General features: G+C 49.6%; 2 long non-coding RNA genes across 2 annotated transcripts in view; both read left to right on the forward strand.

The window, feature by feature from the left end:
- Positions 1 to 2,616, forward strand: part of LOC125337075 — an 8,910-nt gene extending 6,294 nt beyond the window's left edge. Inside the window, exons 1-2 of the long non-coding RNA XR_007207933.1 lie at positions 1 to 1,632; positions 2,164 to 2,616. The exon at positions 1 to 1,632 is cut by the window's left edge and continues 6,294 nt beyond it. This is a non-coding gene — a long non-coding RNA (uncharacterized LOC125337075). The remainder of the gene's footprint in view (positions 1,633 to 2,163) is intronic.
- A 3,069-nt stretch (positions 2,617 to 5,685) lies between these two features.
- Positions 5,686 to 45,578, forward strand: LOC125337235. The gene is made up of 5 exons (XR_007207998.1): positions 5,686 to 6,479; positions 7,964 to 8,565; positions 31,061 to 32,753; positions 34,427 to 34,527; positions 44,986 to 45,578. It is a non-coding gene; the product is annotated as an uncharacterized LOC125337235 (long non-coding RNA).
- The last annotated feature ends 25,398 nt before the right edge of the window (positions 45,579 to 70,976 follow it).

The raw sequence follows: 70,976 nt of genomic DNA on the forward strand, positions 1-70,976 counted from the left end.
TCTTCCCAAGGTGAGGGCAGGTGATAAACATCTGATGTGCCCAATGTGAGCTTAAGCAGAAGTGCCTTGGGCCAGCAAGTAGCTGCTGGAATTCGAGAGCCTCCCATGCCACTCTGGGGACAGGGCACTGTCTCAGGGACACTGTGACCTATCATAGTAGGACTTTCCTGGCCCAAGTGGGGACTGCAGCTGTGTGGGATGGGTGGCAAAGCTACTGAGGCCTTACTGGAATGGGAGTGTGGAGGCACCTGCTTGGGCTGAAGCTAAACACAAGTGATGTAAGGCCATGTGTTAATGCCTGGGCTGTCAAACAGCTTCAGGTGGGCCTTTGCCTTATTGAACCCATTTCTCTGGGCAGAGAGGGCTGGAAGTGATGTGGGTAAAGCCATCTCCTGGTCACATTTAATTAGGTTTCTGTGTTGGTTGGCACTCTGCTTCTGAGGCGATGCTGCTCCATCAGTCTCCATCACCATATGCATGGTATGCTCAGCAGACAGGGACTGCTCTCCTGTTTCATCACAATCAAATTCTGGAGCAACCAGATATCCATATCTTGGATATGGAAGGTGGTGAGCAAGTCTCTCACTAAATTAGTTTTAGCAAGAGGGAGATCAGTTGCTTCCAAGAAGATTGATATCTGCTAAAAGCTGAAGTGCTATTAACTGTTGATGAGGCTTCAGGAGCTTCAAACTGTCCGAGCATACATTTGGGTTCTGCATTGGAATAACTCTCATATGGTTCCTGGTAAGCCCTCAGACACCTGGGCAGATAAGCATGTGCACAGGTGACAATGATGCATGATCTACAGATGCCCAAATCAGAGGATCCTTGATGGACTCCGCAAATTATTTTGAGACATGATGTCCTGTTGTCTCTTGAGAACCTTGCAGGTATGCTGACAACGTCATACATCTGCCGTGAGTTTAATTGTGCCAAGATTATTGAAAATACCCCAAGTCAATTGCACAGACTTGGGCAGACCTCACCTACAAGCTCATCCATTTAATCTTGAGTTTAGTTCTTTTACCCTTGAAAGAGACTGGTTGTGACAAAATCTGGCAGCAATCACTTTTTATTGCACAAATGTCTACCCATCTTGTACTGCAACTGCCCATGAAACATTTGAGGGGTGCACAGAGACACCTTTATGGGCGAGGCTTTCTGCTGGAAAAGATTGGGCTGCAGAAGAAGATGGCTCAGCTCCTGTTGCCACGTCTTGTATCATGGGGATGTATTCTTACCTGCAACCACGTTACTTTGGGCAGGTTTAAATCTTGTCTTTGCTTAATCCAATCACATCCAGCTTTGGATGAAAATTGTCCTGAGACACCAGGACTAACTAAGAAATATTTCTGATGGACAAGATTCTTTGAGTTCCTTTTGCAAGCTCAAGGGGCTTCCATTCCAACAAATATTAAGTCAGGCAAAAATGCCAAGAAGTCTGCACGGATGAATAAAGAGATCCTAGCAAAACTAAAACAAGAGAAAGAAGCATACAGGGTAGAAGTAAGGTTGGATAACTGGAACAAATACAGAAGCATTGTCAAAGCACACAGGATTGAAGTTAGAAAAGCCAAAGCCCAAGTGAAATTGAATCTGGCTGGGAATTCAAAAACAACAGGATGGACTTTTGTAAGTATGTAGGCAACAGAAGGAAGAGCATATAATGTGGTCGACATTGTTCAACATTGGGGAACCTATTTGCAAAGGACATATGTCTTGGGGATGTTTTTTTATCCCATACTCTTTTTTTTTTTTTTTTTTGTGAGTCCAGGGTAGTCACTGCTCTGCACCCCTCCACCCCCCCCATCCCTGCCAAGCCCAGCTCTGGAAGTATTGTGATGGGTGAGAGCCAGCCCGAGATCTTCTGTGAGAGGTGGGGGGGGCGAGGGGCAGTTGCTTCCTTCTGCTGAGGCAAGTCAACTCCACGCGGCGTGATCTCTCTGAGGAGAGAGACTTGTTGCCGTGTGGGTTTTGCCTGTTTTTTTGTTGAGCACCCGGTTCACTGCCGGGGACCGCTCCCACTGCGCAGCCCAACCCCAGTATCAGCCATCCCCGGTGAGCTACCCAGGGGAGCGATTCCCTGCCCAGCCCCGCTGTTCTCTGCCTCTGTGTTTCAGGGCTTCTTGCTACATTTTAACCCAACATCCTGCCACCCCACAGCCTCTGGCACGCCCGGAGTTTTCTGCTACACTGTGTTTGTCATCCCGGCTGTGCCCGCCTCTGCTGTTCCAGCCTGCTGCCTCCGAGGTTTCCTGCTGCAATCCATTCAGTGTCCCGAGGGGCACTGAGACCAGCTACTTCCCGCAAGTTTGCAAAGGAAAGGCCCTTTTCTCTTTCTCTCGCTGGCTGAGCCGCCATTGCCACGTGGAGACAGAGACAGCCAATCTCGCGCCACAGCGCCCCCTGCAGGCGCGGGGAATCACCGCACCTGCCCTGCCCGGCCGGGAGCCAGCAGCGCCCCTGCCGGCCGTGAGTGGAACTGCACCGAGGGGAAAGCGCCTGCGGCCGGTAGAGGCCGGCACTGGGTCTCTGGTTCTGTTTGTTGCTGCTTTTGCTGTTGCTTCCTTGCCTTGTTATACATGCTAGTAAAGAACTGTTATTCCTTTTCCCATATCTTTGCCTGAAAGCTCCTTAATTTCAAAGTTACAATGATTCAGAGGGAAGGGGGTAATATTTTCCATTCCAAGGGAGGCTCCCACCTTCCTTGGCAGACACCTGTCTTTCAAAAGTTGAAATCTTATTGGGAGGGACTTGAGGAAAAGCTCCATCATGCAAAGAGTGCTTCCTTTCCATGAGACAATTTGGTGACAGTTCGGGCGTTCACCACAGACTTCTGTAAGTCAGCAGTGAGGAATATAGCCCTCCACAGGATGATACAGCTCATCCCAAGCCAGATACTGAAAAGAGGTCACCACTGTCTATAAACGGAGCTGAGGGATGTACTTAGATATGGACTTTTAACTTTTGGGTATATGTAGCTGAGTGAAATGGAAATGGTGCATTTATGGGCAAATACTCATAATTTCCAAGCCTGTGATAAATCCAGTTAATGCATGGTTACAAGTAGCTGATGGTTGCCAGCTGCTTCTCTCCAGCTAATTGCTGTCAGACTATTGGTGTGAGTCCAAATGGTCAGTGGCTTAGGGTGGACGGTGGGTGCGTAGAGTGGAGCAGACCCTCTAGAGTGAAGGGAAGAGTTAATTTTAGCTCCTTTGCATAACATATCCCTCACTAATTTTCAGCTGCCTGCTAAGACTTGATTTTAAACTGCTTTTCCAGAGTGGGTATAATTTTCTGACAAGCTGTGAAGAAGCAGACAAGTGTGAGCAAGAGGAAGTGAGAAGGGGAGAATTGCCAAATATTGTCTTCAAACACAGCACAGAGAACTTGAGAACACCCCTCACAAAAGCAGCCTGGAGTGGGTTCGGGTAGGGAGCGTCTGCCCTGATTGACCTACCCAACCTGTTAAAAGATCCAGTCCTAACTGTGTCCAGGACTGGGCTCTTAGAGTAGGCTCAGCTGAGCTAGTGACCTTGCTTGATGCTGTCCTGTGTGTTATCCAGCCTCTTGTAAGGGTCATCACCTTCCCTGTCCCACCTGTGGGATGCTTTCATCCAGTTTGTAATAAGCACTGATCTGGCTCTTCCCAGAGGAGTTTCTGGAAAGCTAGGGCTTGTGAAAACTGCTGCTGGTGTGTCCCCATTAGTGTCTGTTTTTCTATCTCACCAGGGCACATGGTGGAGCAAGGAGGAAAGAGCTAACAGAAGTGTGGGATAAGGCCAGGCAGCCTGAGTCATCCATGTAGGGTCCAGCAGGGACTGCTGAGCACCTGCTGTCTCCTGGCCTTTCAGCATGTGCTGGGCAAAGCCCATTTCCTCAAGCTGATCCCTTGGATCCTCCCCTTACAGGCTCTGCTTTCAAGTTAGCCCTACTGTGACCTGAGATCCAAGTGGATTTTTCCCTTCATTGGGGTCCAAATCAGAGCCACACCAGGGCTGCTTAACATGGTGTCTCCTTAAGTGGGATGTTGAAGATATCCATATCCAGAACATGGTACTGTGTCTTCTGTCCAGGTGAGCCACTTGCATCAGGGCTGAGAGCAGAACCTGGAGAAGACACATGGGTCTCATGGGGATGGAAAAACATCCTCAGAGTCCTGTGCTGTGGCATCAGAAGGGCTGCTCGATGGCATGAGCCTGTGGGTGGCAGGGCGGCTCCTCCCCCCCGACCGCGGACCTCCTATCCCAGAGACAGGAATGAGAGCCGGCGGCAAGGGAGGAAGTGGGAAGGGAGAGGACAGGAGCTCTGAAAGGGAGCGGGAAGGGAGGGGGCAGGAACCTTGCGAGGGAGATTCGGCAGGTTTTGGAAAGCACTGCGTTTGCACAATTCAAGTGGCCTGAAAGGAGCAGTAAAAGAAGGGGGCAGGGCTGGGCAGCAGCTGCCGGGCAGTGAATGTCCCCAGCTCCTTTTCCCTTAGTCTGCTCTGTCACCTGCCCACAATTAGCCACGATTTATCACCCCAGAAGTCTGCAATAAGTCAATCTGCCTGAGATTGTCTAGCCCTTCTGTTTCCAGAGAGCAAGTCTCCTCTTTCCCATGGATAGGTGATTAGGAGGCCATCTACCCTTTTGTGTGGGATGAGGGTGGAGGAGGCTGCTACTTCCCTGCCATCCTGGGCTCTCAGGCTAGGCGAGACCAGCTGTCCTCACTGCCCTGATTGTCCTGCTGGGCAGTTGCACTGCTTGTCACTGCCCTGCTGGGCACCAAACCCTGGTTGGCAGTGAGGCCTTTGTAATCCTTGGGGTAGAAGCAGACAATTTGGGGATGTATGGTTCATTGTACCTTGCAGGAGAAGGTCCAGTCAGGCTCCATGTCAGGCAGGGTGCAAAGCTCCCTCTGCTCCTCTCTCCACCCTTTTACCCAACTTGTTTCATGCTTCTGTACTCAAGACAAGGGTCTTGGACAAATATCTGTCTTCCCCTTGTACAGAGAGAGATCATCTGGCTGAGCCTCATAATGAAGCCATGACTCATGTGAGGACAGCTAGGCTCAATGAGGATGCTGGTGCAAAATGAGGCTGTGATGAGATGCCCTCTAAGTCCAGCCTTGTGTGTCACTGAGACTCAGTTTCCACATTTTGTTGATGTTCCCTGCTATAGAAAAGCTGAGCATAAAGACTGATGAAACAGGTCCTGACAGGACCAGTTTAGGGTAACTGCACTGGCAAAGGCTGCCCTGTCCATTCAGCAGGGCTCCAGGAGCCAGGCTTTTTGCATACCTCTGTTTGTGCATCTCTGTTGCAGGCCTTGTCCTGTACTGTGTATGCCCTTTCAACAGCTTGTCCAAGGTATGTATGATGAAGGTAGGATGGTTTGCTCAGGTAGTAGAGAGCATGGGGAGGGAGGCTTAGACTTGCTGTTCTGCTCTCCACCCCTCCCCATCCCCCTGCCCAGACTTTTACATAATGCTGCTTAGAACAGCAGAACTTTACACCTTGCGCAGCTGCAGACTCCTGCCTGTTGCAGCTTGGATGAGAGGGTAAATGTTGCCCAGGCTGCTACAGACCCTCCAGCCCTTGTAATATGCTCTTCCTGCCTCTGAGGGGGACCAGGCTGGGGGAAAGCCCTGCCTGTCTGTATCTCCCCTCTCCACACAGAAACCCTGTCCATGGGGATGCTTCTTATGGGCCCTGAAGGGACTAGGCTGGGTTTTGGAGGGCTCTGCATACCACACGAGTCTTCCTGTTCAGGCTCCTGAGGCAGGAGCTGAGTCATCTCAGCAGGAATGGGATGAGCAGCAGATGTCTGTCTGTACTTCATGTCAGTCATCTGGCATGTGTCATCTGGCATGGCCCGTCTCTGTGCCTCACCCCTAAAGAGGTGATGGGCACATCCAAGGACACACAGGGTGTTGTCTGGTCCAACTCAGGGCATGGATAAGCAGCGCGCTCCAAAATTCCATGCTTTCTCTGCCATACCTCTAGCCCAACCCTCCTCCTCCCCAAAGCCTGCTCCTCTGCAGCTACTAAATTACCTCTTGCCTGCAGGAAGGAGAAGCCTTGAGCTGCCTCTGTTATCACCACAAACACCATGGCAGCAGGAGAGGATGGGTGGTAACCCTGACAATACCAGTAAGCAACTTGTGCTGTGCAATGTGACCAGCAGCCAACTCATCCCACCAGGTAGACCCTGGGGCAGTGACTCACAGGGCTGTCACAGCCAGCGTGGTCCAAACTGGTGTGTGGGAATTGCTCATGGTGCTTGGGGAAGCATTGCTGATTGATGGGATGAGTGCTCTTCTGCTGATTATATTTATGGCAGCCTCCAGGGAACATGTCCAAAGCTCTGGTTTTTCTGGCTTGTTGGTTCCCTGCCTCTTCCCTGCTGTCATATTGCAGACACAATCTGTGGTTAGTGTCCTGACCAAGAACTTGGAGCACCTCCTTCCTGCTTCTTCCTCCATGAACTGGTCATGAGGTGGGTGGCCTTCTGTTTTCATGAAGCTGTGTGTACCCTGACCTGTCCCGTCCCATCCCGTCCCGTCCCATCCATCTGCCCATAGCTGTGGTTGCTACTGGTGGCTATTAGCTGTGACAGTGACATTTAGTAAATCCTATAATGGGGAGGCCTGAATGGGAAGCAGAGAAGACCCTGAGGTACTCTCACTATTGCCTCTGAAAAGGCAAATTGCAATAGTGGTAGGAAAGGACACCTGGAAGAAGGTGCAAACACCAGCCTAGCATGACTGGTAGTGTCCTGTCTGCCAAGCTTTCCCTCCCCAGTGCAATCATGAGCTTCTGCCCTTGATTGGTGGCTCCTGGAGCACCCTGAGGGTGGGGGGCTGCCTTCCCACTGCGTGTCGTTCAGGTGGATGAGCTCCAAATCCTACCCCCCAGGCCCTGGGTTCCTGCACCAACACTTCTCCATTCCAGGGCTTCTCTCGTTCAAACGTTCAACTTGGTGCCTGAAGATGAGCACCTGATGGTTGGGGGGGTCCCAGCCTGGAGCTGGGCAAGATGCAGCAGAACAAGATGAATGTCTCACCCCTGAAAATTCCCAACCCATTTCCTGGCCATGTCCTAGTTCAGAGATCTCTTCCTGTGTCAGAGAGAGGTGGTTTCCTATGAATCCACAGAGAGCTGGGCTGTCCCTCCCAGGGTTCTGTGGCAGTAGTTGGAGGCCATCTTCCCTTGTCCCAAGGAGGGAGGTGGTTAGTGAAGCCTGTACTGGGAGGTCCTGGGTGGGTTTTCAGCATGTGCTTTTGACACAGGGCACAGAAGAGAGAAGTAGCCACATTGTTTCTAGTGCCATTTGATCCAAAGAGCCCAGGCAGGGACAAAGCCTGCCAGAGCTGCTACACAGCCGCACAGGGTCTCTGGTTACCAGCACTGCCTGCCTTGAAACAATCCCAGTGGGGTGAAATGCATTCACCAGGGTGTGAAACCAGGCAAGTGTGAGTGGTTCCTCTCTCTTCCCCAAAATAATGTCCCCAAAGGGGAAACAACATCAAGGTAAAGTAAATCACTCCATCCCAGCCTGCTGGCTGGATGCATATCCTTGCTGGTGCTTGGCCCTGGACAAGGCACCCAGGACCTGAATTCCCTGTTGGGCAGGCTGAGCCAGCGCATGCAGGCAGTCATCCTTCCCCATCACTGTGGACATTGGTATTTGATTTATTGCCTCTTCAGGAGGAACTCTTAGACTTCCCTTTGGAGCTGGAGGCAGATCTGAGCAGCTGTGTTTGGCATGGCAGGGTCTAGTGGTTAGAGCCAGAGACGAAACGGCAGGACTCCTGAGCTCATTACTGTAATGAAGCTCAGGGAATTGGTTGTTGCTTATGGAGCTTTCCATTTAAGGAGGCCAGACTAGATGATGGTCCCTTCTGGCCTTAAAACATATGAAGCTACAAATAACTCAGCCAATAATTAGAAATTTGAGTCTCATTCCTGTGAATATTACAGACTTGCTGGACTAGAAGCTACAAAGGCTGCACCGAGCTTTCCTTGTGTTTTAAGAGAAGTCATTTCCTGGTGGTGGTCCCCTGAGCAAATCCCAAGACTGATGTCATCCGCGTTGGTATGTAAGCACATGCAGGTAAACGACATCACTGTGAACTTGTGTCATGTCCAGCGTCATCTAGATGTGGCAAATAAGGATAATAAAGAGGGAAAAGTCAGATTTCTCATGATCATATCTCCTCTGGAGTGTGAACTGACTTTGACATCCCTATCCCATCCCGCAGAGCATGGGCAGAGCCTCCAAAAAGCAAAAGTGATGCTTGGTAAGAAAACTTGGAGGAGAAAATGCTATGTTGTCAAACATGCATCTTCACCTGCTGGTCAGGGCATATCTCTGGGGGTGTTTTATATCCCTAACATGTTCTACCATTGTTCTTGGCTCTGTTTCCCATCCTCTTCATTTTATTACTGCTTTTTACTTGGACAAGTTTTACTGATTTCAGGTCAAGTCTGTGTGCAGGGTAACCCTGATGTTGGGCATATTTGGCAGCATGGGTGAGGAAGTCAAGAGGAAGGTGGAGGACTCCTGTTTTTCTCAGCAACAGGTTTGTGGCCACCTGAGCCTAAATGGAACTGTGGGGAGAGGTTTCATGGCAAACTTTGGGAATTTATCACCAAATACGATTAGGAAGTGCTGTTATCCCAGTTTTTTTATACAGCCCCGCTCAGTGTTGCCTGTATCATCTCTCTTTTTCTCCTCACCTTTGCTGTATGTTGCTTGGTTTCACATAAGACATTTCAGACTTTCTTCTTTGTTTTTTTTTAACCCCTATCCTTGCACATATCAGTATTTCTTCTTTCCCTACCTGGCTGCAGCAACAGTTCCAGCGCTGCCAGGAGGACACTGCATCCCTAGCGCTAAATCCCAGACCTACCACTGCCTCCTCTGCCTTACAGACTGGGCTGAGCTGGTGGAGGCAAGCTCAGAGTCAGGATATAAATCTGTACTCAGCAGAGCTTGGCTGATCATAACCAATATCTTTGAAAAATATAGGGAAAGGCTGCAGTGAATCAGAAGACCGAGTTGCTCTCTTCTTCCACCAGCATGTACATATGCAGCCTCCAAATGGGAAACAGCCATGGAAAAGCATATCCCTTGGGACCAGGGTAACAAGTCCCAGGCAGAGAAAATGCACAAAGGGAGGAAAAGGGGGTGGCCATGTTACCAAGGGGGTTCACTCCACAACAAACAAAAAGGTGTGACGAAACGCTGGGTTGCACACATGTAAACAGCAACCAGGGGTATTTCCTTGAGCAGGACCTGAATGCTGGGGCTGAGAACTCAACAACTCAGCATTGCACAATGGATGGGTTGGAGTCTAGTCTGTTCTTGTTTTCTCAGTTAAATGCCATTTTTGAAATGTATTGTTTGTATTGTTTAATCTCTGCCATAAACTATGTGGGACACGTCATGAATTAGTGCTGCAGCAGACGCCTTGGCTTGGGAAATTTTCATTTCTTGAATAAAACTCCTTCCCCTTATAATTTTGTAGCTTTAGCACACACATCCCTCTCTTGGATCTAGATAGCAAGGGTAAAAACAGGGGTCACAACAACCACGGAGAATCTTTCATTCATATCTAAAAAGACCTGAAAAAGACCTTCCTATTCATGTCAAGAAGTCTTCCTCAGAAATCCTTTCTGCATTGTTTTTTGCTGACATCTGTACTGCCCCAGGTATGATTAATTCTCCTGCTCACAATAAAATGCTTCTCCTTTACCTCTGAAGCAGTCTGCCATTTCACAATTAGTTGGTAAAACACACCATGCATTCACCTTAAGCAGCAATGAGAACCTGGCCAGCTTTGCTCCTGACAGCACAAGGGAGATTTGCCCTCGAGGGAAAACAGCTTGGCACTTTTAGCTTTCTGATGAAGGATGTTCCTGACAGAGTTCAGAGGTGTTGGAGAAAGTGGTTTAGGTTTCTCAAAGGGCTGGTTGTTCTTGGGAGGCTCTTCCTAGGGTCTGTGAGGCTTGGGGTGGGCTTGGAAGGAGGGTGCTTTTCGGAAATCCCTGTGGGCCCTGGATCCGACTGATCCAAGTGCAGCCCCCGCCCATCACTGTTTCAGAACATATCTCTCATTCCTGCTGCCTCAATTACTGCAGCAGATCCCTTCCCTGCCAGAGCCCCAAGACACAAACTGACACCTGCTGATCAGGCTTGGGCTCCTCTGGATCCCTGGGGTGCTGTGGGAGCAAATGGACCTCTGCCAACATTTCCACCCACACTAAGGTCTGCCCCACAGTTCCCCCAGGGATGTGGGGATCCTTCCAAAATGAAAGCCAGGCATGGATACTTTTGTAAGAGGAGAGAAGGTGTTGGGTAGCTTGGGAATGCTGGGGTTCTACAGGGTGTTTGCTAGCATGTGCAGGATTAACTGATGATAGTGGAGAGCAATGCTGGTGCCAGGATTAGGACAGGGTGGGCTGAGACCAGGGTCCCTGGAAGCCTCGTAACTCCTTGTGTCCAGGACAGGTCTGTGGTTCTTGTGCTGGGGTCTTGAACTGGAAAGCCACCCTATAAATCCTGCTGCAGGGAGCTCTCAGTCCTCACACATGATGATAAAAGCTGCTTGTTTGGAGCAGGGCTGTATTCCCTCCACCAGCTCCTTGGGGTGATCAATGTGCGGGGGGAGTTAGGCAGGGTTAGTGCCTGGAGGCTGAAGCGTGGGGCTGGGCTGGGTGGGTGCAGCCTGGCTGGCAGTTTATGGCTTTTGTTAGTGGCAGAGAGCAGGACCTGATTATCCAGCATGTGTGCAGCCAGGGTAAACTATGAGCACTGGCTGACCAGCAGAGAGTGTAAAGCTCTCCTTATGGAGCCCGGCGCTCTTGTTAAACTTTAAGGCTCGACTTCTCATCAGCTGGTGCAGCTGAGTGTGCAGCCTGCTTGCAGGAGAGGCGCGGAGGGACAGAGCAGCAGCTATGTCCCACCACAGAGCCCCTGGGATGGTGCTAATCCTGGTGTCTGGGCCTCCCCTGGGAGAGATTGTCAGAGGGATACATAAATGAGTAGCCCCATCCCATGTGGTGACTGAACTGGGATCCCAAATCTACCTTTAGTCCAGAAGAATTTGGGAAACCACCAGTGAACAGAAAACCGAAGCTTTCTGAAGCCATGGAGGGCTTAGGCTCACTGATCCTTGTGGATCCCTTCCAACTCAGCTTATTCTGTGATTCTGTTTTTCCAGTGATATTGGGGGCTCTCTCTAAGGTGCATCTCTCTCTGTGCCATTGTAACCTGCCTTTATCACCAGTAAAGCCCAGAGTGGCTGCCTGCAAGGGTGCGTGTCTTGGCTGTGTATTTCCTGCCCAAGTTTGTCTGGTCAATTCCTAAACACCAGCTCTCCAAAGGAGTGATTTTGTTCTCTAGATAAGGCACGCAAGTTCCTATTTTAGAAGCACGGAGAAGCTCATACAGACTGACAATGCAACGGGGTTCGGGTAGGGTGGTATGGCACCACTGATGGGATGTGGAGAAAGAAACCTGGAAGCAGAAAGAGCTGGAACACAAAAAATTGAAGACAGAGAATAAACCTGCAATGTGGTCTGGCAACAGGATAGGAGACAATGGTATATGCATGGATGCAGATGGAAAACTCATGGCCCACTGTGCTGAAAAATCTCAGGAGGGACCAGTGTGTTGGCTTCTGGATACCTCATTGCCAGGGTGAGACTGGAAAAGAAGGACTGAGGAGGACCCAGCCTGGAGGGGTAGGTGAAGGGCCTTCTGGAGACAACCTGCAAAGGGAACAAAACAGCCTTGGCTTCCATCTCACCCTGGTCTATTATTGCAGGAGCAGTTGGTCTGAGAGCTGTTGCTCCACTCTGTTTTCTTGGGATGTTTTTCCCCAACAACTGGATGTTTGCATTCACATCTCAGTCCTTGTTTAGGCTGGGAGACTGGATGATGACAAGGGAAGTAAAACACTGACACTGCTGAGCAGAAGGGGATGAAATCTAAGGTAGTCATAAAGAACTGGACTCTTCCAGACTCCTTTATCTGAGGTTTCTGTGAACTGCAGTGACATAATTAATATTTTGACTAAAGGGAGCCTTGAAAGACAGATGCTCCCTCCTTGTCACAGAGCTGTGAAGACACAACATGCAGCATCCTCTTGTTCCTCTTTAAATCCCTGAGGGAGCTTGACTTATCCATGTGGCCCCATTTCTACTGTCCTTACATTTCTAGTGGGAAAATTGATCAAAATGCTTTCTTCATGAATTGCAAGTTCCTGCCACTCTTTTTCCAAGTATCAGAAAGGAGGGGGAAGCATAAGCATATGGCATAAATCCCTTGTGAGTCCCCACCTGTCCCACTTTTAATTAAATGTTGTTAAATTATCCTGTGCTTCAGCAACTTGGTGGCAGAAGCTGGTGTCTGGAACAGCAGAGAAGATCCTCAGGCAGGGTTCAAGGGGAACATGGGTTTTTTTTGTAGTGTAGACCTCAGTTTAATATCCTGAGTTTTCTGAGTTCTTGTTTTGTCAGGAAATATAAGCAAGAGGAAAAAATAAAGGTGAAAGGCCAGCTTTTCTGCATAGCTGGTATATAGTGAGCAGTCAGGAATGTCTCTCACTGTGCTTGTGGTCTCTGATGTGGAGCTCTGCAATGCTGCTTGCTCTGCTGTCCCACCCCAGGTTTGCAAACCCATTGGAAATGGCTGGAAAATGGGTTGCAGTAGCACCCCGAAGGCAGGAGTGGGTGGTTGGGGTCTCACTTCTTGTCTTCACCTTCCTGGAGAGCTCCAGCATGGCCACCATGGCCTGAAACACATGCTACCCTGGCCATCAGAACCCTGTATCAGTGTAAGTGGCCCCGTATCATAGCGTATTGAGCCCACCATCCAGCTGGCTCCTTGTCATCCCCGTGCCCATCCCTGCAGCCGCCCCAGGGCAGCTGCTTCCTCCCAGGACTATTTGGGGTGTTGCCGTGGGAGGCTTAGCAAATTCCCCGGGGCTGTGGCTCTCCAGGAAGCCAGATACCAAATCCTCTTCTCTTCCCAGACCCTCCCAGAGCCAGAGCCTTGCTTCAGCATCTGTTTATAACTCCTGAAGCTGGCCAGGCTGTTTGGTTTGGGATAAAGCACAGTCTCGCAGGACTCCTCCCTGCCACCACAGTGGCACACAGCCGCTTATCTTCCATGACAGAACCTTTCCAAGAGCCCTGGGAGCTGGGCTGCCCGCACTGGCCCCAGGAGGCGTGTGCCTGGGATGGGTGTGGGAGGAAGACAGCAACACCAGCTGGGTTTAATCATCCAGGATGTGCCGGGGAGCTGGGTGGGATGGCTGTGGTGGCAGGTGCTGGTGCTGGAAGCAGGGAGATAGCCCGGGAATGGATGTGATGTGGGAATGCATGTGGGGAGAGGTGTGGAGGAGAGCAGATTCTGGCCTTGCTGGGCATGGTGGCCACAGGAAAGTCTGGGTGTCAGATTCCAAGCAGAAGGAAATTCCTTTGGAACCAGCTGAGTTTGGGGAGGGGCACTAGGCCTGTACCCCAGCACTCCAAGATGGCCCAGGAGGGTCCCAAACATTTTGTGGGTGACTGGTCAAGCAAGGCACTGGCCTGGCTGCTCACCCACCAGCTTGAGGACCTTGTGCTGGGGTGCTGGGGCCATGAGGGGAGCATATGCACGTGGGGACATGGGCTGCTCTGCCCCTTCCCCTGTTCTGCCCCATGGAGAGCTCTTCCATGCGCGACAGCAGCACCACCAGGGGTGCTCCTCCAACAGGGAATGCTGATGTCCAGGGCACAGTGTCAGCAGGATGGACACAGGATTCCACCAGCACAGGGCTTGAGCTTCATGCCTGGCCTCTGTTCTGGCCAGCTGCCCTTTGAACCAGGCTGGGGCTGGTCTCCTCCCTGGGAAAGCATACGGTGCTTTCCATGTGGGGATGGACAAACCAGGACAAGCCGAAGGACACACCTCTGCTCATTGGTGTCACTGACACAAGTAGCCTCCTCTGCTCTCCAGATGTGGCTGTAGCAAGAGCATGGTGGCCCTACTGCCTGCACAGAGGATGCTGTCAAAGCCATGCAGCCCTGGGTAGCTCCAGCCTGTATCTGCCATGCTCTGTGCACTATCGCTGCACTCTCAGACCAGCAGCACAGGGCACAGCCTCCGAGTACAACGTCCCACAGGCAGCAGGCTATGAAATTCCCTCTTTTCCCAGGCTGGTAAAGGAACAGTGACTGCCTCCTATCACACATTATTAGCATGGTGTGATAAAGGCAGCTTCCTGACACTGGAGCACTTGCTTTCATCTCTCACATGAGTTTATAGACAATATTAGCATGAAATCTATTTTAACCCTAGACGTTCTGCTGTAAAGCTCCAGCCCTCATCCAGGCATGACACTGGGCCAGTACCTGCATGATGTAACGTGTTTATGGGGAAAGCAGAGCCCGAGGTCAGCTTGGACCTCCTGGAGGAGGGTGAGAATCAACAAGCATTCACTTGCAGGCAAGTCACAAAACCTGCCAACACCTTTGCTGACTCATCAAAATTGAAAAGTTTCTGAGGAGAGAGTTCAGTTTTCTGCATTTCTGATGGGAAGCAGCCAGAGGGCCAAAGGAGATGTGCCTGAACTCTTCCAGCCGCCCACCTTGCTGAAGGCTGCATGCCAGAGCCTGGCTCCGTCATGGGGAACTTGGAGATTTCTAGGTCTGGGTCCAAATCATGGTGAAACCAATACTGGCACATCCCAGTGCCCCAGGGAGGGGATCTGCTGCCTCTGCAGAGCTCTCCTCGCTCCCACACAGCTGTTAGTAGGCAGCTGAGATGGCTCCAAGAGGTCAGAAGGTGAAGTACCCGTTTCTCCTGAGCTGGACAATGTTCATGCAGTATCACTGGGGTGGGTTCAGCCCTGCTCCTGGCAATTCTCTTCTCTACCAGGCCTTGTAGCTTGTCTTGCTCTCCAAAGTCATTGCCTTACTTGATCCACGTGATTCTGTGCTTCCACAGAGCCTCCAGATTACACCCTGCTGGAGTCCACTTCACATTGGAAGCACTCTGGATAAGCTCCTCTCCTTGGATAATGTTTCTTTGCAAACCTGGGAGACTTCTTTCTGACAGAGCACGTCTGAAACCTCCAAAAACTCCTGGGCTTGTTTTGCAAACCTAAGATCTGAGTTTGCTAAGATATGCCAAGGCTGGGGGCTCTGCTTGTTGGACACTGAGGTTCCTGGAAGACTTGGCTGAAGACATACTTCTAGGACCAGATAGGAGATATTTGTCGTTCTAAATCTGCCACCATCTGCACTCACGCTGTTCCCACTGGCTGAGTCATTTATGTCTTATTTGTAATTATTTCACCATGTTTGCAGACTGGGGGCAAAACTGTTCTGTTCATGCCAAACACAGCATATAAGGGGCCAGTGACACGTCCCCTCTCACTGCACAGCTGCTCTCAGCTGGAGGGAACAGCTGGGCTGTAAACCCCAATGCAAACCAGGGCAAGGGATGCTTGGACAGCCAAGGCCTCGGGGGGAGAATGAGGTATGGAAGGTGAAGGGGAGGTTTGCTGGGACTGGTCTCTGTGGCCCTAAAAACCTTGAGCTGAAGATTATTGGTGCGAGACTGGGGCTTGTTATGGAACAGGTCATACAGACAAGGGACTGGAAAAAATGCGATGACTGGGAAACTGTGCAGGAGGGTGAGAGGGGAAAAAACCACAAAGAAAATCCCATTCTGGCAAAGTGGGCAGAGGGGAGACTGAGGTCTGCTGGTGACAGAGGCAAAGCCTTCCTACAAACACCATAAAGAAGAGATTTCATTGCAACCTGTACACGAAATCTCCTGGCAGGGCAAGCTGAGCCCTGCATTTGTCATTCCTTTAAAATTCTATTCTTTGTCCTTCTTTCCATGGTCTTCTTTTTCTTTCTCCAGCACTGAAACACGAAGACAGAAAGACATAGCTGAAATCTTGCTGCCTTGTAGGGGTTGGGGAGCAGGGTGTGAGAGGACAAGGATGGTGACCCTCTGGACTGTTTCTTCTCCAAAGTTTGGTAGCAAAAAAGGGGCAGAAAATGAAACAACCCCCAACATATGAGCCTCTTTTTGCCCCACAAAACAGTGCTTTAAAATCAGCCAGTCTGTGGAGGAAGTGTCCACAAGCTGCACCCCTTCTGTAGAGACCTCCAACTGTTTGGTAACCACAATCTATCGCCTCCACTGGTGACTCATCTGCACAAATGTCAGTCTCTCCCATGTTCATACAGTTCCTTGCATGACAAAGTGCTGGTCTGGATGGCCTCCAGATGCAGCCATCCATTACATGTCAAAAAATAATCCTGCTGCTGAATAACCTCCACCACAAACCCAGAGGAAGATTGATGCCTACTTGCAAATAAAGGCAGTGATAGCATAGCCCATGTTGAAGACCCAGCAAGAACAACCAGGTTGTGCCAGGGTTGCAGCAAGAAGGTCACAGCAGAAGGACCACAGCCAAAGAACACAGGGAGCTAACTGGTATGGGAACTGATATGATGCTGAGAGAGGTCTGAAAAGGGTCATAAGGTATTTCTGCAGGGTAAATCCTCCCTTCTTTTCCCTGACAGGCATTTCCCAAATCCAGCTCGATGAGAGGCTCAAAGTGGCAACAGCCCCAAATCTGACAGAGCCCAAGGAGTGTGTGGACAACACTCTTAGGCACAGGGTGGGATTGTTGGGGTGTCCTGTGCAGGGCCAGGAGCTGGACTCAATGAACCTTGTGGGTCCCTTCCAACTCAGCATATTTCATCATTCTGTGATCCTCCAAGCAGCTCAAGTGGTAGAAAAATGGATCAGAGCATCAGATATATGGGACATCTCCAGTTGTGTCAAGCAAGTCATGCCAAGCAGGCTGGGAGCAAGGTCCTGTGGGGTCAGTAAGCAGGAGCATCAGGTTTGAAGCAGGCAGAAGCGGCCAAATCCTCATGGGGAAGGGGGTCTGAGTTCATATGGGAGAACTGGGAAGATGAGACCACAACTGTAGAAAATTCAAGGAGCTCAGGGCGGCGTGTTTGTGGAGAGAAAAAAAGAAATTCCTGAACCATCAGGAGTAACTGAAGCCATGTCCTGAGCCACCTGCAGTTGGGCACTTGGAGATCAAAAAACAGCTGTGAAGTTCAGTGGCTTTGTCCCCAGACTCAGTTGACTGCAGGGACAGGATTCACTGAGCATGGGTGCTGGGACACTGCACTGTGACAATGCCAAGCAGCTATTGCACTGATTCTGAACACCAAATTGAGGTACTTTCTGCCTTGGGCCACAAGCTGCTGGGCTGGACTGTGCTGTGCATCAGTTCTGTTGGACCAGGAGGTGGAAAGCACCTTGGGAGCACAGTGAAAAGCTCATGGGGGTTTTTCACAGAGCTCACGTACCAAAGGTCAGTGCTCCATTTTGGGCCTTGACCAAAAGGTTCAGATGACACTCAGATGCTCTTTCTCCTACATCTTTGCTCAGACATGAATCAAGTATAAAACGTTGGAGAAATAAGCCTGATGGTGTTCCAGGGCTGTTATTTCAGTAGCTTCAGAAAGCACAAGGCCAGCAGTACTGTGCAAAGATGGGGCCATGTGCTAACCAGACCTCTCCTGTCAAGCCAGGCCTTCTCCAGGTTGAATCACAAGGTGTTTTTAGGACATAAATTGGAAGAGTTAGAGAAAGAAAATGCATAATATTAAGCTAAAGATGATAAAATCCAAAAAAATTAGGACTGTAGGCCTGTCTCTCCTCGCCCTCTCTGCTGTTCTTTTAGCACTCAGTCACCTTGTGATAATCCCTCTCTGTGCCCCTAAGAAATCTTGCTCTGCTGTCACCTCTGAGGCCAGGCCATCAGTCTATTCCCTGCTTCTCTCAGCATATTCACAGCCTTTCCTCAGCCATAGTCTCCTTTCCTGGAGATATTTTTGTCCCAATCATGTTTCTCTCCACCCTTCAACTCTGTCTTACTCTCTGTGCATCAGTGTCCTGTGTTCTCCCAGGGAAGGACAAATCTGCTCTTGTCTTTCCCTTTTTCAAGTGACATGAGGGCAAAGAAGCACAACAGATCCCCTCCATCACAGATGAGCACCTACAGGTTGGCACTCTGGAGATGATTAAAGCTGGGACAGGAGGAGGGAGCTTTCAAGACCTGCTGCCTTTGGTGTGGACACAGTGATCTAAAGAGATCTAAGTGCAGTGGGACATGCTGCCTGCACCAGCTGGAGTGGGTGCCAGAGCCTCCAGCAGGCTGGGGGGAGGTGGGGCTCTCTTGAGTATGGAAGGGCATCTCAGATACCTTAGAGCCGGTACAGGACCCTGCAAGGAGCAGGAAAGTGGCTCCAGCAGCCAACATCATCCCAATGTCTCTGTGAGCTTGTAGGGATGCTGAAGGGCAGTGGAGGGGAGCTCTTCCCATGAAACCTCTGAGCACTCCCAGCATGGAGGGCACAGTGCATATGTACACGGGGGCCGGCTAAAGAAGACAGCCATGGTCACCATGACTCTCTTTTTGTGGCTTCCTGCATCCCCGGCCTCCAGTATTTGTACATCAGGGCATTAATTCAAACCCAAACATTTCTGCCCTTCCCAGATTTCTGCAGCCCATTCAGCACCTTCCACCACTCCTGCACCACATGTGCGATCATCAGCTTTCACCTTATTACCCACCACCCAGCTGAAGGAGATCTGGACACCAAGCCCTTAGAACTTTATGCCTTTATGAACTTCCTACTTCATAAACCTCTCCGAGTCATTCTGTGCCTGCCCGACATGTCTAGAGTGTCACTTTATTTCAGAGCTGTGCTGGAAGCACCCATACCTGGGCAGGGGTCCTGCTCCTCACCAGCAGATGCAGACACTACTGCTCGTGGTTTTTTTAAGGAAGGGCTCTTTCTAATTTTCACTTTTTATTTTGAAACTGCTTACAGCTGTTCCCGTATTTTAAAACATTTATAGACCTATGCTTAAAATACTTGCAGGGACTCTCAGGAGCTGCCAGAGCAGCGCAGAAGAGGTTCAGGTTTGCAAGCCCTTAACTCACCATGAACAACGCTACTTGTTCTTTTAAGTTCGGTGCTGGAATGCTTCAAGGTGTTTAAGCAAGGCCAAGGCCAGGGCATGGGAATGCTGGTCTTTGCCAGGCTTTGCCTTTAATTGCCTCCATGCCTGCACTCCCCTGCCCCCGCAAAGCGGAGAGGTGGGAGCTGCGCAGATGGCCAAGGTGAAGGGGAGGAACTGAGCTCCAGCCCTGGGAAAAGCAAGACAAAGTGTAGGGGGCTTTGCAAACACTTGGCACATGATAAGATGTGGCACCGATGCACAGAAGCAGTCCCTGGTTATCCTCATAGGCAAACCCATCAGAGAAGAGCTGGAAGAGGGGTTTACAGAGCCTGAAGAGGACCAGGCATTGTTTGGCTGAGATGCTGAGCTCCTACCGGTAGCACTCTACTCTCAGAAGCTGCTGCCTCCCTGGGCTGAGGTCATTAAAGATGTCAAAGAGCTGTTTTTAACAGGAAGGGTTGTTCGGCTCGATGCCTGGCTCTGCTCCAAAGGGAATAAAATCACAAACTCCCTGTGTGCTCCACATGCAGCTGCAGTGTCCAGCACTGGGGGCTGGGGGTACGACAGTGCTGGCAGAGGTGTTTTGGGGGGACAGAACAGTCCCTGAACTTTTGCAGTCCCCCAGGGTCCCCATGGACCCAAGGTCATGCTGCAAGGTGGAAGGTGGCTGGAGCCAGGTTTGGAGCAGCTTTTGGCTGCAGCTCAGAGGGTATGGAACCTGGGGAGTGCTGGGTGGTGCTCAAATGCAGCAGAAGGGCCCTGGGGAGGCTGAGGGAGATGGGGCGTTACTGGGTGGCCTCTGGAGAAGGCTGGTCTGCAGACCCTGGGGAGATGGTGGAGAGCAGAGGGGAAGGCAGATGGGAGAGGACCACGGGAGGGGTAAGGGTAATTCCTCCTGCCCCGTGGATCCCAGTGGGAGGACATCAGGATGCTGGTGGTGATCCTTGGTGGCCAAAGCCACCCAAGCTTTTGACCATGGACTCTGTGGGGTGACCTGTCTGTGCTGGCAGTTTTGCAAGATGGACTTGGTGTGATGAACACAAATCCTGGATGAGGAGAGAGAAACCATCTGGGGAGGGAAGAAGGATGCAGGGGTAAAGAAGCAGGGGCCCTGGCAGGATGGGGCAGCCCTGGGACGCCCCAAACTGCTTCTTGCAGGGTGGCTGGTGTGTGAAGGGGAGAGGGTACAGTGGAGGGGACAGGGACAGGCCGGGGGGCAGGGGGGAATGCTGCCCTGCACCTGCAATAACAAGCTCTGGGCACAGGGCCTGACAGCAGGATGGAGGCTGAGCTGGAGTTACAGCCCCCATGGGAGCCCCTGGTGGCTTGGTGCCCAGGAAACACCTTGGAGTCAGCTCTCTCTCCCCCCCCAGGAGCACCAGGGCATGGAGGGGGGTCCACCAGCCCCACACCTGCCTGGCTGGGAGCTTGTGTCCCCTGCTTGGCTGCCCCTGTGCACCCACTCTTGCACAGCCCTCAGGATCCCCTCTCCCATGAGGAACACCTGCTTCTAAAATTCCTGTTTCCCCCTGTACTTCAGGGACTTTATGTGTGACTTTGACCCTGGACACCTTTATGCCCTATCTATTCCCCCCCCAAATCTCTCTGTTACATGTAATGAACTCTGTCCACAGCTTTTCCCTGCCTGCCCCAAACCTTTTTCTGCTAGCCACCCCCAGCATGAGTTTTGCCCCCCAGTCCAGCCTCCTTGCAGGGCTTAACCCCTCCTGCTGCCCTCCCTTGCCCCAAATCCTGACCCTGTTTGCTCCTGCTCTAGCTCAGCAGGCATTGCTCCCACCATGGCCATGTTGAAACCAACTCATTCCACACCTTTCTCCCAATGACTCCCTCTCTTCCGTCTCCCTCTGTGCTCCCTGGTTTATCCACCACCAAATGTGACCTTCTGAGAGCGTGGGGGTTCATGTTACTTCAGAAATTCCCCCATAAGTGTATGTTCCAGGCAAGTTCCAGGGACTGTTTGCACCAATTCCCTAAAAGCGTTTACATTCGCATACCCCAACAGTCTGGCTATTGCTTCTCCTGCAACTAACTGGTTAGATGCAGGTTAGGTGGAAAGAGCAGGAAGTTAATGGGATTTAGGAGTTAGATCTCACCAATGGGACTTGGGAGCCTAGTCCAGAATATTTACTTTAAGTAAGGATGGTCACAAAGTGCAGATTGTCCCAAGCAGCAGGGGCTCTCCAGGTCCTAAAACCAAGAAAGTCCAAGTCAGGAGCCACCTGTGCTGCCTAGAAGTGGGGAGATGGAGCTGGGCAAAGCTTTTGCTTTCCCCTAGATGAGGACAAGCAAGAGGAGCAGGGGAATGTGAGAACTGATTTGTGCAGCAAGTCCATGCCAAAAATGAGATGTGTCCCTTCTCTCCCTGTGGCAGCTTGTCTTTGCCATAGGAGATGCTGGAGATATGATGAAGCTGGGGAAGGTCAATCTGCTCAGGCCAGGGGTACCCCAGATGTGGAATTAATGGGGGATGCTACTCAGTGTCCCCCCAGCATCCCTTCTTTTCTTTTTTCTCTCTTTTCTTTTCTTTTCTTTTCTTTTCTTTTCTTTTCTTTTCTTTTCTTTTCTTTTCTTTTCTTTTCTTTTCTTTTCTTTTCTTTTCTTTTCTTTTCTTTTCTTTTCTTTTTTTCTTCCTCTCTTTGTCTTTGGGCTCCTGCTCTGTGGCTTGAGGCCACATCACAGCCCCTTGAATTGCTGACACACAGACTGGGCCTGCTGCCACTTCTGCTCCTGACCCAGCCTTGTGGGCAGGAGACCTCACTCAGAAAGGCTGAACATAGTTTGTCTGCCCAGTAACCTGGCAACTGCACTAATGCATGTGTGCACATAAAACATCCTCCTGAACCAGAGCCAGCACCCACCAAGGGCCATATCCCCTTACATCAGAGACATGCTACACTCTCTGCATTGCTGCTTCACCATGGGCCATGCTGAAGGGCAAAACCTGCCCTGTGTTTCTGTCTTCTTCCATACATGTCTTCTCCTCAGCCATCTGTATACTGCACCCCATATTGCAGTGGGATGCTCAGAGGTGAAGGAGGCTCTGAACTTAGAGGGGAAGGGGCTCAGCTTGGCCTTGTTACCTCCGAGAGGCACATTCACTATTGGGAATGCCCCAAATCAACCCACCTGAGAAATGCATCTCGGTGTTAAAACCCAGGGCTGGCTCACTGCCACCTGCCTGGCCATCAGGAGAAGAGGAGGCTGCCCCATGCCAGGGAGCAGCTCCTGAAGTGCTGTGGAGTACATGCATGTGGGGTAAGATGTGTTCCTAATGACCAGGTCTGTGTGCTCAGGGCTGAGCTCTGCTGGGCTCCAAGCCTCCTAACCTTGTGTTCAGCCTCTCAGATTTTTAGAAAAATGTTCCAGTGGTAGACAGTGAATCTGAATATTCTAAGGCTGATTTGACTTTTCTGGAAGGGTCTAAACCTGGCATGTCAGATAAAATCTGCAGTGCTGGAGAGAATGTTCATGCTTCCCACCCAGCACCTCTGTGAGCTGGGTGGCATTTCGAGGAAGGCTTGGGGGCTGCACTAGGGCAAGTCCCTTGAGGAGGAGACAGGAGGAGTCATCTTGCTGTTTGAATTTGTGTCTTGCTGCTCCAGAGGTTTCCTAAGGCTGGAGGGCACAGGGAGGGAGGTGAAAAGAGAGAGGTGGTTGATTTATAGCTTACCATCTTCTCTGATCTTGATCGCCCTTTTTCTTGGGAGTCTCTCTTATCCAGACATGGAGATGGGAGGAGGGGATCTGTTTCAGAGATTGCTGAACTCTGGGTGTTTGCCGTTTCCTGGAGATCTTTTGATGTTCCCTTTGCTTTAAAACATTTTCAGTGGTAAGTTTCTCAGCCTCCCGCTGCACCTCGACTCTCGACATTGGGACACGATCCATCACAACTTACCCAAACAATCTCCAGCAAGGCGAGACCTCCCCATCTCTGGGGCAGAGAGGCAATCTGTCCCTGCAGGACTCAGCCTGATTTCTGGGGCAACTCAGCCCAAGACCCTGGGCTGCCACAGGCTGTCCATTGCTTGTTCCCTTCCAGTGTGGAGAGGAATGGCAGGTGGCAGGGCAACGCTGAGGGAAGGCTGCACTGCAAGCAAAGAATGAGCCTGGCGTGAGCTTTGATTGAATGGAGCCCAGCACAATGGCATCAAACAGGATGAAAACCACCTCTCTGGGTAACAGGCTTGTACCATTAACTGAGTCCTATGACTAATGCTAAATGTTTGATTTAGGACTCGCTGGAGGAAGAAGCACAAAAAAACCCCTTTCTGGCCAGACTGTGAAAGGACTCCAGCTCAGATGATCTCTCTTGTCTAGCATGTGCACCTTGTCAGCCCTAGTAATGGGCATCAGGTCTGTTATTAAAAGCCCATCAAACAATCCTTTTCCATAAATCTTTTCATAGCACTGTCAGTTAATAAAATTGATTTTGTTTAACTGGTGCCATTTTCCAGAAGAGACAGGCCAAAGAACAACATTGCCTGTAAAACAATCTGTTTTGTTCTGTGAAAGTAATTAGTTTTTCTTGGACTTAATGTGCTTGGGGGTTAATTATCCCAAAACTGCTCATGAACTCTCATGATGTGGAGATATTTTTGTGGAGCTGCTGAAGGTGCCAGTTCTTGCAGCAAGGCTCTTTATGACTCTTGATAATGTTCATTATTTTCCTTAAATTATCAGCTTAGTGGCATTGTGTGCTTGCATGAAACTTTTCTTTCACAGCCTGCCCCCAAAAATTTCTCTCCTTTGTGGTTCAAACCTACAGCCTGAGAGCACCTGGGACCACAGGCAAATAAGATTTACTTGTCTATTACTGGTTTAATCATGATTTTCATGCCAAAGTCATAATTTTGCAGTGGGATGAGTTGTGACTTATCATGGCTCAGGCTGTCAGTGACAGCCTGTCCTTACAGCAGTCCCAGACAGCTTTTTTGCAGTGAAAGAGGCCACAGAGGGAGATGCTCCCAGGCTTTGTTAGTAGCAATATTCTTTTCAAGCAGATGGTCTGTAAAGGTGAGATCATGTTAAAGATGCTGGAGGTTGAGCTTCAGCTTAAGAGGAACTTTTGGGTAGAAAAAAGTGAAAACTCCTGAACTTTCACCACATGTTCGCGTAGGAAAAAAAACATTCAACCAAAATATCTCATAAACCGGTTTTCATGCTTTGTTTTTTTTAAAGAAATGGCTATCCATGGCCATTTTACTTGTAACCCAGCCAAGAATAATTTGCAACAGGAAAGTTTGAGCATTTGTAAAAATAAAATTAAAATTAAAAAAAAAAATTGAAAGCATGTTAGAGTGTTTTAGTGTGAACCCAAACAGAGAGGCGGGTGTTCAGAAGGCAAAATAGCCCTGATAGCACAACACGCTGCATTTCTGGCCATGTGTTGAAACTGAGATCTTTTTTCACATGTTTGTTTTATTAATCACACTACAGAACTCAGCGCAGCACTTGCTGATTTTTGACTTGTTAACATTTTTCTGTCCCATTGCCATTTGGTCTCCATTTGAGCTCTACACCTGCTTCCAACGTGAGAAATTGGAACCTCATGCAGAGTAGTAGCAGAAAACTGCCTCTTACCCTGTCCCAGCATATTTACTTGTTGCCTTCCTATTGGAGGGGGGCTTTTGACCCCAGGGCTGTGCTGACTGCAAGGGGCTTGGGCTGCAGTCCTGATTCACATGGGATGGGTTTTCTTCATGGAAGCGCTTTCCATGGACACCAGTGGATTCTGCCACAAGCAGATGCAAACAGTGGAGTGTCTCACCAGGGTGACTTGGGAAGGGAATCAACATCCTACTACACTTTTTCCAGCTCACTATAAAGATTTTTGCAATAAAGAGCCAGGCCAAAATTTCGTGGTGTCAAGTAGGGAACAGGGCAGAGGAGAGCTGCAGTGCCTGTGGGATAACCCAGGAACGTGGCGAGAAGAACAGGTGGTGGCCGGGGATGATAAACAGAAGTGTCTCTGCACAGAGCAATTTGCCACAGGATGTTGCTGAAGCCAAAGAGTGAAGCGAGATTCCAGCGTAGGGTTGGACATTTGCATGGCTAACAAGAATATCCAGAATTATAATAGTTAATACTGACACCCTGCTCGGAAGAGATATCAGATCTGCGGCCCCAGGGCAAACGCCGACTGTAACAGATTAAGGAGAGGCCTCCAGCAGGGGATGGATTTGGGGGGGATTGGATTAGCTGACACCTGCCTGCTGTGGGGACTTGCACCTTTCCTGAGTGCTGGACATTAACCCCTGCATTGGGCAACCCATCTCCCACCTAAGACTGCTGATTCATCAGGATGGAAATATTCCCCGGAGATCCGTCACTGCAGATGAAATCCTGATGGAAAGGTGCCCAGTTTCCTGCCAGCATACCCTTGGCAGCCTGCCTGACCAGCTGGTAGCAAGAGGAGAACATGGGAGTCCGGCTCCTGAGATGTTAAACTCTCCCAACTCCTGTGCAGACAGATGATTGAGGGATGGTGGGCTCCCAGCTGGGGGACCATGGTGTGGTGGTGTCTTCTAGCCTCCTGGCTTGAGTCCACCAGCTGGGGAAAAAGGGGAGAGAGGGCCAGACTGCTCTGCCTTTTGTAAAGACTGCTTTTGGGTTCTCATCTCAAACTGACCCACAAATAAATCTCAAGACAGTAAAAGGCAGTGGTAGGTTTCATGTTCCTCTTCTCTCCTGCCTGACCCTGCTCATCCACTCCTCCATTCATATCTAATGCCCTTCACCCCTCCCCCACCTTTTTCTGATCTTTGCCCATTGCCTGGGTAACCAAATGTCTTTCAGGGTTGCAGAAGATCCCAGAGGGTTCCTTGCTGAACCTCCACCAGGCAGAGATGCTGTGTGTCCAGATTTGCTCCTTGACAGAGGAAGCTGAGACTGGTCTCTCAGAATCTGGCAGGCCCAAATCCAGGTCCCTCTCTTCTGCACCAGCACTGGCATAACAGCATGGGGACACCCTGTCCCAGTGCTCCATTGTGTTGATCTTCCTCCTGGAGTGTGGATAAACAGGACATGAACATGAGGATCTCCGTAGGTGTGATGCTGTAAGTCCACTCTAGCTCTGACTCCTCAAGGTCTGTCTCTGCTGTTCACAGTTGTATGGAAATGGCATTTTTTTCCTTCTTCAAACACATACTTGCCTTTGTTAAAATAACCCGAAACAGAAAATTCTGCCAGTTTCCTCCCTGAGAAGTTTGCCTATGCTCTGGCCGTGACAAAACTCCCAACAGCCCACACCATCTCTCAGATAAGCCGTCTTTCAGAGGAGAGCTTCAACAGCAACTGAAAACACTGGGTTTATTAAATTCCTGGGCATGGGAGCTGTGGTGGGATGTGCCACTCCTGGAAGAGTACACAGTGCCATCTAGCCGTGCTGGTCCGAAGTACAGAGCTCATCGGGTAGCTTCCCGACCCCAAACCCCATCCCCAGAAGCCTAGTCACCCCTTTTCCATCACCTCCAGAGCACCTACTGGCTGACTAACATAGCCAGCATCAGGGGCAGGGGAGTGCTGATTTCAGACCTTTGCTTTTAGCTCATGGTGAGGCTTGTACCTGAGCAACCCAGCTTGGCTGAAACAGTGACATTTTGGAGAAAACTAGGGCTTGAACTAGTTGGTCCCATTTTTTCACTGTCTCCTCCAGGGTGGTGGCTTTGTCTCCTGGTGTCTCCCTTCCATTTGGTGCTGGTGTGCTGGGTTTCCAGTCCCCCTCTGCTACTGTTCCCTTTTCTGCACTTGATGGATGTGAGAAGCTTGTTGTAGTTTTAGCCATTTTCACAAGTAGTTTCTTCTGGTCCTGGCCATTATTTCCCTTCTCCACCTGGTAGATCTCTATGCCAGCCCTGACATCCAAATCTGGAGAAAGATCAGAAGCTGAAGAGCTTGGGGTGGCTTTAGACTCCATCCAGCAACATGCTGAGCTCCTTTATTCCAGCACAGACATGCTCATTAACATCTACATCAAGTGTCAGAGGCTGTGCCCTCCACCTGGCTTCAGTCAGGGCTCCCTTTCATGCTGTGGCATTTCACTTGTGAGGAAACTGTGTGTCTTGCTGGTGCTGAGTGTTGGTCCTTGGTGCTCATGAAGGGCAAGTCCTGTCTTTTGGAAATTTCACAGCTGGAGTTAACAAGGCTTAGACTGTGCTGTTCTCTATCCATTTCTCCTTTCTTCCCCTCTACCATTTTTCCTTCCCTCTCCAGAGGATGAGATGGAGAGAGAAATGTGCACTTACCCTCTCATCTGGCGTGGAGGGACATTTAAGACGTGATCTGGCTGGACTAGGATTTCACTAGGACTTCAGTCCTCTGTCAGGCCCTGGTACAGCTATAGATGCCTGACAGCCATGTTCAACTAAATCTTGATTCCAGCTGCCAGCAGGAACATCCACAGGACACCTTGCCTTTCTGAAGTCCCCTTTGCCTCCTGCCTTTTGCTACTTAACCTGCCATTGTGGCCCTTCCCAAATCCCAGTGCTGACAGCATGGCCCTGTATCACCATGTTGTGTCACCTACATTAATTTGACTCCCACCTCACATTGCTTTTTTTATCCTGGTCCATTTCTTTCAGCTTCTTTTCCTTCCTAGTGTTCCATTGCTGGACTATGTGGAGCAAATAGAGTGTTTGCATAAATCTGGGATGAGTTCTTCTAGAGTATTGTGTCTCTTACCCTTGGGGGCATACTGCCAGTGGTTGAAATGCTCTAAGATGCCCTTCACTAGCTAAAATCCCATCTCCATGAACTGTACAACAAGAATGGAGAGGAAAGATTCTTAGAAAGACTGGATCCTTGGGTGTCCTCTAGTTATGTGTGAACACGAGTTTTTATGATGCTCATAACTTGGCAGAAGTCATGGTAACCTTGAGATACAGGCACTCACATACACACAGACAAATTCTTTAAGCAAAGACCAAGTGCCGTTTCTCCTTGCGCCAACTCTTCTGACCTAGATTTCCCTTCTGACAATCCAGCCCAAACTGGGGGTGGGATGTATTGGATCATCAAAAGACACCAGGTGTCTATGGGAGAGACAATTGTGTAGACACCTTCTACAGTATCAGTTAATGCCAAGAAACTGTCCTACCTGAACTGCTTGCCTCAGGACGATGTGATTTTTTTCCCTAGAAACCCCCTTTTCCCTCTAGTGGCTATAAAGGCAGGCAGAGGCTGGCTGAGGTGGAAAATTGCCCAGTGGTTAAAGTCTGGTGAAATGTAAGTAACTGAAAACAGTGTTTTATAGGAGGAAACACTGCCTTAACACCAGCGCTTGCTGTGAGACCCACCTGTGGCAGTGCAGGAATGGGGGAGGCAGAGCCAGGTCTCAGTTACATCCTGACTCCAGGGCATTTCTGTGCCAGACTGGATGTTCAGCTGCAGTTTTACAGTCATCTCCCAAATGCGCTGGTAGTGACAATGTGATTTTGGAGAACGGAAAAGCAAGATGTGTCCTGGGCCACACTGAGATGTCCTTTGGGGACATCTGAGGGGTCCTATCCCCCAAGAGTGCCTGGGTGAGTGCAGAATTCTGTTGGACAACTGCATCCCATTGCGTAGTGTGGGAAAATGGGAAAAAATTACCAGAATGGGAGAAAATAGGAGAAATTGAGAAGAATGGGAGAAAATTATCTTTGTCCAGAGATATTTTGCATTAACATTAAGGACAAGCATCAACAACAGCAGATATGACAAAACTGGAAAATTTTCATCCAAAGATGAAATTTTCTGGAGGCTGTGAAAAGTGTTAAAACCCAAGAATGAAGCTGTGACTGCATTTCTGGCTCTATATGGTGTAACATTGCCAACCTGGGTGATAGTATTGCAAGTGTCTCTAAAATTAGTATTTTTCTTAAAGCTTTGTCTGCTGCAGCCAAATAAAAAGCATCTATTAAAGAATCATGATTATTAAGCCTGTCTCATGATTTCTGGAGCCTGATGTTTTAGATGGTTGAATTGTTTCCCCTCTTTGGCAATCCTGTAGGTGCCAGAATACAGCTGGGACCTCACACAAACCCCCAAGCATGAGCACATGTGAATGTTGGGTGTGCTGAGGTGCTGCCAATGGACATTATTGCAGCCAGGAGTTGTTTGCCCCATAACCTGAGATGCTGGAGTTTTGTGAATACCTACAACTCTGTGCTTTTGTTTCAAATAAAAATCCTTTTCTAATCCTCCCAGTTGCAGAGGAAAAGGGTTGACAGTCTGTTTTGAAAGCAATTTAAGCACCCCAAAAGCAGAAGGCCTATAAACCAGCTTAAGAAATGAAATATTTAAACAAGATTGCAAGTATTTTGAAGTCTAACCCTGCTCTGTGTCTAACTTGACTGTGGCTGGGGTGAAGGTAATGTGAGTGAAGGAAAATTTGCTCTGCGGCTTAACTCTGCTTCTGCATCGTGTTCATTAAAAAAAACACCTTTGGGGCACCTTTCTGAAGGGCTTTACAGGATTGAGGGCCAAGTGCGCTCTTGGAAAGGGCAGGGAAATTTTAGTTTGGGTACATAGTGAAATGCACAAGGTAAAAGGTGTGGATATAGAGGTTACCTGGTGTTAATGCAAACTCTAAAGGAACAAAAGTGACCAAGCATTTGCCAAGATCTGGGGAAAGCTCTGAAGCACAAGTCTGGTGAGGAGCAGCTAAGGGAGCTGAAGAAAAGGAGGCTCAGGGGGAACCTTCTCACTCTTCACAACTCCCTGACAGAAGAGTGCACCCAGGAGGTGGGGGTCAGGCTCTGCTCCCAGGGAACAAACAGGACAAGAGGAAATGGCTTTAAGTTGCACCAGGGGAAGTTTAGATCAGATATTAAAAAAAATAAATTCTTCACTGAAAGGTGGTCAGGCACCACCACAGGCAATGGCAGAGTCACCATCCCTGGAAGCATTCAAAAAATGGGTGGTTGTGATGCTTAGGGACATGGTTTAAAGGTGAACATGGTGATGGTTCTGGGTTAATGGTTGGACTCAATGATCTTTGAGAGCTTTTCTAGCCGTAAGGATTCGACGATACTAAGCAGGTCCTCTGGCTTCTCTGAGGTTCTGCATTCACATCCTGCCCCTCCTGCTCTGTGTCTTCTTGGCCTGACACCAGGGCAGGGATGTTCAGTGGCTCTGAAGGGCAGTGCAGGTTATAATAGGTGTATGGAAACACTTTGGAGTGCCTTACTGGAACCCCAATGCTGCTTTGGGGAGGCTTTTGGCTCTAAGGCTCCAGTTGGACTTGCAGACATTTGGGTCAAGAGGAAGTCAGGTTAAAAATACAGGATCCACACACACAGCCCACACAGGCTCCATCTGACACTCGGGAGGACTTGGCTGCACACAGACACTTGACCTTGCTCGGATACATGGTGGGTACACTTGCGGGCCACTGCTGCTGGTGGTGCCATGCTGTGAGTCTGACTGCTCAGTTTGGCCCCAAGGAGATCTCTTAACACTCCCAGACCAGGTATTTGCATCCGTTGCCCCACCAGTTCCCCCACAGACACTTTTACATGAAGCCCCAGTGGAAACTCAGTGAGGAAGAGAGGGAGGTGAAGGGCTCAGTGATGCCATGATGATTTTTTGCCTTTTCTTTTATACCCCTTTTATTTATCTTTTTAATAGCTTTTGTATTCTTAATGTTTTTTAGCCTACATTCTTAGACGTGTTTTGTCAAGCTGCGACTAAACATCTTAGAAGCCTCATAATTAAGGATCAAAAAGCCCCAGACACCAAGGTCCTCTCCAGAACAGATTTTATAAACTAAGATAGAACCATCCAAAGGGAAGGTTCCTCGGAGGAGGGGGCTCAGTCGAGCCTCTCACCGGGAAATCTTTGATAGATGTGCTAATTAGTAAGACCTATAATATTATACCCAATCTATCAGGTGTGTGCATTGCGGGGTGCATTTCAGTGCATTCCACCTGGACATGGTGCACCTAAAAATTCTTAAAATAAATACAGAGGTAAAATCCCTTTTCCCCTTCTAACTGTGTTTGATTCTCAATTTTAAGACCAAGAAAAGGCGTCATCAGCAGGAAGAACAGCCGTTCTGGGAGCTGCCGTGTGGACAGCACAGGAAGGTCTTTGATGCTGAGGTGATGAGGAGCTGAAGTAGGACATCTAGGACAGACAAACCCTGGGAAGAAGTTGGCATAGCACCCTGCTGGGTACTTTGGACTGGAGAGACTGAGTGAAGAGTGGATGAGGACTGAGTTCAATGTCCCCATCTTATACCTCTCTGCCCCTTTTTTAGGTGATCATCCTTGACATTTAGTATTTACTCAGAGCTCAGACTCTGAAGAAGGGCTTAAGCCAGTGGCAACTAATTCCAACAGAAGGTCAAGAGCTTGTAAAAATGCACATGACAAGAGGGACCCTTAGAGAAAGTGGGACTTCATGTGTGACTGCCTGCCTGCCCACATTCCAATTTGGAGAGGATTGGAGTAGGGAGCTATAAAAGCCATTTGAAAGTGCAAGTTCCAGATCCTTCAGGAGACAAATGCACATTTATTTAAGGGCTCAGACAAGGAAAGAGAAAAAAACCCCATGGAAGTCCATGCACATCTCCGTGGCATCTCTGACTCTTGCATCAATTGTAGAGCCCTCCAATGGTTTCCAAAGCCAAATTTTTGTTCCCTGACTGACAGCAGTGCTGGTTTAACTGAAAATGCTCTTCAGCTGCTCAGTGTATGCAGGCATCCAGCCTGGGAAAGTGCAGCTAAGACAGTGAATGTCTGTCAGAGGCCAGGACAGCTTTAACTACAGGCTTCCCTAACTCTATTGCCTCTGGATTTTGCTGCTTCTTGCAAAATCAGGACATGAAAGTCCTTAAGTGTCTCCTGGCAGGATGATTGCTGTGAAGTGTCTTTGGGCTGCTGTGAAGGGCAAAAATCAATGTGACTCAGAGGCTGCAGGACCTTGCCCTGCAAATAATGCTGCTGGGAGCAGGAGAGGAAGGTTCAGACTGAGGCACTGGTGGATCCTGGAGTGATGCACTTCAGTTTGGGAATGAGGAATTCAGAGGTTGGTGGTGGCAAAGATCAATGAATACATCATCAAACAGGAGCTGATTCATAAAACAAACTGATACCACTCGGCAGAGAGGTTGTGCTGGGACCTCCCAAAGACACAGTGAAGAATGGAGCAGACGTCTGACCGGTGTGTGCTATGAATGACCAGTGCCTTGACCCTCTTGCTTTTGGCCAAAGGGTGCTGGTGTATCAGAGAACCCTCTGATGGCCATAATGGAGCTGCATTGGTTTATACTGGTTAAGATCCACAGTTCCCAGCAGGAGTGAAAAGAGAAGCTGGTCTCAGCTCTAGCTGGCTGGAAAAAACTTCTAAAAACTGTTTCAAATCAGCTATGATCAATAAAATAAACAGAACAGGAGAATGAAGGAGAGGAGTGGGATGTGGGAAAGAAGACCTTCTGAAGTCTCTTGTATAAGCCCAGCCACATGGGAATGAGGACTTGCAGGAGAAGGGTGCCTGATGGCTGAGGTATCCATCACAGACTGTTGTGATTCAGCTGCGATGAAGTTTTGCACAGGTGCATGAAGGAGTTTGAAGGAGGCCCATGTAGTGACACAGGACTGCAGATTTTCTGAACCCTTTTCATGCCCAGTCCTGAAGGGTACAGAGGAAAGGGTTAACGCCTCCCAGAACTCAGTTGTGTTGGGAATGAAATAGAAAATCTGAAAGCAGGTCAGTACCTCAGCTGCTTATGAATTCTCATTAATTTGCATTCCCTTCTCATTTATTAATGGGCTGACTCACACTGTATTTGCTTTCCCTTTGCTGCAATTTGCAAAATTCCTTCTTATTCCCAGTAGCCCTCTTGGCAGTGTTATTTTTCTCTGTTTTTCCCTGGCCTTTATCAGTTCCTTGCAGGTCTTAGCTGAGTTTGCATATTCTTGTTCAGTTCCCCCGACTATTTCTTTTCAGCCTTTTTATCTTCAGCCCTCTTAAAACATCCCTTGGGGCTATCTCAGTGTCTCTGGGAGCAGCTGGGATTATCCTGCCACCCATTGTGCCCATGAAGGGGATTTTAATAGCTCCCTTGGCCCTCCATTCCCTTTTTCCTTCCAGTTCCATGAAGGGACTCAGATGGCCTCCCAAAGGCTTGGAAGCTCCCAGGGCTTGGAGAAACCTGAGTTTTTCAGATGGGAACCACAGTCCTGAGTAGCCAGTGGATCCTGTGGAGATGCTGCTCTGTTCTTCGTTGCTGTCTGCTCCCAAATGCTCTGTGGGTTGGTTATTGCAGTGGATAGGCTCGTGTTTTCTCCTGTGCTCTGGCCAACACTGGCCATCTGAAGGGTCTGTTGAAGGGGTTCACAGCTTCCTCCCAAGGCAGTGAAGGGGCAAGCACCAATCTCTGCTCTCTGGTGCCCAGTGACAGGAAATTGTATGAATTTATGTCAGGGGAGATTTAGGCTGGATTTCAGGAAAAGGTTCTTTCCCCAGAGGATGGTCAGTCACTGCCCAGGCTCCCCAGGGAATGGTCATGGCCCTGAGGCTGCCAGAGCTCCAGGAGTGTTTGAACACTGCTCTCAGGCACAGGTTGGGGTGTCCTGTGCAGGGCCAGGAGTTGGACTTGATGCTCCTTGTGGGTCCCTTCCAGCTCAGGATATTCTGATTCTTTGATCTTGCTCTGCCTGTGGAGGATCCAAATCTTCCCCAACCCAAGAGTCAGGCAGCCTGTTACAGATGACCCAAAACTGTGGTTCTGGCACCATTGCATGTCCTTTTGTCCCCTCATTTACCTCAGAACCAGTCTCTGCAGTCACCCAGAGAGCAGAATCTGGCTGTGTGAGCTCATCGGGAAGGCTCTCTTTGGCTGTATGAGCCCACCATGAAGGTCTGTGGCAGGATGAGCTTTTGGGGGCTCTACAGGTTTGTTGTCCCAGAAGCTGGAGAGTGTTTGGTGTTCCCAAACTTGGTGGGTGTTCCCCGTTTGGTGAGGTGAGAGGGGTGTTTTTGTAAGTGCCAGCCTTGCCAGGGCTTCCTGGGTGCTCCCCCTCATACTTCCCCAAATTCACCCACAAGAGGGAGGCAGTGGCTTGTGTTGGCAGCTCCCAGTAGCATGGGGGTCACGGGGGGTCGTGGGGGCCCAGACACAAATCCTGGGCTATGTGGGGGCCTGTGGGCTGCGTGGGGGCCATGTGCACCCTGCACCACACACCTACATCACTGGAACCCAGGCACTGGGATGGGATGGGATGGGATGGCTGAAGTACATTCCTGGCACACCTTGTCCTTCAAGGAAAGAGCCAAGGGACAGCATGGTCTTGCCTTGATGGCTTTTATTTGTGTCAAAAAGTGGAAAGATGTTGGTGAAAGATATTTTTGACCTGATTGAGATTTCTGTCCTCTGCTAGGGCTGGGAGAGACTTATCATGGTGCTGTGCCTGTTAGCAGAAGACTGCCCCTTCCTTTGACACAGGTGGTCCTGTTGCCAGCAGAAGGTGGGAGCTGGAAGGTACTGTCCTTGACAACCCTTTTCCCTTTCCCTTTGTCCAGAAAGGGTGTGGAGTCTCTCTCACTGGGGATATTCCAGAACCATCTGGACACAATCCTCTGCCATGTGCTCTAGGATGACACTGCTGAGGCAGGGAGGTGAGACCCCATAATCCCACTGTGGTCCCTTTCAACCTGATCCAACCTGTAATTATCTCTCCAAACCTCCACATCTTTCCAAACAATCTGCTTATTGTGGAGCAAAGGGGCCCAAAGGGAAAGGCTGAGGGACTCCTTGGTATATGTACCAAGCTGATCCTTACAACTGATGCCTTTCCATGGACCTATGGAAGGTAGAAGAGTCCTGTAGGTGCAGAAACTCTGCTCCACAGTCATGGGTCCAAGACAATGGCTCTGTTTCCAAATACTCCTTGGACCCAGCTCCAGGCAGACAGGCTCCAAAGACAGCTTTGCCCCCATGAAACTTGCCAAGACCTCTCCCACACTGAGGGCCTGTTGAGGTAGTGTGGTTATCTCTATTCAACCCAGGTGGATCATCCTTTGTTCTGATATCAAAATAACAGGTTAATCACACATCATTTACTCAAATGCTACCTGGAAAACTTCAAATGTAAGCAAGTCCCTTTGGGAAGTTCAAGAGAAGTTCATAGCAGCCAGGGATTTTTGTCCCAGACCCTGAATCTTTCCATTGCTCAGAAGACCCCCTGCTCTTCGGGCTGGACTCACACAGCTGTGGTGCTTTCCCGGCTACCACGGACAGAGTCAAAGCTTGAAGCTGCTGTCAGATGGACCATCCCAGATTGTGCCTCACAGCAGGCAGTGGGCTCTGGGGTCACCCATCCCAAATAAGCAGTTCATTCTTCTGCACAAAGTGGCCTCACTCCAGCAAAGGCATGGAGACTGCTTGCCATGGAGAGCTGTAACTCCAACAAAGGATTCCTTTCTCTGAACTGCCACACAATTGTTGGAGTTAAATAAATCTCTCAAGCACAAAGCAAACTGTGTTAAACAGCATCCTCTCCCACTCCAGCAGGATAAAAGCCGGGCATTTTGGAAAGTGTTTAAAAACCATCTTTCATTCACTTGTGTTCACTTTTCCCTCCTGTTGCATCCTCATTGCACTCATTCAGGGGCTTGCACAGGGACCTGAATTTCTAACAGGAACAAAAAAGCATAAGGGGAATAAACCCAGTGTTAAAATTCATTCAGAGCTTCTATTATTTGGGACTGAAAGGGGAAGGTCCCTTGCAGGTCACTTTTAAATGTGTCTGTCTAGAGGCAAAGAGATTCAAAGTACATTTATCATCCTTCTTATTCACCCCCTTTGTCATCCACAGCAACCCAGGGATTTTTTCTAGCTTTGTGTTGTGGTGACTAGTGCAAACATGGCTGGGCTCAACCACTGTGTGAGGAAGGAGGGCTCTCCTCAGCCTCACACATCAGAATACGGCTGAAGAGCTGCATACTGCTGTCACAGCATTGGTGGTGACATGCAAGGTGGAAGGGGCCTGGGATGAGCTGTCCCAAAACTCACCTGGACTGCAGGGTAGTGAAACCTGGGCAGGAGTGGCAGCAGCCAGCTGGACCTTTTATGTGTAGTAATTCACTAAAAAATGGGATTTCAATGGGACCAAAAGGAGCTCCAAGTTCAGGTTTCAGTCACTTGGATGTATGTGAAAGTGTCAGCATAGTCCTGCTAGATGTTTCCAAGGTAAAATGTCTAATTTCTGAAGTGCTGGAGTATTTCATTAGACAGCCTTGAAACAACACTCTTTTCCTATTTTCACAGGGCGTTTTTATTTAAAGCCTGACCCAAAGCAGGAGAACATGAGGCTAAGCAAAAACATCGAGTGTCCCAAAGGAAAGGGTTCCTTTTGGGTCAAGGGGACAAATTACTCCAGGGAAACCTCTTGTGATGGTTGTGATCCCTGGGCTTGGTCCCCAGCCCCAGGGAGCCTGATCCAGATTTAGGCTGAACTTGGGGAGAAGCAACTGATGCAGAAGATCAGCAGAGTCATGGCAAACTTCAGGACTGGACAGCTGGTGAGAAGAGGGAGCCATGGGAGAGAGCATGGATGGGGGAGAGGAAAAAGGAGGGCAGCATGTAGGTGATGGCAGGGGACAAGAAGAAGAAGTGGAAGAGGCAGAGCTTCTGCTTAGCTTCCAGTGGTGCAAGGGAGGACATGGTGGGAGAGCAAAAGGCAAAGCCCAGAGTAAGGCAAACTGAGGTATGGGTTGGAAGGAGAGCTGGATGCTTTGGGGTTCCCTCTCTATTACCACTGGGGATTTTGCTGTGAAAAGGACCCCATGGCCTATCCAGGGTTGAGGTCCATGAGACTGGTTCAGCTTCACTGGGGTTCAGGACAGTGTTGGGCAAACTGTGGAGGGAGCAGCCAGACTGTATGAGCCAGTGGCTGTGTCCCTGGTGAGTTGTTGAGACAGGCAGGATCTGTCTGTCCACTGGGACAGAGAAGGAGTCATGGGGTGGTCTCTTCCTATGATTCAACGTTTCCAAGTCTTCATACCCTTGTACACTCCAGGACACTGATGTAGGAGGGGGTCTCTCTCCTCTTTGGCACATCTGGCCAGTGGCTGCTTGGCCTTCTCTTCTTCTCTTCTCTTCTCTTCTCTTCTCTTCTCTTCTCTTCTCTTCTCTTCTCTTCTCTTCTCTTCTCTTCTCTTCTCTTCTCTTCTCTTCTCTTCTCTTCTCTTCTCTTCTCTTCTCTCACCCCACTAAATACAGTTTGGATCATGTCTTACTCCCATGGTATCCCTTACACCCCTGGTGTAACTCAGAGAAACTCCCCACCCCATCCCCCAAATTTCCAGGGCTTTTTACACAGCAAAAACAGTCCTGATCTTGAGATAATGCCTCTGTCCCAATATGTGCAGCAAGGCCAACACTGTCATCTGTCAGTCAACAGTGTTCCCTGAGCTCCAGATCCCGCCTGATGCCTTTTAAGTCCCCCCATCTCTTTCCAAACAGGTGGCTTTGAATTAATGAGGTCTAGGGATAGTTAGAGAGTTATAAATATCTTCTGAGATGATGAATTTTAATCAGGAGTCCCTAATGAGCACAAGATGAAATCAGGAATGAGAATGATGGTCCTCCAATGGATCTTCATTAACAATTCAAATGACTGAGGTCTTAATTAAAGGGCTTGGGATTTAGCTGAGGGATTACAGATTGCCCAGGGGGAGAAATCAAAGACTTCAAACCCCTTTTTTTATAGAAGGTAACGAGCTTTTAAATTAGATTTTTTTAAGAAAAAAAAAAAAGAGAACAAGGCCTTGCTGTTTTATCTGGCTGCTTCACTAATTTAAATGATGCTCAGATCTTGAAGTATGCAACCTTGGCCTGACAGCCCCCCATCACCTGCAAGTCCCCACATTGCTCGTGTCACTGCCTCACCTCCATGTCCCACTAAACACTGACCCTTGGACATGGACAGCATGAGGGGTATCTATGTTCCTCTTGGGGAACACTCCAGGGTTCCCTGATCCCAGGGAAATGTCAGTAGGAAGACAGTGAGATGAGCCCAATCTCCCATCAGCTTTATGACTCTCCCTCTTTACTTAGTCATTCTGAAATGTGTTTTCCTAGAGAAAAATACTGCAAATACTCAGATTGTGTTTGTGGAAAGTTTTTTACACTTGTAATATGTTTTCATGGTCAATCTCAGGCCTGTTGCCTTTGGCACACACAGCTCCAGGCAGCAGGTTTCCCTCCTAGGGAAGTGTTGATGTCTGCAACACCTAACCCAGCAGCTATCCCTTCCTAGGACAAAATGACCGTCTTGTCTTTGTTCCTACTGTTCATACTTGCCACCATTTAGTGGTTTGAAGCGGGAGGAATTAACTCCACACAAATATCTTGTGACAGATTCCAAGTCAGAATTACAGTTTAATAGGAGAATTAAAATAAAGGCCATAGTACAGAAACACTGGCTTAAACTGACAGAGTCAGGATACGACCTGACACCCTGTTGGTCAGGATGGTAGTAGCAGTCCAATGAAATGGTGGCTGCAGTCCTATTGGAGTGATGAATGTGGTCTTGTCGAGGCAGTGATCTTGTAGAAAGGTCTGGTCCTTCCCTGGAGGACGAGTAGTGGTTATCAGCTCTTGTCCTCTGGGAATTCAGTGGTAGTGCCCCTGTGCTGTTCCAAACCTCAGATTATATACAGGTAGGAATATTCGGTTCCTCCCTCAGGGCAGGGCATCTCACAATGGAATGATGTAATTCTGAGTCATTCTGTAAGACCTTGATGGCCCATTAGCGGACAAAGCCCTCCCCCCCAGAGTGGCTGCTGCTTCTCAGAGGGAGTTATCAGGGCTGAGTCATGGAGACGATAAGAACATTGCTCCACCCATTTTAACAGCTCATGTAGGGTGGGAGTAGAATACATATTTTGGTTACACCTTACATTGTAACCCAAGACACACCAACACAACACTTCATCTAGGCAGCGGCTCTTCTGAGGCTGGATCACCTGGGTGTTAGGGTGACACCCGAAAGCAGGGGATGTCAATCCCCCAGAGTGACCCCTGTTAATGCCAGGGTCTGCTTGTGGCTGATGTCTCTGTCACGTCTTGTGGACACAAGCAGGGAGGGGATGCTCAGAGGTGGTTGCATGAAAGAGCCTCCCAGGACAGAGGAGAGGTTTTAGACCATGGGGCAAAGATGAATGCTCAGACCTCCTGATCCAGTGCTTCTTTCCAAGAAGGGGTGGGAGAGACTGTCTTGGTTTGAAAGACACGTGTCTGCCAAGGAAGGCAGGAGCCTCCCTTGGAATGGAAAATGTAACCCCCTTCCCTCTGAATATTATAATTTTGAAATTAAGGGGCTTTCAGGCAAAGATATGAGAAACAGGAATAACAGTTCTTTACTAGTATATATAACAAGGCAATAATACAGAAACACTGGCTTAACCTGACAAGAGTCAGGGATATGACCTGACACCCTGTTGGTCAGGGTGGTGGTAGCAGTCTGATTAAGTGGTGGCTGCAGTCCTCTTTGAAGTGATAGATACAGTTCTGTTGAGGCAGTGATCCTGTAGAAGGGTCTGATCTTCCTCTGAAGGTCCAGTGATTGCTATGTAGCTCCTGTCCTCTGGGAATCCAGTAGGTAAGGGCTGAGTGTGGTGTTCCAAACCTCAGATTATATCCAGGTAGGAGTGCTTGGTTCCTCCCCCTGGGCAGAGCATCTCACAATGGGATGTGATGAGTCATGCAGTGAGGCTGGATGGCCCATTAGCAGAAGGGGCAGATAACTCTCAGAGGGAGTTATCAGGGATGTGTCATAGAAGAGAAAAGAACATTGCCCCACCTGATTTTAACAGATGGTGATAGAATACATACTTTTGGTTACATCTTACATTGTAACCTAAGACATAGACAGAGAGGGAGAGAGACAGGGGATGCTGCAGAGGGGTGGGTGGAAAGAGATGTCCAGTTACAGTGGAAGTGGTTCCAAAATCTGGGGCTGGGGTTGACTCCTGGCTCTAAAGAGGCTCACGAGCAGGTCTCACATGGAGAGGACAGTCCCACGCCGTACTTCAGAGAAGCTGTATATCCATTCCTGGCAGCTCCTGAATCTCTGCTGCTCCCACAGCAAGAAGCTGAAGCAGGGCTCTCTGCAGGGGTAGTCTGAGAAATCTGGGTGAAGAACCATTCATTTAGGAAGAGCAGAAAGACTAGAGATGGAACTCCTGGTGATTTGTGCCTGGAGGAACAGCCTCTGTGGGCATCCTTTGCTGTTTAAGATCTGAACTTTCCCATGCAGCCTACAAGGCATGTGTGAAGCCGGATCCTCTGCCCTCCTCCCAAAAATATCTCAGGACCGTCAACCCAGGAACTGCACTAGATGTTTGGAGATGAAGCTGGACAAGCTTTCAGAAGGCTGAGCGAGATACACAGAGGCACAGAGTGCTATCCCATAATCTCTGCTGCATTAAGAAAATGGATGGATCCACTTGGAAAGTGAAGCAGGAGCGCTTTCCAAAGAGGCTGGCCTGGCTGAATTCAGTCTGCTTTGGACCTATGAAAAAAGCACTATAAAATCTGCAAAAGCCCCTGAACTGACTTGCTGAGTCCCACCCTGTACTCCAGGTCAGAGAGATGGTGGCTCCAGGGGGCAGATGAAACTGCGACTGAGAACAGCCACAGCACAGGGCATGCTTACCTCAGAGGGGGCTTCTTGGGAGCCCAGCATGCCTCCATGGACATGGTGGCTCCAGGCTCAGCCACCTTGCACAGGACCCAGGTGTGACACCAGACAAATGCCAGGTCCTGCATGGCTCCAGATATGATGACAGAGGATTTGGCCCTGTGTGAGAGGCATAGGGATGCAGAAAAACTGCTGTGGAGTCCTGCCTCTTCTTCATACCCTCATAACAGAGCTCAGCATGTGTCCATGTGCTTCTACCTGTGCTCTCTATCCCAAAGACATCTCTATCCCAAATGTACCACAGCCCCAGTATCTTGGCTTGCCCAGCTTCAGAGATGCTGGAGGGAGAAGCTGACTTTTCTGTGGAGCTAAAGGACCATGAGTGACCCTCAAATTGTGTCCTTTGGGAGGGAGAATCAGGCTATGGGAAGAACAGGCAAAAACCTGGTATGCTGAGCCTTGTCTCCAGACAGATGCTGGAGTTTCTGTGGAGCTGGGGGCAGCAGCTGGATCATTACGTGTCTCAGATAACAATGATCTGGCAGGAGGGTCCTCACTCATCCCCTCATTGGAGACCACTGAGGCTCTGGGGGATTCAGACACCTCCCCTGCAGCAGAACAGGTGTGAAGGGCACACAGCAGTTTTGGTTCTGCAAGAGAGGCTTGTCTCCCATCTCTCCCCATGTGCATACTGGGACAGAGGCGTTATCTCAAGATCAGGACTGTTTTTGCTGTGTAAAAAGCCCTGGAAATTTGGGGGATGCGGTGGGGAGTTTCTCTGGGACAGAGCAGAAAAGAGGTGAATGGGGCTGATGAAAGGATAGATGGGAAGCATTGTCCCCTCCCAGCTGCAGAAGGTTGATAATTTTATCACCCTCAGTGTGGCAGGTATTTTCCAAAGTCAAGGAGACTGGCCTTGTCCCAAAAAACCTGCAGATGAGGACAAGAGGATGGTGAGGGCTGAGATCTGCCATTAGTCAATAATAATGGAGATGTTAATGACTTTTAAGGGAATTGCCTCTGTCTTTTTCCTCCTCTTGATCATCTGTTCAAGGTTTGGTGACCATGTGCCCTTGTGAGATCTTTGAAAGGGGCAGCAATCTCCTGCATGAAGGGGAAAGCTGTCTATGTGGGGTTTGTGGACATGGTCCTTGTGGGCACCCTTGATGGGCAACAGGAAATGTTTGCAAACAGGGTATGAGTCCTGGAAGATGATACCAGAGAAGGTGACCCAGCTTGGGACCTGGAAAGGGGATGCTGGGATCAACCCTGACCCATTTCCAACTTTTTCTGTAAATGAGCCCTGTGCTCATCAGAGCTCCTCTAAAAACTGTCCCATCCATTCAGCGTGATGTTTCCTCCAGTGCATCCCCCAGCCAGCCCCCAGCTGCTTGTCCTGTTGCAGAAACACATTCAGGGTGGTGCCAGTGGTGCGCCCACCGCCACCCTTACTGACCCCACTGCCATCCCCACAACCTGAGGTGTGAAGGTGACTTCACTGGCGGCCCGGAGCTGGCTCAGGAGAGGCAGCAGCTGCGAGTCTGGCTGGGACTTACACCTATCACTCTGTAACTTCTGATGGAGGCTGGATTTGCCGAAACGTTCACTGGATTTTTTCAGCCTGCTGGGGCCCATAAATCTGGCTGTGCAGGAGCTGCTTCTGCTCCTTTCCTTTGGTGAGCAGGGCCGGTATTTTTCTTGGAGGGTGAGACTGACTGCTACCCTCCTTCCAGCACCTGGTGCTCCACCTCGAGCCACATTCCTGAGCAGCGGTGGAGAATGGATCTGTCTCTGCCAATCGGGGACATTGTGGTCTCTGAGCTGGCCCTGCTCCCCCCCACCGTTCTGCAGCACGGCAGGGAGGGGGTGCTGGTGCTTGCCCTGCTCCCACAGAAGCCCATTCTGTCCAGTCATCAATCTCTGTCAGAGCTGGAGAGCCTGGCTGAGCCCCTGTCATGGTCAGGACTCTGAAGACCATCCATCACTCTTCCTTCTTGGACAGATGGGCCAGAAACAACTTGTGGATACTGAATGTCCTGTTCAGCATCGATTCCTGGGGAACTTCCCTGGCTCAAGTGGGAGTATGATGTGGAGCATGGCTCAGGCCATTCCATGGGACTCTCCTTCCTCTTTTGGCATGGGTGTCTCTGTGCCTCTCATCTAGGGCTTAGGAGATCTTGCTGCCATAGGGAGTTCCCAGATCCCAAGAAACAATCTGTGATTCCTGACCCGGAGGATGTCTTCCCCTGCTCTGCATGGGCCACCTTGATCTGCAGGTGGGCAGAGCACCAGCTGCATCCAAAGGATCAGCTGGCAAGAAGTAGGCAGGTGATTGGGCTGGGGCAGCCTGGCTGAGACAGCTCTGCATGCCCATCATTTAACATTTCTCTCACAGACTGGCGTCTGCAACACCCCACGTGCCTTCCATCCATTCGTCCTTAACCAGTACCTCAACCACACTCCAGAGCTCACCTTTGAATGAGGAGCTCTGCTCTGGCCCTCGTTGTGATGCACCAGAGAATTGTGGTGCTGGTGAGAGATGCTTCAGTACTGAGTGAATGTCTTGCTCACTCCTTCTTGGTCATCTCTTACCACAGTCCTCTTGCCCCATCACCTGGGCAGTTTTCCCTGTTATCAGCATTTTCCAGAACCCCCATGGTCTCACTGTCAAGTATGTGTGCGTCCCAAGAGATGGTGAGTGCAGGGATGCTGGGCGAGTCTCAGGCTCTTCCTAGGCCACCTGGGATGTGCAAAGGGAAGTATGTGCATGTAAAAGAGGGCACTGAGATGCACCCTTGGGCGGTGTGTGGAAAGCCAGCCCTGGAGAGCTCTTCCTTTGCTGGGATCATGTTACATGCCTGTAATTAGCCGCTGGCTTTCCTCACAGAATGAGCAATTGTTTCAGTGATTTGCTAGAGCAGAGTTGTAGGCATGTCAGGCTGGCACAGGGCAGCTGTAAAACCAGATCTGCCTGAACTGCAGCCATCGTTTGTCAGAAGGAAACCACCTGGCCAGAGAAAAAGGGATTTATTTGCCTCTTCCTTCATCCCATTCTCACAGGCAGAATGTTGATTCTGTTACAACCCACCCCAGAAGAAGAAGGTAACCCAGATTAATAGATGCTTTGGGGTGGATTAGAGTGAAATAACACTGAATGATCAGTGCTTATAAATACATATGTATGTAGGGCTTATTTTAGAACAGTTTGGTTTCAATAGAAAATGGCTATGTAGCTGATTTGGTTATTATCTATAGTAATACAAAAGCATAAAAAGAACATTTAAGAAGATGTATAAGGGAAAAGAAAGAGAAAGAACGGATAAGAACAGAATAGTTATATAGTTACCACCCACCAGTGGGTCCAGGGACAAAACCTGGTTGTTGCAATTTTGATGTAAATTGGTCAAAGTGATATTCACAGTCTTGATCCATCAGGGATCCATGGAGGAAGCCCGCAAAATGCAACATTCAATGAGTTAATATATGCTCAGGCTTGGTGGGAACACCCAGGTACCCAAGTACCTCCCCTGGGGCAGAGAATTCTATGCTGTATGACTTAACAGGTGGATCAGGGGAACTTCGGGGGTCTTTGATGGTTTATGACACTTTTTAAGACATGACAGCTGCTTCTCTTGTCATCTTAGCAGAGCCAATTATGGCTCATCAGAAAGGAATTAATAATTTCAGGTTTATATGTGATGTGTGAAACTTCCCTGGAAGGGAATTTTCACACCTGAGCCAATTATGTAAGGGAGGACATGATAAAAAGAAATATCCTGCCTCACAGGATCTGCTTCTTATTGGCCTCTTCCCTGATCTGTCTCAGAGCCCAGTTTGTCCTCTCGGTGTGTGTGGGGGTGTGTGTGTGTGCAACCCCTCTGCCCCTGGGCGGTTACTTTGGGCATAGTCAGCAAAGCACCTGCGCTTTTGCAAATGGCCAATTGTTTTGAGTCATTAACCGTTAGCATTCCAGTCTCTCGAAGGCTCTTCGGGAGCCTCCATCTCTGCTGCTGCCAAAAGCAGAATTTCACACCCTGTTTAGCTCTATTCCCTGATGCTCCTAACCCAGCATCATGCTCCCACAGGTATCCTAAAAACCTGCACGTTTTGGCCACAGAACATGCTGCATTTGTCTGCTATTGCACAGGGACAAATCAGGAGAGTTTTCTGCTGATGTCACACGTCTCCATTCTCCAGGCCTGCTCCACATGGAGATGGTCTGCCTCTGAAATGGTTTGACTGGGTAAATACCCCACAGTTTATCCAAAATTTCCTGTTCTGTTTGTTTCCAGGGATGTGTCATTGGAGGTGCCTGATATACAGCTGCAGCCATGGATCATCTCCAGCAGTGTGACTTTTGTGGCTTTCCGACCAGCCATCACCCATTAAAGACTGTGTGCCAGGAAAAGGTCATGTAACAGCTCCATAGGGAACACACCTTGTTCTCCAGCTCCTTCTGTAAAATGTCAGGTATCCTACAAGTGAATCAAGGATTTGGAATGCAACTCCATTCAAATTTAAAAGTGCATTCCCTTGAGCTGCTGAATTTGACCTGAAAAATTCAGCCAAATTCCTGGTCATGGTGCACTGCAGAGACCTGATGAGACCTTTCAGCTCCTGCCACTTTCTGCCCACATCTGTCCCGCTGTATCTGACCCTATTGATGCTGGTGCACTGGGCCACCATTGTGTGCCAGTTTGGATGCCCAGTGCATGACAATATCTGGTCTTTTTGTAGGTGACTCATTTGGGCCTTAATCCCATTTCTAATCTAGCTATGTTATTATTTCCCAGTTTTGATGGATGGGCTTGTTAGCTTTATGTTACTCATGAAACGTCTTTCTGTTGTAGTTTCTGATTAAAAACATCTCTCTGTTTCATCTTTATGGGAAATACAGCACTTATTGCTGGGCTGCAGCTTCATTTAAGCTCTTTGGCCTAAGCTAGCCAAAAATAACTAAGCATGGTTGGTTTTCAAAAACAGAGATACCTGCCAACCATCTTTCCTGTACGTGGAGTGACACTCTGCTCAAGTGTTGGTTGTCTGTCCCTCAAGATCCCACTTGTCTAGGGACTGCCAGCACACTGGGGTCCTCTTTGCCTCTGGGAACATTTTGTGGTCTGGTAGTCATGAGAGTTGGATTCAACAAAAGGCTGATTTGGTTGATGTGTGTTTGTGATGTCCCCATCTGCTCTGTTGGGTGCCCAGCACCTGAACATCTGCACTTGAGTGTCTCACCACAGGTCAGCTTGGCCAAAGCTTGGACAGAAACTCTGTCTTACCCACCACTGAGCGGTGGTGACACTGCTCAGTTTGAGCATGAGAGGTGACTGGTTGGAGCCATTGGCCTGTCATCAGAAGATGGGCTTTCCAGGCTGCTGGCACCAGAAGAAATGCTTTGGAAGGGCCTCCCATACAGCTTACACAGCTCTCTGGGAAGCTTCCTTGTTGAAGACAAGCAAAAACTGATGGAGGCTGATGAAGGATAGATGGATGAATGTAGATGAAGGGTAGATGATGAAGCTGATGGAGGGCAGATTTAGATTGGATATTAGAAAGAAATTCTTCCCTGTGAGAGTGATGACGTCCTGGCACAGGGTGCCCAGGGAAGCTGTGGCTGCCCCATCCCTGGGAGTGTTCAAGGCCAGATTGGACGGGGCTTGGAGCACCCTGGGAGAGTGGAAGGTGTCCCTGCCCATGTCAGGGGTTGGGATGGGATGGGCTTTAAGGCCCCTTCCAACCTGAACCATTCTAAGATTCTCTGATTCTATGAAAAATGAGGACTCTTGCCTAAGGAGGTCAAGCAACTTGACTGACCCCTAACTGACAACCTGTGTGCTAGAGAGGTGCCCCAAAGGGATGAAGCCCTTCCTGACTGGAATAGAAAGGAGGGTCCCTGTGCCTCAGCTCTGATCAGTCTCCTCATGGTTTGGCTGATAATTCTGGGACCAGCTGAGGAGTCTGAGGACAGCTCCAGCACTGTCCTGCCTTTGGTGTTTCCAACTGTGCCCCAGCACCGCATGCTACCAACCACATAGTTGTGAGTGAGTCCAGTCCCACATACCATGCACAGGATATACAGGGGCCTAAGTCTGCTCCTGGAGCTGAGACCTCTCCTTGGGTTCTGCCTTGTGGATCAGAGAGAGGTAGTAAGTTTTCCAGGAGAACAGCTTCATCCCATGCTCAGCTCCAGCTGGATGACTAAGGCAGGGGAGCTGCAGGTGAGTGTGTACAGGATACTGAGGCTGGAGGGTTTGAGGGGGCTGGATTACAGTGTACACCCAGACTTTCAGAGTGGCTGGAAGTGCTGTCTTGTGTTTGCGTCCTTTCTTTCATCACTTTCAGATCCAAAGAAACAGCTGAAACCTCTGGAAACAGCAAACTTAAAAGGAGAAAAAAACCCCAACCCTAAAAATAAAGATCAAGGGATCTTGAAGGGCTTTATCTTCCAAGAATCTGGGTTTATTTTTAGGAAGGCAGATGGGGCAGAGAAGCAAAAGACAGCAGATAGCCCCTGCTTCTGGTCCCATTGGGCTGTGGGTGCCGTAAGGCCAGCCCATGTCTTAGATCCAGCTGGGCAGATCCCAGGCTGTGGAGAGCCAAAACTCAGATTTATTTCTGCAGTTTCCCATTATCCGAATGTCCTGCTGGAACAGCACCAGAACATGGTGCTGGGAATTTTGTAACCCTATTTTCTACAGCAGTGCATGGAGCCTGCACATCCCACACCTGCCCCGGCTTCCTGCCTCAGCCAAAGTGTGAGATGAGGCCAAAGGGGTATTGCCTGTCCTGCAGCACTCCAGATATTCATGTCCAAGATAAATGGAAGCTCCCTCCCAGTGTCACGGAGAGGTGAGAGATAGTGCGATGCTGGCCCTGGAAGGGGGGATGTGTCCCAGCTTCATTCCTTTTTCCTAGGGTGAATGTTTGGATCGGGCAGCGTGATTTGACCCTGGCTGCATCTCTTCTCTTCAGCTCCCTGTTCCTTGCCTCCCAAAGTTCTTCCTTGCCTCTCCAGAAAAATTTCTCCAGCAGGGAGCCAGGATCTAGTCACAAACTATGAAATAAGGCAAATTGTCACCCATTTACCCCAAAATTAAAGCTTCTACAATGAGAGACATTAGAAACATCTCACCTTGGGGCAAATCGAGTCAGAGTGGCTAGCAAAGGGTCAACTCCCATCTGCATCTGAGCTAAAGGAAGAGGTGTGATGTGTTCCCCTAATGCTGTGGTTCTCCTTCAAAATACAGCATCACTTAGTGCAGGATCCCTTTCCACTGGGGGCACACAGGGTTGCTCTGCAAAGCACCGCTGGCCTGAATGGGTGTTAAAAAAAATCACCTGTCTAGCCAGGAAAATCCCATGTAGGTTTTCCTGCAACATTTGCAGGTAGAAGAGCTAGACAGCAACTGCCATCTAAGGAGAGGATTTCTGCACATCTGCAAAATAACACTGTCTGCAGTTGAGGGGTTTGTCTGTAAAGGGCTTCTGAGGTGTCAAAAAGTGGGTTTTTTGAGTGGGTTTCTTTCTCTGTGTGTTTCTGCATGTGACACATTACTCTTTAAGAGTATGACACTGGCTTAGAGAAATAACTGGTTGGAAGCTGTCACCCCTCCCTCTGAACTCCAAGACATTTCAGCAAAGCCTTATGAGGCAGAGGCACCTTCAGTCTATCTGGTCCCAGCAGGTCCCAGGTGACTCACCCTTGCCCCAGAAGGAGTGTGCTGGCTGCTCTGGAGAGGCTGCTTTGCTGCACAAGGATGCCTGTGGCTGGAACACAGGTTGCACAATCCTGCTTGGCAGCTCTGGCTGTGGGGTTGCAAAATGCAAAGCCATCCATGGCAGTCACGCTCCAGCAACTCACCCAAGAGCTGTCCTCATCTGCCTGGGCTGCCAGGCTTTCCAAAAGCTGGTAACAAGGGTCTTAATAAGTGGTAAATGGAGAAAGTCCTTATTTCCTACTGAAACTGGGCAAAACCTGCAGCTGCTGCTATGCCCTGATATTGCAGATGTCAAGGCACATGTGAAGTGCTGGATGCTGGCACAGAGAGGAAGGGATGGGGAGAGAAGGGATAAGTTTTCATTTTTCAAGACACTTTTCATAAATAAAGCACCTGTGTGAGTGCACATCAGGCCCTGCTGTGGTGGGGACTGGGAGCTGTGCCATGCTGGGTGGCTGTGCCAGCTCCTATCCCTAGGCAGGGCTGTTCTGGTTTAATGTGGCTAGGAGCAATCCCACACAATTATTATGAACAAGTGCTGTTTTCCTTGGAAATAAAGGGCCTTCTTTCAAAATATCCCATTTTTATGAAATATTGTTTTTTCTGTGGCCAAGTTTGATTAGGATTTTTTCCAAAAAATTACAACTTTTTAAAGGTTGGTTTTGTGTTTTTTTTTTGTTTGTTTTTTTTCTTTAGTCTGAAACTCTCCCAGAAAACTCCATCAGAGAGAATGGAAAGAGCATGGAAAGAGCAATGCGTCTTCTGCTATAGTGCACCCAGGTTTGGTGTGATGAGCAACCTTGGTTCATTAATCTGAGGCCCTGGCACAGGGTGCCCAGAGCAGCTGTGGCTGCCCCATCCCTAGGAGTGTTCAAGGCCCGGTTGGACGGGGCTTGGAGCACCCTGGGATAGTGGAAGGTGTCCCTGCCCATGGCAGGGGGTGGAAGGAGATGAGCTTTAAGGTTCCTTCCAGCCCAAACCATTCCATGATTCTATATAGCCAGTAATGCTGTAATAGAGCAGGGGAAAACCACATGAAAAACCAAAATCCATCAGAGCCAAAGCATCAGCACCCACCACAGCATGTCCTGCACTCTAGCCTAATGTACAGAAACTGGATTAGGAATATATCCCAGGAAAGGAAAGTAAGAAAACCTCTTTCTCCTTGGGCTTGATTCTCCCACACAAGGAAGAGGGATTCTTTAACTGGTGTGGGATTGCTTTCCCAACCACATGACAATGGCCAGGGTCTCTGTGGCATTAAATTTGACAGCCTCTGCTTTACATGGTATAGTTTGCAGGCTGAACTTCAGAGCTATTTGACTGGGCATTACAAAGTTTCCTAGAAAATTTTAGCATGTGAGCTTGGCGTTGGCACCTCATAGCAATAAACAAGCTCAGTGCTGGTGCTTTCCATCCCCAACACTGCAAGTGAGAACATCAGGGGTTTCTCTTTCCTGTGAAAAGCCCATAAACCAGCCAGGTAATTAATTTTCTGCTTTTGAGGAGAGCTTAGTCTGGCAAAGAGTTCAAGGCTGGAGCATTAGCAGAGCTCAGCTTCCGCTCAGCCCTAGGAGAGATGGATGTACCTTCTCCTCGGGGCCCGCTCAGCTGGGAGGCAGCAGTAAAAGCAAAACAGGCTTCCTAACAGGAATTGCATCCTGAGTCATTACTTTCAGATACTTGAGTGTCAGCCAAGGACATACAGTTAGTGTGTCCCAGTGTGAGCCCTGTTGATTTTATTGTCCTGTTATTCCACTGTGCACGAGGTTGCTGCCTGGGGGGTGTGGGGGAGAGGCTGGGGGTTGTTTCTGCCCCTCTCATTGTTGTAGTAGTCATCCTGAGGGAGCGGGGTTACAGCTTTCTCCACGTGCTAGGATCACTGACCTGCAGTTCTGTGTGAGGTGATTTGATGAAAGAAAACCACACATTTTGCCAAGTCTTTTTGTGCTGTTTGCTCTTGATTGACAACTGCTGCCTGTGCCCCAATCAGCTCCTTGTACAGGTGGGTTTTAGCTGGTGGTCACCATGGAGGGGCTGCTGCATGCTGAGTTGTGGCTTCTGTGCAAACCCAGGCACTGCTCCCAGGTCGGCTGGGCTAAATGGGCCACTTAGGGCAGCAGGCAAAGCCACACCTGCCCAGCACACTCTCCTGTGGGTCCCTCACTCAGGGCCATGCCACCTCCTGGCCCCAGGAGTGTGAGCACCAGCCACCTGGCAGACCTTGCATGGGCTGGGGGCCTCATGCACGATCCAGGATGGGTCCCTTGTTCAGGCCTGGCCTTTCACTTCTGCTGCTGCAGTAGGAGCACAAGTCAGGGGTTTATTATGACCCAACACAACAACGTGGCACATCACCTTGGGGACAAATGCATGTCTGTGAGGAGTGACATTTTTCTTCCATGCTGCTTGTCCCCTCTATCCTTTCCTTTGCCCCATCCTGCTGAGCCAGGAGTGCAGCAAATGCCTCCGCAGCAGCTTGGTGCATTTTTTCAGGGGCTGGTGGATGACTCCCCCTGCACTGCCCGCTGTGTGTAAGTGTTTTATTGTTTGCCTGTTGAGGTGTGAATGAAGTAATGGGCTTTCTCAGTCACTTCATCCGTCTCCGGCTGACAGCTTTGCTTAGACACATTGTGCTGTGCTGTATAAACCCTGTCACCTTGCCATCTCCAAACAGACAGCTTCCTCTGGGAAACTGTAATCAAGCCCTCCTGAGCACTCAGCTAGCACTGTCCACGGCTCATAAATCACAGCAACTTTCCTGGAAAATTGTGAGAGGAGACAGACGGACCGACATGCACGCACCCAGCCACAGGGTCCCACAGCTCCTGGGCAGGCGCCTGGGCAGCAGGGCTTTCTGGGAAGGAGCAAAGCTTTGGCCGCTGAGGTGAGCATGCCTGGATGGGGCATGAGGACCTCAGCAAGGTGAGGAAATGTCTCTGTTGACCCCAGCACTGCACAAGACCCTGCATCAATTGGCACTGTCATAGCATCTCTGATGTGCCTGAGGTTGGAAGTGCCCCTTTTGGGAGCCAGGGCTGATCCACTGGTCCTGAGGATGCTTGGCAGGGTCACTGCGTAAACCTCTTAGCACCAGGTGAACAACACATGGGGCTTTTCTCTATCCACCTAGGTTTAAACAGTGTGCCAGGAGGACAGATGGCTGCTTCTGTTTGCAACCCGTGCCTCTCCCTCAGTTATTTTGGGAACAATGCTCAGCCAGATTCAGCTCGGAGCTGGTGGGGAGTGACTTGGTCACTGTGATGAATTGCCACCACCAATCCTGGAGCGGCGTAGGCACGGATGTACCCTGTGGGACTGGCTGTCCTGACTGGCTGGGGCTGCGGAGAGGTGCTTCAGGGTTTTGCCCTGCCAAGTGCTCACTTGTCCAGGGACACTTCAGCTGGAAAAAAGCATCATGCTCTTCTCTCTCATTTTTATCCACTGGCTTGGGAATTTCATGCACATGGAAACAGAAGCAGGATGGGAATGACTGTTTAAGCATGGCTGGAGAAGGTCTGTCATTCTACTGAAGGGACCAAACTCCCACTTCCCCACTGACCTCCGTTGCCATCAGTTTTGGACAACAACAAGGCTTTATGGACCAGTCCTCATTTCATGCTCCCCTTTTCCCTGAACACCATCACCGCTTTCAAGTCATCCTTTGCCTGAGTCCAAACTTCTGGCAAAGGTTCTGAGATCCGCAAAAGAGACCAGCAAGCTGCCTAATTTGTAGAAGATGAAGGCAAGTTGCTGATCCAGCACAGGTGTTGGGGAGGCATTGATCTGGCCTGGGATGATGGAGCATTAAATACCAGCGAACAGGGAAGGAGACAGGCCCAAGAAGAGTTGGGGCTCTCTATGAAATACAAGAGGACTTTCTGTCTCTTCAGAGCCTGCAGCAGCAGGCTGAGGTTGAGCTGGAGCACAGTGCATTAACCTGGGATTAACAGAAGGCTAATGATCACCCGTCAGTGCTGTCATCCCTCAGTGTGACAGATGCTCACAGATTTTGCTGGCATGGTCCTGGAAGATGGACCAGTGTGGCCGGTGTGTGTGTGGGGAGAAGCAGTGAGCCCCGAATTCCCAGCCCAATTCAGGAAACCATCAGCATGATATGCAGCCCTAATTAGGCAAATAAACTTAGCAAAGAATTCAAACATAAATTTGCTCTTGCTGATTTTGGGCTTCGCACAGGTTTACCGAGCGGATGGGCTCCCCCAGGACCCCAGATTGAGATCTGCACTGTCTCTGATTTATAAGGTCCTCTTGGACATGCTAAATATAGTATTAAGTGTAATAAATGCAGATCGCTTTCTTAAATATTCTGTGATTTATGCCCAGGCTCCTTCCCCTGAGAGCTGGGCTCATAAATCCTCTGTGCAGATCTGTAGTGGGGGCACTTTCCTCAGGTGGGTTGGAGAGTTAGTAAGCAGGAAGGGACCAGCAGGCATAAAAGGGAGCAGGGGAGAAAAGCGAAGATGGGGAGGGTCAGAGAGAAAGAGGAGGGAGCCGTGGCGAAAGAGGGCGGGTTCCCATTGCTCTTTTTTTGGTGTATGTGGCACCCTCTGTTGGGCAGCAGGACGCTGGGATGCTTCTGCTGGGAAAGGGGCTGTGGATGGCTCCTCCATGCCAGGCAATACGGCTCTAAAGGAGTCTGTGGAACAGCCCTGAAGGGCTGGACACTTTACTGTGGATAGGATAATGTGGCTCTGGTTTGTAGGTTTGCTTGGCTGAGCATCCTCCTTTGCTGGCTTAAAATAGTCGTATCCTACCGGCATGGGCTGCTCTTTGCCCCCCTTCTCCATGCAGCACCCACCATGAAGATTAAACAGGGGAAATGGTGTCATGAAGGCTAGAGGATGTGCTGGGAGACACTGGAGCCCAGCTGGAGGGAATGGGAAGTGGCTTACTTACATCCTGGGAATGGATGCACAGCCTGGGAATGGACGTCTCTGGGGACACCCAGGGCAGGTCTCCACCCTTCCCCTGGGGACCACAATGAGACCTGCATACCACCATGTCCTCTGCTAGATGGAGCAGCTCTCAGAGCCTTGCAGTGGCGTTAACCCCACCACAGCCTGGAGACTAGGGCTGCTGCTGGAAAGGGCTGAGGAGTGTGGAACGACAAGGGAAGATGCTTTCCCTGCAGGGCTGTGGCAGGGGCTTTTCTCAGCTGAGCTGTCTTCTTCTTCAAACTTGTGTCTGCTGATGCAGTCCTTCTTCACTGTTCTCTCCCCTTCTGACCCTAGCCACCTCTTTTCTTTTTTCATCTCAGGCGTGATTCCCTCCCTTTTGTTCCTCATACTTTTCTGGCAAGGTCCAGACTCCTGCACACCACCCCATCACAGACCTTCACTCTCCTCCCTACCAACCACTGACCTTCTCTTCCCACCCCTTCTCCAGTGCCCATTCTCCAACCTCATCACTAAACACACTAGCTCATCACCCTGCCCTCTTCTTCCCATGGGACCACCCTCTCCAAAGCTGTTGCTGCAGCTCAAGCACTGTCTTGGCAGTGGGGGGACCAGCAGCTAAAATCGTGTCTCCCACACATGCTCCCCAGGCCCCCCTTGCAGTTATTTCTCACTCCACCCCATGAGGAAGCAGTCCAGGATGAGGTGTGGTATCTGACGGGAAAGCAACAGTGCAGGATGGGAAGGCTTGCAAGTTCAGAAAAGAAACCTCTGGGCCAAAGGGGAAGGGGACCTGTTTGAAAGAGCCTCTCAAAGGGAGGAGAAAAGGGAAAAAAAAAATGGAAGAAGTGAAAAAATAAAGCTGTGGATTGACATCAGTGTGTCCTGTGGAGAAAGGTTCATTTGTGATCGTGGACCGTGCTTCCCGAGGAGGACAAGAGGGTGATTTATCTGCAGAAACAAGGGATGGGTCAGGCAGGCAGAGATGTGAAACACAGATTTGGTCAGAGAAAATGGTCCAGCCAGCCCTGGACACAACAAGGGAGGCTGTTGTGGAAGAGAGGAGTCTAGCAGTCCCTTTTTTGGGGATGATTGTCCCAGTTTGTCTCCTTGGCATGCAGAAGGATAATCCCAGGGCGCAGTTTTGTCACTGCTCATCCACGGCTGAGGCAGGAGGGCTTGAGTGGGGCATGAGGCTAGTTCTGTAATGACCCTGCTCTGTGCTGAGGATTTCCAGTAAAAATCCATCATGATTAACACATTGAATTTGTCACAGCCTATACTTTCATGACAAAAACCATGACTTTTTGGTTTTTTTCACAACAAGTCATGTTCTTTGTAATCTAATAAGCACTGCTCCCCCACAGTCCTTTATAAACTCAGCTCTGTTTGGTTCCTGGGTCGTCACAGATGGGAAAATGACCAGAGCTGTGAAACACTTTAATGCAATTTGTCAAGTTTTATTAAATGGCTTGGAATATTTTTATTACCAAACAAGGGTTTCTCAGTGGGGCTTGGGACCCTGCGTGGGCCCTACTCCATCTCCAGAGCTTTTGTGTGTTTTTCGTGACTCTTTTCCCCTACTTTGCCCCTACAAACAGGCAGCTTAAATGAGAATCTGAGATTTCTCAGCAGCCTTTTGTCAAGCAGAGGAAACCTAGAGGAGCAGTTGTATTCAGTTGCTTGAGGTATTTCAGTGCAAAAATGTGGACTGAAAATGGCAGCAAAGAGGCAGTGAGGTACAAAACCTGTTAAACCATTTTTCTTTTACTGGAAGGAAAGAAAAACACCGCACGAAAATTTGTCCCCATTGGTATCTGCTGCAAGAAGCTCCCACAGGTGAGGATGGGACATGCAGGTCACATCACAAGCATGACACCTCTGCTCTCCATCCCCGGCCATCCCTTCCCTGTGCCATGTAAATTCATGCCACACCACGCCATGCCATCCTGCCTTATCTTATCCCATCACCTGTTTCTCAGTGTTGGCCTCCTCATTCCCTGCTTGCAATTCATTTCTAAGGTCAGTGCAGGGACTCTTGCATGGAGAATGCATCCCGTCCAGTCAAAAAGTCTCTTGGTCTAAATTTTTACAATGAAAATTGAGAAAGAGGTTATAAAAAAGAGGGAGAGGGACTTTTTACTTGAGCAGAAAGGGATAGGACAAGGGTGAACAGTTTTAAACCAATAGAGGAGAGATTTAGATTAGGTGTGAATGAAGAAGTGAACGAAGTAATTCTTCCCTGTGCCCTGGCACAGGCTGCCCAGAGAAGTTGTGGCTGCCCCATCCCTGGAAGTGTCCAAGGCCAGGATGGACGGGGCTTGGAGAACCCTGGTCTAGTGGAAGGTGTCCCTGCCCATGGCAGAGGGTGGGAATGGTTTAAGGTCCCTTCAACACAAACGACTCTGTGACTCTCTGAAGAATGTGAAATCCTGGCAGCTGATGTGAACTGTACAGTAACAAGCTGGTCTTAGTACATCATCTCTGCAGCCAGAGGGTATTTGTGACCCATGCCACAGAAAGCCTGTGTACAGTTTAGGTATTTATTGAAGAAATTTCAGGGATTTGGCAAAGAATGATAAGGATACAGGTTTGGAAATCTTCCCGCCATGGGGCTTTGTCATGAGAGTTGGGGACTCCCCACTATAGGAAACTGTTGGAGGAGGGTTTCTTGGGAGACAAAAATGTCTTGATTGTTTTGACCAGGCTTTAATTATCTGGCAGGAAGATGGGGCTTAACCTAGGGCAGACTATCCACTCATGTTAGGCCAGGTGAGGTACAGCCAGACCCCCAGATGACCTGGATGTCTGGACGACTCTGCAGCACCTTTGTGTTTCTGTGTCCTAGGCAGTGATGATCTGGGCAGAATTTAATGCTAAAAGTTCATTTTTCTATCTCAGGGGAATGTTCTTCCTGTGATGACAGCAAGGCTGGACTGGTACCAGTCCAGGCAGACTGTGGGGATGAAGGTGTAACCTGCACTGGAGCACAGACAAGGGACCACCAGAGGGTCTGCGCGCAGTCCTGAAGAGACGCCCCTGCACATGTGGTATCAAACAGACAGCCCTGCTCAGTGCCTAAGCCTTAGGGCAGTGCTTTGCCCTGATACATTTTGTCATGCTGAGTTCTACAGTACCTTGAAGGCTGAGGACTCTGTAAGATTAAAATCCATAGCCAGTAACCCTGGTCCAATAATCCAGGGTCCGCACCGTGATGTCTCCTGAGTCTCAAGGGCCAAGATTGTGCTTTGGATGAAACAATGGTGTGCATTGCACTGATGAAAATGAGCTGGCTGCTGGAACTCTGTTCATTGGATGCTGAACATGTGCTGTGGGTTATGTGATGCGATTATTTATCCAGAAAAAACATTTTCTTCTGTGCAAGCCTCACAATCATCACTGTGCAGTGTGCACTCCCCTGCTCAGCAAAGAGCAACACATCCTCCAGCCTAACCCGTGAATAAGGATGAAATACTTGAATTTTATGTAAGTCTCTGTAGGTTGGGAGACAGTTTGTGGGACCAGATTCAGTATGATATTGGGGTCTGCAGGCTAGTTTGCTCAGGAAGAGAAACCAGCAAGGAAAGTCTAGCTAATCTCCTAGTGCAATCCAGTTTTTCATCTTACAGATGTCACTCTCCCATCACAGGCATATAGGAAGGATCCTGGCAAACCTAGGGAATGGGCTTCTTCCAGGAACGGTTGCAGGTAGATGGATGGGGAAAGAAATTACTAAATCCTATTTTAGGGGTTTTGTCCAGAGTTTTTGCTTGTTCCCCAGGTTGAGGCTGATGCTGGGAACATGACCCAGCTGTGGAGTTCAGGGAGTCACAGACCTGGGACACCAAATCCCCCTGGAGCCATGTCCAGTCTCCCTTCCTGCTGCCTGCAGCAGTGATGGATCTCCAAGAGGTCAGTGAATTGTACTGAGTCCAAGCACCTTCTATTTACTTCTCTGCCTTAGATACTGCATTTTCCTGAGCTGATGATTGCCTAGTTCTGCCCCAACAAACCTCCTCTGTAGAGGCTTGCTGAGTGTTTTCATTTCACAAATTAATATTATTTCTTCCTGTCCTTAGTACTGAGCACATTCAGCTATTTGAAACTTCCCCTGTACCATTTGGTGTTGGCAGTGTGTCTGGTTCTCTTCATCTTATCAGGATAGTAACTTTTCTTTGCTATGATATGCTATGTCCATACATAGATATCAGTGTGTTCAACTTGCCTGTTTCCCTTCTCACCAATTTAATTTGCTTCTAACCTTATGGGTTCTTTCAGGGCTGTTGCTCAAACCACGTGGGCCCTTCTGTTGTTTTTTATGGTAGAACCCATGTCCACCTTTCCCGAACAGAAGCCTGAGGATATTGGACGTGCTTCATTACCACGGTAGTACTGATAATCTTTCAAGAGCTGCTCCGTTGTTCCCCTCCAATTGGAAAGTGATCCTGAAATGTACAGTTACACCAAGCATTGTTCTGACTCACTCCATGCATGTCTGAGAGCTGTTCAGGTTCTCAGGAGCCTGACACTGATTTGGTGCGTTCAGCACCATCCCTGCCCTGCTGCCATAGCACACACTGTCACATACCCTGTCGCCATGTAAGTTCTTGGGTTTTTAACTTTTTTCTTTTTATAAACTCCTGTTTCACATTTAGTAGTAGCAGGAAAACACAGATATTTCTGTAGGATGAGAACATTGCCATCTGGTCTGGAAAGGCAGGTTTATCTTCTTGGGAAGGATGCTGATAGCATCTTTAGACCAAAGGGGCTGCATGCAAGAGAGAGCAGAAACATCCTGGGCTGGTACAGCAATGCCTGGGGGAAATGTTCTACTGTAAATCCAGGATCTCAACAGGCTAGTGGAAGGGGACTCAGGGTCTCCAGACCAGCCTCCCACCAGCAGCAGGACTGTCTCCAGCACTGCCTTGGTGGGGCCATGGCTTTGCCTAGATGAGCCCTGGAAAATCCCATCCTGCCCCTCTCTGGGAACCTGCCCCAGAGTTTCCCAATGCCCTGCCTGGACCTACTGGAGCCACTGCCCCAGTATGGAGCCACTGCCCTGATACCATCAGTTTGGCTCTGTGCTCCGGCTCCAGGAGTGGCTGCTGCATGTCATGGCAGGGCGAGGTGGCTGTGTCCAGACTGCCACCCAGTGCCTGCGCTGGGCAGAGCTCAGAGGATACCCCAGAGCCAAGACAACCGGGCACCAGCCCGCGTATATCCCCGTGGCAGGCTCCCCACAGCTGCCACTTGTGCAAGCAGAAGAGATTTATGCTGACTTTTCATTCTGTTGTTTAGTAAATCAGGAACTTGGAAATCAGCATGGTTTCTTGTGCGAGCCTCACTAACGGCCGAGGTTATCACAACAGCTATAAATCCCCCTCGATTCTGGATGGGAAATCTCATTATTTCTCCTCTCTCCTCCCCTCCCTGGGCCATGAGACCTGGCAGAGCCATGGGAGAGAGGAGTTGATTCAATCCAGCTTTGGCTAAAAGTGATCAACCATGAATCATCATCTACTGGAGACCCTCTCCTTCACCGAGCCTTGACTCCCAGGGAAGCTGTGCTGACTGGTCCATGAGCAGGAACTGCCTTCAAGGCCAGAGCATAGAGTGAGGTAAGACACCTCCTGTCCTGACAAGGCTGGTCGCCATGTAAGACAGTGGTAGGAATTATGCTCATTTACTTGTTTTGTCCCCTGCTGCTTCTCTCTGGGGACACAAAATGACCAAGACAGAGTGTGGACAAGGATGCTGGGATACCACCATGAACAAGTCTTCTAGGACTGTAAAAGGCTGTAAAAGGCCTTCAGTCAGTTCAGACATGAGTAAAAACACTCATCAAAAAAGACAGACCCAAAGGGAATTCCTCTCCTCTCTCCTACTGCCTTCCCATCTTTCTCTGCCCCCTGGGAGGGAAGTGTTTCCTCAGCACCCTGCCCCATAGGTCCCACTCCCCTGCTGCCTGCACCCCTCCTCCTGCACCCCCTGAGCAGGGGTGTTGTCTTAAAGAGATGTTCCAGGGCCTTGCAGTTGGCATGTGAGGAGGACAACTTCCTCCTTGTCAGCAGCCCAGAGAAGTCAGATGGCTTGTGACCTTCCCTTGCACTTGGAACACTGGACAAGCTGTGGGTGTCCGTGTGAGGCCACCTGAGCTGGTACATATTGTACAAATCGCTGCTAAGATAAGAACTGCTGCACTGCTGCACATCAGTGAGTCCCACAGCATCTTGTGTGAATTACTCCCTGACACCTCACTTTTGGGTAACAGAAGAGGGTGAGGTGTAGGATACTGAGTTGTGTGGGTATCCCTATCCCAACATCTCCTCCTTGCCTGCTCGCTCCACCAAACTACTCTCCTTCCTGGTGTCCCTGGTGCACTCCACTGCTGTTGCCCCCCAGCCTTTCCGCCCCTCTGCTCCCCATATCCCATGGGGTGGGGCAGCACAGGACCGCAGGAGAGGGAGCAGCTTGGGAGGAGGGCACCCTGCTGGCTCTGTGATGGCTTTATAATGTATTCCAGATTCCACCCATTCCCATCCCTGCTGCGTCCTATCATTTGCCTGGTTATTTTTGATTGCTGCTGAGCACAGATCTTCGTGTGCATATTTCTGTCAGTAGTTCAGTCATTTCATTCTTATGTTCCTACACAAGTCTTGGATGCCTCATTGGCACTCAGTGACTTATTGCTCTTTGGCATGTCAATTTATTCCAGCATCTTCTTTTGATAACCCCCCATTGCTCATTTTAAAACCTGAAATGAGCTGATCCAGAGTAGCTGTCTACCCCCACCCTCTGTGGGCCTGAACAATCCAAAGAAACCCCTCAGCTTCCCATTCCTACTTTTTGCCATCACCCTCTGTTTCCCTCCCAGGATTCCACCTACTTGCAAACATTAGATTTTATGGATTGTTATGTCTTTTCACTGCTTATTTTTGTACCTTTTGATTTTATAACATTTTTTGCCATTTGCTCTGATGAAATCCCATCCTAATTCCCTTGTTAGGTAATCCCTGGCATGCTTTATATTGCCTCTATTGCCTGTACTAAGGCTGGATTTCCTTTTTCTGAAGTGCCCCATCCAGCTCAAATACGCAATGAAACCCTGTCATTTCAGCAAATGTTGTTGATTTTCTTTCCCACATGGGCCTTTCTGCTTTTTCTCTTAAGCTGCGCAGCCTTCAGAGCATCATAGATGGGCACATCCACAGCTTCCATATCAAAGCTATGGCCTGAAATGAATTTGCCTTTAGGGCCCTTTAAATGAACTCTCCTCATTTATTTATTTTGAAGTAAGTTCCCACTTTCTAACACTGAGCAGCCTCCAGCAGTTTTGGAGGCAGCATTTCCCCCAGTGACTCTGGCTAATTGCATGGTGATCACTGGAAATTAATGGCTCATCACTGGCAGCTTCTTGAGGTAAAACCTCCATGTGACTTTGGGCCAGAAATGGCAAAATATCTGTTATAAAAACCCAAATAAACAACCCAGGCAGTAGCCATAACTGTGTGTGCTGCTGTCTGGTTCATATCAGTCATCTCTGCCTGAACTAGAACCCAAATCCTTTGTACAGCAGTGGCAGTTATTGTGGGGGAAATGTCAATTTTGATAACAGACATTACAGTCAGTTTTGAGGTGCACAGAAGCTTAATTCAGAAATCAAAGCTGTTTTGTCAGATGGGTTATGGATTCTTCGCCTCCAAAGTAGACACGAAAATGAGGCTTGAAGTAGCAGACATTCCCTCCAAATACTGCAGATTCCCCAGCTTTTCAAACCAGAGTAAACTTGAAAGCACAGTTATACTCCTGGGCTGAAATGTGAGTCTTAAAAGCATCCCTTGCAAAAGTATCCTGTGTGTGCTGTGGTGAGAAAGGATTCTCTAAAGCATGTCTCTCTGGGCTGTCCCCTCAGGCTGCCTGGATGCTGCAGGCCTTCTGCTGAGGACTTGCAGGCACACTGCACCTCTGACACATCCCCAGCTAGGGTGTAGCCTGGGCTGGCATGTTCGGAGTGCTGCATCCTGGCTGAGATGCACCAGCCAGGACGTGCCTCCTGAAACAGCAAGGCAACTTCTCCCCCTTGAGGGTTCTGCACACCCGCTCACTTATAAATAACTTCATCCCTGTGTCCCTGCCGAGGGGACACCGCTCCTGCTGCCCTCAGCCCACAAACAGCCCCTGGTCAGGGTGGGCAGGCTGTGGGCTTCATCGCAGACCTGCCAAGCCCAGCGCAGGCAGCTCCCTGCCAGCTCCAGCCGGGAGCCAGCATTCCTCAGCCGGCAAGCCTCTCACCTGATGAAAAGCCCCAATTCAGCTCCTGCACGGCGAGTACCTGACACCTTCCCCAGCACAAAGAGGGCTTTCTGCCTCGTGCCCCGGCCGCGGCTGGGGAAGCGGTGGCACAGCAGCTGCCTCTCGCCCAGAGGGGTCACTGAGCCACATCCCGCACACACCCCAAACAAAACCCACTTGTCTTGGGGAGTGGAGGAGAGCATAGCTCCGGGCAGGTGGCTGCCAGCCGGGCTTGTGGCTCCAGGTCTGCCAAACTTCTGGATGGGATGGTTCTCCCTAGTCTGCAAGCCTTGCTCTGGTCAGTGGGATGGTGAGGCTTGAACTGTGAAGGTTTTAGGACCAGCTCTACATCTGGGCTTCTGTCTCTGAGCTGCTGACCTGGCCAGGCCCACTGGGGTGACTGGTGTTCCCCTACCTCTATGCTCCTCCACAGCAAGCCCTGAGCTGGGATGGAGTGGGTGGTCACACGAAGACTGACTTGTGTATCAGACAGGTTTGGGCTGGGAGGTGAGTGGTAATCTCAGCATTGAAACAGGGTTTGTGAGGGATGGAGAATAACTCATTTTGGGAGGTATCCACTGAGGAAGCACTGGAGAGGCTATTAGTCTTTATACTATCTTTGCTTTTTCCTTCCCCAGGAGAGACCAAGTTGGAAGCAGTCCACAAAAGTTCCCTCACCCAGCAGTGCCTGAATGCAGGCTACAGTGTATGCCACAGACCCCACAGGATGCAAATTACTCAGCTCAGAGACCCTACAACATCTCTGCTTTTCAGCCGGGGACTGTCAAATGTGATGTGCACAATCCACCCAGGAGGAGAGGACACATATCAGGGCTTCCATGCCTCAGCTGAGTGCCAAAGTGTCCAGACCGCAGCCAGGGCCTCCCTCCCCACTCCCTGTCTGTGCCTCAGAAACTCTGCCTTGCTCATCAATGGTCTCTGGTCCAATGCTCCCACTGTGGGATATTGGGAAGCTGCCCTGGCCCCTTCCCCAGCTTCCCTGTCCACCACAGGGGTATTCCAGCCTCACAAATCCATCTCTTGATCCAGACACCTAAACCCAGACTGTGCAGTGCAGAGCATTGCAGCAAACCCCCTCCTTGTCTCTCTGATCCTGTGAAACCCAGTGTGCATGTTGGCTTCAGCTGGCTTCACAGAATCATGGAATCATTCAAGCTGGAAAAACCCTGCAAGATCACAAATTCCAGCCATTAACCCAGCACTGCCAGGTCCACTGCTAAACCATGTCCCCAGATGTCACATCCACATATTTTTTGTGCACTTCCAGGGGTAACTCTACAGCTGCCCTGGGCAGCCTCTTCCAACTCCTGACAACCCTTTCTGAGAGATTCAGGCCTCTCAGTCATCCTGATGCAAAAGCACAAGGACAAGTCATCCTCCCCATATCTGGTGTCCCACAAGCCCCTGGTGGTGCCCAAAGAGGCTCAGCCCATTACAGGAGACCAAGTTGATGCTGGATGCATTTGCATTCCTTCTGAATGCAAGCCAGATGTGACGTGAAACATCACATGTCAGGCAGATTGGCCCAAAAACAAAACCAAGATTATTCTCAGCAAGATGTGCAAACCCTTCCCTGTCTCCCTTAATCATCATTCTGCCTTTTATTGCTCTCATAAACTCTCTTGTGGAGAAAACACATGGCTTAAAGAAACCCAGATTCATTCTAGGTTGAGGGGAAGTGAGAAATCACTGTGAGTGTCTAATGAAGGGATAAAGGGCTGAAGTCCCCACTAGGTACCATGGGAGATCTTTCCCAGAGATGTGCAGATGTTGCACTGGTGTGTCTGCAGGTACCCTGGCACAGTTCACACAGCTCATGGCCACGTGGACCCCCAACAGCAGTGTGCAGACTGCTGAGTGGGTGCAGTCCTTTCCAAACAGAACAGAAGAGCCTTGCTCCATCTGGACACAACAGCTGGGAAGAGCAAAATAAATCAGGCTCTAAAGACTTCCCTGCTTGTCTGCTGAATGTGCTAGAGCCCCAGCCTCCAAGCTCTAAGCAGGGGCTTCACAGGGGCTGCAGGAACTTCTGATGCTCAGGGAAAGCTGCTGAGTAGTGCAGGAATGGCTCTGGGAATGGACAGCACTGCAGCAGCCACAGCCTAGGGCAGGTCCCTCAACCACCAATGCAGCCCAGTTGGTCTGGAGACCTCATCCAGACATTCCCTGGATGCACTTGGGACGATTGGAGGATATACTTGGCCATATTGAAGCCTGAAGAAATTCTTCCCTGTGAGGGTGATGAAACCCTGGCACAGGCTGCCCAGAGAGGTTGTGGATTCCCCATCCCTGGAAATGTCCAAGGCCAGGTTGGACGGGGCTTGGAGCAACCTGGGATAGTGGAAGGTGTCCCTGCCCATGGCAGGGAGTGGGACAGGATGGGCATTAAGGTTCCTTCCCACCCAAACCTTTCTGATTCTGAGATTGTCTGTTGCTGTTGCTCTCAGTGGAATATGCTTGGAGGTGGCAGCAAACATTTCTCCACCTCCTTCTTTCAGCATCTCCCCCTCAACCCCTTCTCTCTCCTGTTTGGAGCTCCCCCATAAGCAGCCTTGGCAGAGATGCTATAAACAGGATATGGGCTCTCTGGAAATCTGCAAGCAGGAGCGGCTGAAGGTATTTAAGAGTATCTCTGCAGTAAACAGAGATAAAGGGGGATCAGCTGTATGGAGCAGGGAGTAAGTATCAGATGGAATTGCTCTGCCATGGCGACTATTTACTGAAACAGGAGACAAATATTTTTTTGGCTTTTGCCAAAGAAAGATTTCTTGAAAAATGTGTTAATATTAGAAGTAAAAATGCATCTTTTAGACATGTTAAGTGGCCACATTCACTGGAGTTTTATTTACTATATAAAGGTTAACATTGGTCTGTTTATCCTACAGACGAGATTTCCAGAAAATTACAAGAAGGGTCATGTAACAGTCAGCTCCTGCTTGCCTTAGCTTATTTGCCAGAGCCAAATCCCTGGAGCCTGAGGAGCTGGAGCAGATATTCAGAAGGACTCTGAGAACAGGAGAAAAGAAATAACTGAGCTTTAAGTTTTTCGAGTTCATTCACTGGGAAGGTGGGGGCTGGGCTCACCCTTGTGCTGGTGGGGGGGGGGGTGAAAGACAGAGAGGCTACATCGGTTTTCCCCAAGCTGTGAGAGGGAGCGGCCAGTTGGAGGGAGGCTGAGGAAAACCCATCGATGGTGCAAGCAAGCTGCTTTCCTGCTAACCCCAAAGAGCCATTTTAAAGCCTGGATCAGGAGATTTGATCCCCTGCCCAATACTTCTTATGTAATTTTACTATGATTACTCTGCTCAACAAATGGCGGTGCTCCAGAGAAACATCCAGCCCCTGTCCTTCATCCAGTAAAGACATCCTGGGACTTTTGCTGAGGGAACATGGTCATTTAAATTTCTCTCACAGCTACGCTGTCTCTTTTTTGAGGGGTGAAACTGCCTCCCACCTTGCCCCGTCCCCCTGTGATCTGGCAGTCCCCTGTCCTGGATGGGCTTGACAAGGTTGTCCCATCTCCTCCTTCTGCCAGTTTTGGGACTTGTTTCTGCCTGCAGCTTCCCACACTGCTCCAAGGGAAGCTCATTGTCAAAAGAGTTGTGAAAGTTCTGGAAAATCATTCTGTATTAAAAAATACATCAAAAAATGGGTTCATTATTAATGGCCCTGCTGTCAGCACCATGAAATCCCGACAGAGCAGTGAGGCAAGGATTTTCTTCAATGAAGCAGTGCTGGTGCAATCCAGTAGCGTTGCTATCTGGAAGAGAAGCTTGTGCCAAATTATTAGCTCTAATATAGAAAAATCAAAGCAAATATCAAAGGCCTGAGATACCCAGGAGGTTGGATTAGGCAATTTACTATTTTTCTCATGATTTGCACAGTCTTATTAGCTGGAATCAGCATGGCCTTACGAAGGTCCTGACAGAGTCTGGCCACAGTCCGGAGGTCTTGGCTTTCAGCTATGAGATGGCAGCCCTGGGATCCAGTCCAGCTAACTGTCTGTTTAACACCTGGGGACACCTCGGTCACTGGCTGGCATGGACATTCCTCAGTGTTTGGCACCAAAAGGTGCAGTGTGACCTGTTGCCCATTCATGGCATGAAGAGGCACACTGGGCTCAAGTCGCTGGGTCCTGGCAGCACTTCAACTGCACAGATGTAAAACCTGGCATCGCCAGGGTGGGTGGGGATGGCCACAGCATGGAGGGGAGGGATGGCCAAAGCAAGCCTGTCCAGATATGGGCCAGGCTTTGCACCTGCCACCATGTGTGGTACTGTCTGGCTTCAGGCTTCACCATGGGCTCTAGTGGAGGGGGGCAGTTAATTTCTCCCTGCTGTATTTCACAATCTACCCATGCCAGTGAGGCGTAGGAGCTGGTAGACATTAAAATATCACAAACACACTTTCAGCTCCAAATCTGAAGGCCGGAGGCAGCCAAGAGCCACTCCACAAGGATGCACAGCAGAACTTCTCGGCAGTGTTAGCCGTAGCCGCTGCCAGAGGCATTGGCTGTTGCAAGAGGGAAAATCTGAATCAGATATAATGAACCAATTGAAGATACCTGGGCACAGTAAGACTGGAGACTGCTGTTCCCTGAATACTGCGAGCATCCCAGCCATCAGCCTGAAAGGGATTGCCCCTCTCAGATGAACCTTTCCAGGACCAGTCCTCCTCAGGAGTCCACCTTCTTGCCTTCATTGCCTGGTGAATAATGAGAGATGTCCTCAGGACCTTGCTTTGTCAGAGAGGTATGAATGGCTTTCCATGACCCTCATAGATCTCTGTGTCCCATGCTGAACGAGCAGGAAAGCTGAGCTGTGTCCTGTCGCAGAGAGACACTGTAAGTAAAGAGGCCATGAATGAATTCTCCAGTATGCCAGATTTCTTTTCTACCTTGTAGTGGAGGGACAGCCTGCACTGTAAAGTAGGGGGAGAAAAAAATCTACTCAGTTACATCCCAAAACATCAGGTTAAGTACCTTCTTTGCGGGATCAGCCCAAAATGCCATTAAAAAGGATGGGTTTTCGCCCTCTTGAGAATAGCAAGCTGGGACTTGCCCCCACTACATGCAAATGTTTCCACAGATCTCCTCACGTATTTTCCCACATTCCCACAAATTTTCCCGTATCTGTGAGAGAGGAAGGTGAAGGAAAAGGTGATTTAATTTCAAACAAAACTGTTTTCAGACACCCAGTGTCTCACACCCATCTGGACCAATGTCCAGCATTCAGACTAGAGAGGAGAAGGTATGTCAGCTGGCGAGTCCTCACATCTCCTCAGTTACTGGGGTTCTCAGTTACTGCCCACGCATTGGCTTTGGAGACATTTAGGAGCTGAACTGTGTTTTCATGTAGGTCTCATGGGCATCACTTTTGCCTCATTTTTTTAAAGATTCCTTTAGACTCCTTTCCCCTGGGTATGGTCTGTCCTTAATTTTATGCTGTTCCTTGTTTTGAGCTGCTCTTTATTTTCCCAGTGTGTGGGTCTTGAGAAGCTACTCACAGATGTGCTGCAATCTGAATGGCCTTGGTGCCATCAACGCCTGATATTCTTCTATCATATTTTGACACTTTTTCCTGGGTTTTGATCCCTCATGTAGACTTTATGTTTCTACTACTCCTCTCCATAGATGGTCTCAGACAGGTCTTTTGAAGGAGCTGGCATGGCCTTTGCCCTCTTAGGAACAGTCTTTTCTTCCTTCCTCCAGGGAAGTCTTGATCCATATTCCTTTGACTGCTGGGCAAGGTGAAGCAGCCATGGCGAAGTGAGGAGTCATTGGGCTTTCAACCACTACCCCACTCCTGTCCAGCTGGCACAACTCCAGTGGCGTGTCCCCTCTTGCTGGCCATTGCTATCTTCACACCATTGCTGGAAATAGAGGATTAATAAACTGCAGCTCAGAAATGTCGATGAACATGTGGGTTGGCTGTGTTGGACAGAAGATAATTTGTGGTGAAATCCACAAAACGTCTGGGATTTGTAAATGTTTCATGATGACTTGGCTCTTCTCCAAACACTCCCATCTACTGACAAACATGAGCCATGAATCACTGCACACAGGAAAAACTTCCAAGCCCTTGACTTACTCCTCACCCAGTTCTGCTACACTGACAGCTGAGAGCATTCACTGCCCAGTGGGGAACAGGGGCTTCAGGGTCAAGGTGAAGGAGATATTTGGCAGCCCCATGGATGCTCTGTATGGGCCTCGGGGCAGAGGAGGTGGGGACATGGCACACTGGCTTTTCTGGGTGGCAGAAGCCCACAGGACTGAGCTGGGACTGTCCCAGCTGATGCCAAGATGTCAAGGGCAGACTCCCTGACACAGCCCAGAGATTATCTCTTTTCCCAGAGAATGGATTCACTTTCCACTGCTGAAGGCAGGGCACAGGAGGTTGCCTTTCTGCAGCCTGGACTATTTCTGGTACTGCAGAGCTCCTTGCAGGCTGCCTGCAGCATTTCCCACTAGTTCTGAGTTTTGGACTCTGGAGGAAGGCTTGAGCAAGCTGGCTTTGCATGAAAAGCCCTCGAGAGCTGTTGCCTCAAGGCATCTTTGCCATTTGTCACCCTGCAACCAGCAGGACCCACGGGCAGGGAGGTGACTCACCCCAGCCAGGCAGTCCAGCTGCAGGGGACTGATCACCTCAGCCCAAATCATCAAATGCTGAACTGCTGATTCATAAACACAGTGTCTGGCAGCAGAACACTGGCTACCAGTGCTTGGCTTGTGGGTCAAGGACAGACTCAGAAAAATAGCTGGCGATGTTGGAGCAGGATGTCTTAGCCTTCCGTCTGTGAGCCCATGTGTTCCTGCTCCTGCCTCTATCCCCTAGTGAGGCCAGAGGAATACAAAGAGGTGATTTCCCAGGACCTTCTGGTCTCTGGTGGACCAGTCCACTTTTTGGACTCTCCAAGTGGAAAGAATTAAGCCTCTGATGTGGGCTCTTAGAGCAGCCACACTTTCCCTGGAGCCCTGGAGCACCTGAAAAGCAGCACATCCCTGCGGGGTGGACATCCTTGGTGGCTTTTGTGGTGTGTTGTACAGCCATTCAAGCAGGACCACAGGCAACAGTTTGTGCACAATATTGCTCCTGGCGTGGCAACAGCTCCTCCCCTCCCCTCCCCTCCCCTCCCCTCCCCTCCCCTCCCCTCCCCTCCCCTCCCCTCCCCTCCCCTCCCCTCCCCTCCCCTCCCCTCCCCTCCCCTCCCCTCCCCTCCCCTCCCCTCCCCTCCCCTCCCCTCCCCTCCTTCTGCTCCAATGAGCTCCAGTGCCATAATCTTCTAAGAAGATACAAAGTTGTACCAAGGAAGGACTCCTCTGGCCTGAGGAATGCAGGTCTTTATGTCAATATAGCCTCTAGTCATGGCATGGAGCACTACAGTTCTTCTTCAGGTGGATGTGAAATGTGGTATGTACCTTAGCTGTAAACATGATGGAGGCCAAGGATCTGAGTCTACAGCAATTCCTGGAAAGACACTTCATGTTTCTTCTGAAGTCACCTTCACTTTTGTCATCAGACACAGGGTTTCCCTGTGGGTGTGCTGTGCTCAGCGTTGGTGAAGCCCCTTGGATCTTAGGGCTCATTTGAACATGGCCAGATGCCAGCGTACTGTTTCTGTCTGATCCAAGAAATTCTTTTGCTATTTTGCTGCCTTGGATCCCCAGAGACTTGAACACATTCTCACTACCTGCAGATTTCTCCTCTGTTTTTCCAGCATCTCTTTTCCTTGGGTCACAGGAGATTTTCCCTCTCCCTCTCACTCTCTCTACTGACATTTTCTTGTAATGTGTCCCGCAAAATGGATCAATAAGCTGATCAAACTCTGTCTGGCATAAGGGGATAGTTGATCTGAAAGCAAGATTTCCAAGCACATGGATCACCTAGCTGGTCCTGGTGTCTCCTCAGAAGTAGGAGCTGCTGTGCCATCTCCTGGATGAAAGGGGAGGGCTGAGATGATGTGGGGCAGAAGGAAAGGAAACTTCAGACATGAACTCCAGACAAACCCATCCTCTCTGTTTGCTCCTTGCAATCTTCAGTACTGGATTTGCAGCTTGGCCTCTGTGGTAACCTTGTACAGATACTTCAAAGATGGACCAAGCACTTTTGAATAGCAAGTAGAGGACAGAAACTGTTGCAGTGACCCAGCCCACTGTTGGGCTGGGGGAGTTGAATGCCAACAATTCAGGGCTCTCCCTTGGGTGGATTTCCCCACCCAGGACAGTGATTCGGAGGGTGGGTCGATGGGCGGCACAGAAGCCTAAGCCACATCCCCCTGGGCAGTACCAGGCTCCACACCGCCTCCCCCTGTTCGAGAAAGTTCTCTGGTATTCGGTTGTTCATTGGCTCCCTGTTGTAACTCCCGCCTCTGGGTTTCCCCCAGTGGTTCTTGTTAAATTGTATCCTCTCCCTGGCTTGTATCTCATTGGTTGCCTTCCCTTTCCCTGCCATTTTCAACCCCCCTATAAAACTGAAAGCGAAAGCCTCTTGGAGGCCTTTTTCTGGTTCCTGGACCCTCTGACAATAAACCTGTTGGAACCCAGACCAGCGGCCCCTCTCTTTTCCTTTGCCTCCGGATTAACGCGAGCCCAGACCACTGGCCCCTGACGTGCCTCCTCCATGGAGGAACCAACACATGTGCCCAGCCAGCGCCTTTCTGCTGCCGAAGTCGGTTCTGAAGGACGTCGCAGAAGTAACACTGCGTCCCCTCTGACTGAGGGCACGCCAGAGCTCGTGCCAGCGAGCCAGGGACAGCATTAAGAAATAGCTCTCCCAGCTCTAGCAGACCAGTCCAAGGTTGGGATTAGAAAAGGGTTCCTCTCAATTTCTATGGAAAAACACTGCCATTGTGGGAAAGGCTTGGGAATTTTGTTTTGCTGCTTCCTACCTCTCTGTTAGTGATAGAATGTCAGACTGCACCTGTCTTCATCTCCTGCAGGAGATGTGCCAGGAGGAGAAAAGGAGAACAGAGCAATGTTTTGGTGGTCAGACATGTGGCTCCAAAGCCTTGCCAACATCTTGAGAAGAGAATTTGTGGACTCCCCATTCCTGGAAGTGTTCTAGGCCAGGCTGGACAGGGCTTGGAGCATTCTGGTCTAGTGGAAGGTGTCCCTGCCCATGGCAGGGGGATGGAATGACATGAGCTTTAAAGTACCTTCCAGCCAAAACCATTCTGTGATTGTTGGCACTGGCAGTATTTTGCCATCACATGGCACAAGTGCCTCCCCTGGAAAGTTAGGAAAATGCCTTTGTCTGAGCTGGACTGACATAAACTTCATGAAAACTTTCAAAGAAGGAAAGCTACTGAGATGTTTTGTTTTGGAAACACCTGCAG

Source organism: Corvus hawaiiensis, chromosome 22, assembly GCF_020740725.1.
Source record: "Corvus hawaiiensis isolate bCorHaw1 chromosome 22, bCorHaw1.pri.cur, whole genome shotgun sequence".
Lineage (NCBI taxonomy): Eukaryota > Metazoa > Chordata > Aves > Passeriformes > Corvidae > Corvus > Corvus hawaiiensis.